At 36.7% G+C, this 60,948-nt stretch overlaps 2 protein-coding genes and 1 long non-coding RNA gene across 3 annotated transcripts; 2 read left to right on the top strand and 1 right to left on the bottom strand.

Annotated features, from left to right (window-relative positions):
- Positions 1–514: 514 nt before the first annotated feature.
- On the bottom strand, positions 515–7,897 carry LOC109055024 (the record flags this gene model as incomplete). Its single annotated transcript, XM_042730901.1, has 4 exons — positions 515–982; positions 6,822–7,097; positions 7,267–7,566; positions 7,816–7,897. Coding segments are annotated over 4 exons (705 nt in total), but the record flags the coding sequence as incomplete, so codon positions are not given.
- A 6,570-nt stretch (positions 7,898–14,467) lies between these two features.
- LOC109054987 lies at positions 14,468–18,925 on the top strand. The gene is made up of 2 exons (XR_002011943.2): positions 14,468–17,576; positions 17,745–18,925. It is a non-coding gene; the product is annotated as an uncharacterized LOC109054987 (long non-coding RNA).
- A 29,278-nt stretch (positions 18,926–48,203) lies between these two features.
- Positions 48,204–58,703, top strand: LOC109054959 (serine/threonine-protein kinase SIK2-like). Its single transcript, XM_042730872.1, is given in 15 exon segments — positions 48,204–48,451; positions 48,874–49,073; positions 49,226–49,342; positions 51,698–51,761; positions 52,195–52,356; positions 52,622–52,746; positions 53,045–53,168; positions 53,260–53,480; positions 53,873–54,022; positions 54,116–54,226; positions 54,557–54,782; positions 54,865–55,119; positions 55,222–55,447; positions 55,703–55,912; positions 55,914–58,703. Coding segments are annotated over 15 exon segments (2,532 nt in total). The 5' UTR covers positions 48,204–48,381; the 3' UTR covers positions 56,185–58,703.
- The last annotated feature ends 2,245 nt before the right edge of the window (positions 58,704–60,948 follow it).

The raw sequence follows: 60,948 nt of genomic DNA, 5'->3' as shown, positions 1-60,948 counted from the left end.
ACTGTATTTGTTAAATCTTAATATTTAACAACCTCAATATGTAACATGCTGTTAAATGATTTCAGAATATTTGTTCCTGTTGTGAATTAATGAATGCAGCTTTCTCATGACGTAAACCTATTGTTCAGGCCCTTTCAGTATAAACAAACCTAGGCTTGTCTTCGTTGAATCTCATGACCCTCCAGAAAGTCACATTGTCCTGGACTACAGTCATTGCTAGCTCACTTTACTAAGTACTATACCACAATCACTTCAGTTTTGTAGGATAATATGCAATTGTGCTCATGGTTCAGACTCAGCTGAATTGGTTTTCAGGCAGTGGGTTTGAAATGTTAGGACTGCTGAGTGACTTCCTGAATGAGTTCATCAATACGAGTTAATAAGTGCTGATGGTGAGCTACCGGGTGAGTAATGCTGCTACCTGACCTCACTCTGAACAGATATAATCTCTCTTTCACAAACACACACAATAATGGCTTTGGAATTTATTGCGTAAGTGCAAATAATGAAATCGCATCAGATTACCATAAATAAAGGGAAAACTGTGTTTTATCATGCATCTCAGTTAAACTGCTAGTTTTACAATTGCCCCCAAAAGCCGTTGGACACTTAAGCCACATTTAAAGCTGTACAAATGTCATTGCATTAAATAACAAAATATCAACTCAAGCTGCATTTATACAAAAGAAAGATAGCACAAGCAAAATGTTTCAACTATTTTTTTGTTGACTCAGAGGCCAAATTAAAAATTTTAATTTTATCTTAAATTCAGACAAAGTAAAGAAAAAAGGAAACTTTCTAATGCCCTCTTTTGCTGTAATTCTTCAGAGGCTCTGTTAAAATGTCAGCAGTTGTCAGGTAAACACCCCCCTTCAATTCACTTTCTTATCATGCCTGATTTTGCTGTCCACATCCTGTTTATCCTCCGTATTTCTTCACCTCTTTGTGGGTGTTTCTTCCTTCATTCTGAGACAAAAAGTTCCTATAGGGCCCCAGAATTATTTGGGGAAAGAGAAAATAATTTAAATGGGGGAAAGCTCATAAGACTTAAAAGGATAGTTCACTCAAAAATAACAATTCTGTCATTAATTTACTCACCCATATTTTTTTCAAACCCCTTTTAAAGAAACTTTGACTGAATAATTCTTTGTAGAACTAAAAATGGTTCTTCTGTGGCATCGCTTGAAGAACCTTATAAAGCACCTTTATTATTAAGAGTGTACTTTCCAAAATAGCACTAGGGTAATGCGGAGGAAAAGAATTGTTGAATAAAGTCATTATTTTTTGCGCAACAAAAAGTATTCTTGTAGCTTCAACAAATTATGGTTGAATCACTGATGTCACATGGACTGTTTTAAAGATGTCCTGTGCCTTGAACATGGCAGTACCCTTGCTTTCTACAGAGGGTCAGAGAGCTCTCGGATTTCATCAAAAATATCTTAATTTGTGTTCTGAAGTTTAATGAAGGCCTTACAGGTTTGGAATGATGTGAGGGTGAGTAATTAATGACAGAATTTGAATTTTTGAGTGAACTATCCTTTTAACTATTAATTAGTTTTCTGTTAAACAATGAGTGGGTGAATAGCTGTGCATGCTTATGTTACTCTTGAAAGTCTCATTATTACCATTGCAGGCATGCAACACATACAAAAGAAGCAGACATGTTGTTTCTTAAAGGGGTCATTTGATGCGATTTCAGTTTTTCCTTTCACTTTGGAGTGTTACAAGCTCTTGGTGCATAAAGAAGATCTGTAAAGTTGCAAAGACTAAAGTCTCAAATCCAAAGAGATATTCTTTATAAAAGTTAAGAGTCTGCCACGCCCCCTAAAACGGCTCGTTCTAACACGCCCCCACATCTCTATGTCACTATGTGGAAAGATTTGCATAATGCCGCACAAATGTTCATGGAAAGAATGAAGGCATAACTTTGATTTTGGCTGTTGCTGCCGCCACCATGTTGTGGAAATCAAAACTACTTTGGCCTTCCAAAAGAGGACACAACTAGAAATCAATGGTTAGGTTGTATTTACAACACTGTTCCGGAACAGTTCAAAATAAATATTCAGATGTGTGCAGCGTGTTTTATGGATGAGGACTGTTTCCCTAGAGAGTAGCCTACAATGCTGGTGTCTGTTTCTATAAAGTGGGGCAATAACAACTTTGCAAGGACAGTCTGGTGCTTCTGACTCGCAGCCTGTAAATATATTTACATATGTAAAGAATTTACCACTGATGATTCAAAAGCGAGTTTTGAGGAGTAGAATTGAGCTTGTTGTTTGTCGTTTCTCCGATCACAAATGCAGACATGTTTATGCAGGGCGATACGCAACGCATAAAAACACAGTATAAGTCATTATAATCAGTAATTATGTCCCCACTGGATGCAGCAAATGCCTTGTTTATAATGGTTTATACTGGTTTTGTTTCATCACATGGGGGGACACGGCATCACAGTATGGCAAGGGGCATAACATTTCTGTCACACGCTTGAGGCATTCGGCCAATCACAACGCACTGGATAGCTGGCCAATCAGAGCACACCTCGCTTTTCAGAAGGATGAGCTTTGTAAAAATCTTGTAAAAAGACACGTTTCAGAAAGGTGGGGCATTGAAGAGAAACAGTAATGTATATTATTGTACATTTATGTGTTTTTTGAACCTTAAACCGCATAAACACATTGCATTACAGCAAATACACAAAATAATGTTCTTTTTAGCAATGTCATATGACCCCTTTAAAGAACTACCAAAAAGTAAATGATACACAGAAGCTACAGTCATAGCTCCTCATTCAATTAGATTCGCTCAACTTTAGATGAACAGTATCTTAACATGCTGTTGTGTGTGTGTAGCCTTTTACTATACGTGTGTGAGAGTCTGCGTACTTAATGACACCAGAGAAAAAAATGAGAAGTTGTTACACAGAGCATTTTCTCCACATATGGTGAGTTAATCATGATTTTTTTTACTTTTTATGGTCTTAAAGGGTTACTCCACCGCAAAATAAAAATTTTGTCATTAATCACTTACCCCCCAAACAAAAATAATGACTTTATTCAACAATTCCTCTCCTCTGTGTCTCTCCAAATCAGCGTAGCACCATTTTGGAGAATCTGAGCAGTACGCAGGCAGCGTACGCACTTTTGTGTCAGCCGCGCTGCACTGATGCGCTGTTTTCTTTCAAACCAAAGCATAAATACACATAAAAAACATATCCTTGTGGCACAGCTGATACAGAAGAGCGTAAGCCACCTGCATACTGTTCAGATTTGCCAAAATGTCGCTATGCTGATTTGGAGAGACGCAGAGGAGAGGAATTGTTGAATAAAGTCGTTATTTTGTTTTCTTCGTGTACAAAAAGTATTCTCGACATTCATAACATTACGGTTGAATCACTGATGGCAGATGGAGTATTCTGATGATGCTTTTCATACTTTCTTGAACCTTGACAGTGGTGTTTACTTGGCAGTCTATGGGACAGTCTCAAGCCTCCCTGTTTTCATCCAAAATATCTTAAATTGTGTTCCGAAAGACGAACAAAGCTTTTACGGGTAGACAAAAGGGAACTGGAGCGCTGCTGGTATCCCTTGTATCCTCTGGTGCTCATGGAAGGGTAAACTGTTCATGAAAAAGAATTAGGAAAAAATCCAGGTCCAGGCACGCAGTGGGATGCAAAAGTTGAAAAGCCTTTATTATTTAAAAGGGCTAAAGCATAAAACACCTACGCGTATCGGCCCACTGGCCTTCATCAGGGTGTTGGTAGCAAACAAACAGAATCAAGCCATACTTACAGTTGCATTGATTTCAGGTGTGCCACTCTGGCACTTGCAACACAATTTCTTTGCCACTAGAGGCAATAGTTCAGATCATGTCTGATACCAGAGGTTAAACCAAACAGGACCAAATGAGACATGTCCAAGTGGAAGAACAGGAATGACACTACTGAGAATATCTAGTGTACTCCACACAATATACACCAAAGGTCAATAAACCAGTTACACATCATAATTCTCAATTAAGATGGTTCTAAAACAACATAAATAGTTAAAGAAGTCCCTACACCTGGATGACTAGTGGCCTTCGAGGAATAAATCCAATATGTCTCCCTCTGTTTAAGGCGTTTGATTATATCCCCACACCTGGCATCAAGGCGAATAGCCTCAATGCCCACTTCTCGTAAGGTCGAATCCCTCCCATGTTTTGCGTCTATATAATGTTTGGCCATTGGATAATTCATATTTCCAGTCCGGATGGCATACCTATGCTTAGCTACCCTGTCCCTCAATCTCCTTTTAGTAAGGCCTACATAAAAACAGACACATGTTCACTCTAATCGATAGACAACATGGGTAGTATTGCTATTAATAAAACTGTTAATAGTGTAAGTCTTATTACTGAAAACATCCATAAATGTAGCAGTTTTAGCCATATTCTCACAATAATTACAATTACCACAAGGAAAGTTTCTCTTAGGTTGACGAAGCCAAGTTTCACGTTTAGGAGCGGGGAGGTAACTTCTTGCTAACTTGTCTTTAATTGTAGGGGCCCTCTTAAAGCTGATCCCAGGGGGTTCCATGAATATTTCCTGTAAAGTCAGGTCACATTCAATAATGGTCCAGTTTTTCTTAATAATATATTTAATCTGGACAGCCTCCTTGCTATAATGAGTGACAAAGTAGGGTTACTGAGTTAACACTCTTTTGGGTCTAGACTTAAGCAGACTCTTCCTTTCAAGTGATTGTGCTCTATTATGAGCTTGAACAAGAGTTTGTGTTCGATATCCTCTTTGTCGAAAACGCTGCTGCATATCCATCGATTGATTTTGGAAATCCTGATCTGAGTTACATATACGCCTTAGTCTCTGGATCTGTCCAAAGGGTATGTTATCAATAAGCCATGGTGGATGAAAGGTATTTGCATGCAATAGGGTATTACGATCTGTTGCCTTTCTGAAGATAGACATGTGTAAGAATCCCTCATTATCTTTTGAGATCCATAGATCCAGAAAATTTATGGCGTGTAAGTCATAGTCCAGACCAAATTTAAGGTTCTCATTTAAACGGTTTACATAAACATGAAAGTCTACAAGTTCTTTTTCTGAACCTGAGAACATCAGAATAACATCATCAATATATCTACCCCACCACAAGATCTTATCCTTAAAAGGGTTATCTTGGGGAAATATATAGCGTTCCTCCCACAAACCTAAAAACAAATTGGCATAATTGGGAGCAAAACATGCGCCCATTGCAGCTTTTACGGGTTTGGAACGACATAAGTGATTAATGACAAAATTTTTATTTTGGGATGGAGTATCCCTTTAAAGGGGTGATATGATGCTTTTTTAAAGATCGTTATTTTGTGTATTTGGTGTAACAGAACATGTTGACATGCTTTAATGTTCAAAAAACACATTATTTTTCAAATACTGTACATTGATGTAGGTCCTCTATGCCCCGTCTCTCTCAAACGCGTAATTTTCTACAAAGTCCCTCCTTCTGACGAGCGCAGTCTTCTCTGATTGGCCAACTGACCCAGTGCATTGTGATTGGCCAACCACCGTGGAGATGTAACTCCCCTTTCCATAATCGCGAGCTTCATCTTTCAAAATAAATGTAAAGACCCTCATGTAAAGAGTTTTACCATCAGTTCAAGCCTGAAAGGGGAACAGAGTCGTGTGACAGACAGTGATGAAGCTCTTATGTGTTAACAGTTCCCAAGCCACGGACGGTTAAGACAGCTGACTCCACTGTGTGACCCCCCCTCTCTCTCACACACACACACACACGCACGACACGCAAAACTCCGCATTTGAACAGTCAACAGCAAATACTTAAACTAATGACATAACATACTTACAGTAGCTGATTCAGAAGCGCCAGATTGTCGTAGCAAAGTCAGAATTTCCTCCTCTCCTAGGTTCACGAAATGGTCATCTATAAAATGCGTTGCTGTTCTGCTGTAAGTAATCTTAAAGCTAAAAGCTTTCTAAAGCTTCCTAAATGCATCTACTTTCGGAAGGCCAAATAAACTACTTTTGCTTTCGCCTATAGATGCACACAGCATCTCCCTGACATGGCTGCTTCAACACTAACTGCGGTTCTGAAACCACGCCTTCTTTCTTTGCCTGAACATTTGGGCAGCATTACGCAAATATTTCCGAATAGTGAGGTAGAGATGTGGAGGCGTGTTTAAACGAGCCATTTAAGGGGGCGTGGCAGAGTCTTTGCAGCTTTACAGATCTTCTTCACGCACCTAGAGCTTGTAACACTCCAAAGAGAAAAGAAAAATTGAAATCACATCATATGACCCCTTTAAAGCTGCCCAGTGCCACTGCTCCATAAGAAGGACATTCCTTCTCCTGTCATGCACTCCCTCCATACAGTGGTTTCCTCCCACTGCTGGTGCCTTTTCCAGCATCATTGGTGGCTAAACTAATACTTAAACTGTATAAGCTTTAAGTTAGTAACCCTAGATAGTGCTACCATGCATTTAGGAAAGTTCAGACCCTTGAATACTTTTCACATTTTATGTTGCAGCCTTATATTAATTTTTGAAATTATATTTTTTTCCCCCACATCAATCTACACTCCACACACCATAACTGCAAATCAAAAACCAGATTTGCAAATTTAGTTTATAGTATATAAGTATTCAGACCCTGAACCTGAACCTAGTCAAACATCTCTGGAGAGAGCTGATGTCTTTTGACCAATGGTTCCCATCCAACTTGACTGAGCTTGAGAGGAACATACTGTAATTTACTACTGATCCACTATTGAAATCAATTCTCAATTTCTTTTCATATACAGTGTACTCACTTTGTTTAAGATGAAGTGTGCTCTTGTGCTGAACAGAGCCGGACTCGGAGGAGTATGTGGCCACACAGATGAGCTCACTGATGTTGACATTGTCCGGCAGATATACTTGATTCTCCATCGTAAAAAACCTGCCATCCTTCTTTACAGAACTGTTACTGGAGGAAAAGTTCAAGGCAGGTTCCCAGTGAAGAGTGGGTGCTGTCTTTTGTGTGTAATTGGCCTGACAGACAGCAATCCTTTGATTGTTTTCACTCTGCTTGGTGAAAAGTTGGGTAACTAAAAACAAAAAACTTTAATTACATTTTTTTTCTTTTTCCTTTTTTGTAGTTCATGACCACAGTGGGAGTTTGAGAGATATATCTAATCTATGATGTTTGTGGCAGGAAATCAAACAAAAGGTTAGTACAGTTTTTCAATAGTTTTACAATAAATATTTTGTACTCACCGCTTACAGACACATTTACAGCATAGCTTCCTGCTTTATATGATACATCACACGAATAAAATCCTTCATCTCTTGTTGAAATCTTGGGAATGACTAAAGAAACTCCATCTGAGGTGTTTAACAGCCTCTTTCCATCTTTACATGTGTCGTCCAGCTTGGGTGACAAACCCAGCCAACATTTTCTGCCTTCCAGGCTGATGTTCCAGACAATATAAATTAATTCATTCCAATTGATAACAGTGGCATTGCCACACTGTAAAATCACATCACTGCCTGGAATAAAGTTCTGCTCTTTGAAATCTGCAGGAAAACCATGTCAGGGTGTTATCTCTGCATGGCAGATGCAGCAGCTTACAACATGTATGTAAAATGGTGATTCTATAAAATTCTATAAACAGTAATTGTTTCTCAACGTCAAGCACTTGCTTTCACTGACCACTGGTTAAAAATATTTGATATAGTTTATAATCAAATAATCTGATCTTATTTTGTACCCTATTCATGAAAAATGGCTGTGTATTTACATAATTAAAGTGTATGTTGTCTGACCTGTCAGCTGTTTAATGGCAGAATCTTTATTCTGTTGAGATGCAGGGTCTTGATCTCCTAGGACAGTTAGTGGCACAGCGTGTTAGTGACAGGTTAATGTGAGGCTCAGCACAATGAAACACAATCATTCACTTGAGTGAGATTTCCAGTTAACTTCTGTTACTCAAATGTAAGTGTGAGATATTGAAGATTTAGCTAATTTAAACAAGGGTAACACTTTATGATAACTTTCATTAATATATCATTAACAAATATTATATAATGCTTAATAGATCTTTAGTTAATATATATTCAAAAAGCTAGAAACCTGAGATAATGTGCTTGTTAATGTTTACTAATAAACTTACTACTAATTAACTTACTATTAAACATTGCCTAATGATTATCAGATCATAATTTCATGTAAATTAAAATGCTTTCAAATGCCATCAAACTTTTAATTCATATGATCATGCATTTCTTGAAAATCTACAAATGGTTTTAACAGCTGTACTTTTGTGGTACGAGTAAGGTTAGGGATGGGTAGGTTTAAGGGTTGATTAAAGGGTCCGAAGTATAAAGAGGTCAGTTTGATTACTATAAGGAAACACAGTTAAATCTGTTTATATTACATTATTTTGAAAAATGAACAAGCATTTTCTTGAAAAAGTGTTTTGTTTTCTAATGTTGGTATGTGATTTCAAAGAAATATCCTGTTTAATGATATACAGTAGTATACCAATATAAGTGTTGAGGCAATAAAAACGTTTTAAACCCAAATTACAATGTGTGTCTTTAGCAAGCATTTAGTTAAATTTAGCTAACCACCATTTACACAAACATTGTTACAGAAGCTAAAAGTCCAGTGCGCATAAAAACCCAGGTGAAAAAAGTATACTTGAATACACTAAAAAATATTGAAATACCAGCAAGTACATTTGTAGTACATTTTTATTTTTTGTGCTAAATAAAATTGTAAAAGTTATACACTATAAATACACTAATTAAAAATATACTGAGATTTAAATTGATTTTTAGTGTATTGAAATAAAGTATACTACTGCAAAAAATATAGATGACTTATTAGTGTATTTCTTATAAGTGTGCTTTTAATGATTTAAAAATTAGTTCAATGCTAGTACACTTTTATATCAGTTTAAATTAAATTGATTTCATTTAAAATATATTGGTAATGTAATAGTTATAAGTACATTTTCCCAACTGTGCTACTTAAGTACACTTAATATACAGTAATCGGCACTAACACTGATTTTAAGTGTAGTCACATAAAGTGCCAGAAGTGTTTTATAATTGCATCGCTTAAAAGTGTGCTACAATCGCTTTGTTAGTACACTTTATCCTAAGTTTAAATTAACTTGATTTTATTTAAATTATATTAATAATGTAATAGTTATAAGTAAATTTGACCAACTGTGATACTTACTGTAAGTACACTTAATATAAATACAGTAGTCAGATAATGTACCAGAAGTGTTTTATAACTGCACCGCATAAAAGTGTGCTAATCGATTTACATGCAATTTTATAGAATTTTTTTATATATAGCCTACATTCTATTTGGATTTTCATGAAAAATACAGTAAAACCCTGTAGGTTACTGTGCTTAAGCTGCACTAATTGTCAATGTTTGAAGGTTCGCTGTCTCTCTCTCCCTCTCTATCTGTGTGCTGATCAATGGCAGCTGTGGCTCATCAGCACCGCTATGTAATGTGCTTGCTTCTTACTCTGTGTAAGAATCATGTCTTCTGTTCTCTTAGCATGAAGGAGCCTCAACGTAGTTATAGGCCTATATCATATAAAGGGAATGTCAACATCATTACAATACATTTAAAATAAATGATTTAATCTATAAAAATATATGGGCAATACATTTATAAATAAATGTTGTATATATTCATTATATATGTTATATTGTAATTAATTAATAAGTGTATTTTCTATGTATAATGAGCATATTTAAAAGTGTATGAAAGATGGTTTCAATTCTACCAAAATTGGTAACTACGTAAATTATTATTATTATTTTTTTTTTTACAGAGAAAGTATGTTAAAAGCACATTTTAGTTTATATTCATGGTGTCCCAAAATAGCACATTTGAGCACACTTATGTTCTTAAAATTATCTCAAGAAGTACTAAAGAATAATTTTTAGTATATTAGCACAACATCAGTGTGTTGAAAATAGAGCACTTTAAGTACATTACGGAAGTGCACTAAGTGTACTGAATAAAGTGCATTTTACTGCATGTTTTTTCACCTGGGAAGATAAATACCATACATTTGAAATGAATTATTCAATCTATTAAAATATGTGGGCCATACATTATAAATACATTTAGTATTCGATGTAGTTCGATTCAATGTAAAAGTGCATGGAATATGGTTTCAGTCTACTAAATGATTAGTAAACAAATAGTAAACAAATTAAAAAAAAATAGTTTTTACTTTAGATTGGGATTAATCAATGATTCGTTAAGATGTGAAAATTGTAGAAGAAAATAAAGACCTGCAGATATATGACCTTTACAGAAAGTGATAATGAGTTACTGAAAAAAATATGTTAATAGTTTGTAAAGTGTTTAAAATTACTAACTAATCTAATTTTTCCACAGCATTTGTAAATGTAAATAAGCATTAGGTAATATGTGAACTGAAGTTTAAAGACATAGCATTCAAAAGTGCATTAACAAATAAGCTTTTTAGTCACTATATAATTTTAAAATCAAATGTGCATTATCATATTGAAAGTTTAATGACAATTAAGGATTTGTAAGGATTTATTAAAGTTATAATAAAGTGTTACCAATTAAAGGTATTTACACTAACCTTTTGTTTGATTTCCTGCCACAAATATACTTAGGAGGACGACCACCATCAGTGTCTTATTGTTCACCATTGCTGCAAATCGCTGGTCAGACTTCTCTTCTCTCACGTTTAAATGTACTCTTTCCCTTGTCTGTTCTCCTCCATTCTTATTTTTTATCATTTTTATCACTTCATAATCTTCTCCCACTTGAAAATTCTGACTTCCTGTCTTGTTAACCACAGCTGTGAGCATTTTTGTTGGTTAAGCTTGCAGAATGATGAAACTAACATGCCCTAACGTTATTGACAAAAGTTTTGATCAGATCAATTTACAGTATTTGCATTTTGATTTTTTTTTAAAAGCCAGGTTTATGATATTATATGTGATTATGATATCAAATTTTATTAAAAGGTTAAAACTAAAATACCACATTACTCTTTGTCAATAAAACAAAGTTTGTTGGAGTATAGAAAAAATGCTATTTCATTATTTTCCTATACTGTACTTAAAAATGTCATATTTAATGGTGGAAGCATCATGCTGTAGTGGTTGTTTTCAATGCCAGTGACTGTTCTGGTTCAGAGAGCTCAGGACCTCAGACTGGGCTGAAGGTTTGCCTTCTAAAAGGACAATGGCCCTAAACATATAGCAAATGACAAGACAAGAGTGGCTTAGGGACAACTCTGTGAATGTCCTTGAGTGAGCCAGCCTGGATTTGAACCCAATTAAACATCTCAGAAGAGACCTGAAAATGGCTGACAGAGCTTGAGAGGATCTGCAGAGCGGAATGGAAGAAAATTACCATCATACCCCCAAAAACATGAGGTTGCCAAACTGCTAAAGGTATGTCAACTGGGTTGTGAATACTTATGCAGTTTCATATTTCAGTTCTTCCTTTAAAATAAATTGAAAGTTATCACAAATCTGGTTTTGTTTAATAATTATGGAATATGCAGTGTAGATTGATGTCCTGGTGACCCTCTATCACTGCACATTTTGGATGTCTTCCTCATTCAACTCATCAGCTCAGCATTTTAGCATTTTAAGGCTGCAACACAGCAAGATGTGAAAAGTATTCAATTTTATTATTTTCTAAATGCACTGTATTTCCTGCCCCCGTCTGCTTGGCTCTGATCCCAGTCTGCTTCCCAGAGCTCTGCCCTTATCTTAACCAGAGGAATGTGGGCTCATACGCTATCAGTTGGTAAACATCACACTGTTTTTAGCTCTCCCTCCTACCCCGTCTCTGTTTATCTAGGCCGGTCAGACTGACCATGGGGGGTTGTGGCCGTCATTGCAGTTGCGTCAGAAATGACCAGGTCCTACAGTGACACAAGAGAGCAATCAATACAAACGCCTTGACACTGGCTCACCTCCTAATGTCCATTTAAAAGAAAGAGCAGTGGTAGGCTTTCAAACTGGCGTCAGCAGGTGTGTGTCTAGCCTCAATGCGAGCTCTACAAACGCATTTTTTCATGATCCATGAGTCAGGTCTGTGAGTGCTGGGATGATGAAAGGCGATGACGCAGAGGTGTGACAGTAATGCAGACGCTGGTATATGTGTATGTCTCCATGTCTCTGGAGGTTAAAATAAAACTTGAAGTGTTCAGCTCCAGTCCGGTTTGAAAGGTATGTGTGGAACGCAGATTTGATGTTTTAGACAGTTAATTATGTTTTGTGTGTGTGTGTGTGTGTGTGTACTTCATTTGTTTGGGGGCAAATATACACCCTAAAGTGAGATAAATGTAACAACCGCCCATTTAGTGGCATCATTTAAAAAAAAAAAAAACATATTCATACACACATTCAACAAAAAGGTTAATTTAGTTAACATTAGGTGTTAATTAAAATATTCTGTATAATCGCTGTGGTTGCCATTCAAATTTACTGTAAATAAATAAATAAAATGGTATTGACATGCACAAGGTCAAACACAAAACACCATCAGGGTAACATACAAAACACACAAAAATGCAATAAACATTAAATAACAGGAAATGTAACACTTAACACTCTAATGTACATTACTGATAACAAAAATAAGAATAATCTTAATAAAACTTCATAAAACATTTATAGTATGTGTAGTACAGTATTGATATATGGTAAAGTAACTTACAGTTAACCAATTAATAGGTTTCCACTGTAAAAATCACAAACATTTACAGTGTGGCTTTATGTAAACACAATAATGTAAATGTGTTATTCTCATTTAGATGTGTGTGTGTGTATGTACTTGTTTTTGCTACATTGTGGGGACCGGCCTGTGGTCCCCACGAGGGAATTTTTTTTATATAAAAAGTATTAAATGATGTTTATCTGAAAGTGTTACCATGCAAACAGGTTTTCTGTAAAGGTTAGGGTTAGGGTATAAAAAATATGGTTTGGTCAGTATAAAAGTAATAGAAGTCTATGGAAAGACACCACAATTCACAGAAACCAACGTGTGTGTGTGTGCAGAAGCTCTTGGCCATTTAACAGTGATTCATGACTTATGATAAGACAGTAATTGTCAGGTTAGTGAGGTTCAAGGAAGGGCTAACAAGAACATCATTATTTTCATGCCACATTCATGGGAATGGCTCATCGGGTTGTGACGCATTGTGCACACACATACAGACACAAATAAAAAGGTCTTGTGCTGTCATGGTGTCTCTTACTGCTTCATTTCGCTCATGATAAGCCTCCCTGCTTGGTCCTGTGCATGTGCGTGTTTCATCTGTCTTGCGTAAATGTCACAGTGTGTGTGTGTCATCAGATGGGGCGGCCTACTGCGACCGCACTGTGTGCGTCCAGATGTTTGAGAGATGAGGGTGTTAGGTCAACATATCAGCTCGCTTGTGTGTTCGTTTGTCGTGTGAGGTCTCTGGGGTTGGTGTTGGGTCACAGACCCATTTTGCTGGTGTGTGTGTGTGTGTGTGTGAGAGAGATAAGAAGTGTGTATGACAGGAGCCAGCAGCCCTGGACAGGGTGACCCCATCAGGAGGAGGGTTAAATATTTATACCAGCCTTCACTGTGAAGATTCAGTCTGCCCAGGGGAGAATACCAGGAAAACTGTCACGTCTAATGCTTTTCACATCACGGCTGGATCTGTGTGTGTGAGAGAGAGGAAGAGAGCATGAGAATGAGACAGCGTTTTGGACAGAGATGATGTTCTGCCCACAGAAAATGTGATTTGCATGTGCGTGTGTGTTTGTTTATGAGTGTGTGGGGGTAAGAGAGAGACTGCTTTGTATGTTAAATGTTTAATTTTATTATCACTGAATGTTGTTTTTCCTATTAAACAGATATGAAGAAAAAATGGTGTAGGATTTCTTTTGAAACAGTTATCACTCAGAGATTAAATTTCACACAGAATTACAAAGAAATGGCAAGCAACATTTCATTAAACATGAAATTCTAAAGTAGAAACACCGAAATAGTATTTTCTTGTAAAACATACTAACCTTTAACATTATCTTTGTTTTATTTACAAATTATTTTCTAAATTCTGATGTGAATCAGCTCCATTGCCAAATAATAGATTGTTCTGTTTATAATGAATAATAAACTAATAAATGTGACCATTAATTAAAGGTTGGTGTTATTTAACATAATGTTTTAGTTGCGCTCTTATTGAAGCAATAGATACTTGTAGCTGGTTGGTTTGTAGGTAAATATCCATCTCATCCAGCGCTCTTTTGTTATCTGTTTTATAAAATATCATGTTACGATAAATCTATGTGCGAAATTGCTGCAAACGATTCAGTTTTTTTTTTTTTTTTTTTTTTTTTTTTTTTTACAAACATGCTCATTAGATTAGATCAAAGGAATCTGACATTCTGATTCTAAACCGCAAATAGAAAACACACAGCATGATTGCTGAAAAAATTATTAATACGTCGGTATGTGTAAATCTACAGACAAGGTTTTCTCAGTAATATTTTTACTGGGGAACAGCAGCATTTCACAGGGAAAAACAGCCTAGTGATGCCCCTGATTTTTACCAAAAACAAAGCCTTTTAATGCATAACCTTGAGTGGCATATTGCCTTTATAAAATGATGGCAATAATAGTATGCAACACTGCTCATCCACTTTTTTGCAGCAACCTTGTTTCCAGAAGTAGTTTCCGTCATTAAGTTTTCTCATCAAAAAGTCTTCCTTTAAGCATGATAAGTCATGAACCAGACCAAGCAGTTACAAAGTGAATCACAACATTACAAACTTTAATTTAAAGTGAAAAATGTATAAGGTGTAAGTGAACTAGTGGTTTTCTCAGATCCTAAAATCTGTACCTGACCTGATTCCCTTTTACTCAAATCTGATGTACATAAATTAATTTTTAAAAAGAAATACTTGACTTGAGACAGACATGACAAAATTAGACTCAAGTCTGATCTGACATGATTTCAATTTCTTCAAACTCAACTGAAGAAGAAGAGAGGCAATAATATTGTCATACTGCTGTGTGTAATTAAATACTGATATGAATAATGGAAAGTTGACACTGGTCGGAACTCAAGTGTTTGGATTCAAGTGGATCCGGGAAGACCATCTTTAATGGAGCAGAGAACGAAAATCCAAGGATGCTTCAATTAAAGCATGTCTTTTCAATTAGTAACCTCGTAGTACATTTTTAAAAACTAAGGTTACAAAAGCAAGTTTTTGCAGTGATGCCATAGAAGAACCACTTTCCACTAGTGGGAAAATTTTCCACTATAAGCAGCCTTTGTGAAATGGAAAGGTTACATGGATATTAAAGAATATTCATGGAACCATAGATTCCAATAAAGTACCTTTAGTTTTAAGAGTGTACAGTATGTACTTAACAGTTTGTAAGTTACTGTTAAAAATTCTCCTATGAAGAAAATAAATGGAATTTTTACTCGAATGCCAAAACCAAATGTCACATCAAATCAAATGACTTTTATTTTCATTTAACCACATACACAAATGCACTCACTCAGTCTCCTCACTGTCTCATGCCAATTTTGTAGGATACTTATATTGTAGGAACTTGACAAATTAATATAATGTTTGTTGTCACAAGTGTGCATTTATTTATAACATTTTATATCTGCTGCACTAGGTTTGTGCCTAAGCAGACACCTTACCTGTGGTAAAATTACTATAATGCACAGCCTTGAGCAGATTATTATTTCAGTTCAGTTTATAAGATGTTAATAATCTTTGACGGGTAATCTGTTGCCATAAAAGACACTTAGACTTGGTGCATTAGAATCAAACTTCCTGTGTGAAATCATTCAGACCACTTGTGCTTGACTATTGGTTTTGTGCGACAGCTCTGATAGCATCTGACAGCTCACTTTTACACCACTAGCTGACTGAATGCATGTTGGGTTTTTCAGCTATATGAGAAATTTACATGCACATACTGTATAGAATGATTCATAATTTGTCTGTTTGGAAACAGGTCATATCATACAGTGTAATGGTTTCTCATCTTGTGGGTGTTGGCACATGCAAGCCCTACATCTTTGGCTTTAAAATAGTATGTACATTTGTTCATGTGTTGTCGAGAGCTCGAGCTGCTGTCCGCATTTAGTCATATGAGTGAACCACAGATAGCAAAGGCACAGCGCATACGTGAGCCACCTCTTTAAAATACCCACAGCACACATCCGCCACCACTCACAGGAGCCTTGCATTCAGCACATGCGGTTCTGGTAATGAATTGTAGGAGGCTGTTTTTGTTGTTGAAGATGTTTATTTGGGTTGTAGATGAGTACTTTCTGCTAGCACAGTATGGCTACTTACAAGCCCTGTAGCCTATGTAGACATGGTCAAGTTCAAATCGAGCATCAGAAAGGTGACTTTGAACATGGCAAGGTTGTAGGTGCCAGACAGTATTTCTGATCAACTGGTATTTTCACTCACAACCATCTCTAGGGTTAACAGAGGATGGTCTGAAAAAGAGAAAATATCCAGTGAGTGGCAGTCCTGTGGGTATAAATGCCTTGTTGATACTAGAGGTATAGAGGGAATGACCAAACTGGTTTGAGTTGATAGAAAGACAACAGTAAATCATATAACTACTTGTTACAACCGATGTTTGCAGATGAGCATCTCTATACTTACCAACTTCAAGCAGATGGGCTACAGCAGCAGAAGACCACTGGGTACTATTCTTATCATCTAGACACTGGAAAATGAGGATATTATCGCATGGGCTCACCAAAATATACAGTAGATGATTGGAAAAAGGTTGCCTGGTCAAATGAGTCTCGATTTCTGCTGTGGCATTCGGATGGTAGGGTCAAATTTTGGTGTAAACAACATGAAAGGATGGATCCATCAACGGTTCAAGCTGCTGCTGCTGTCATGATGTGGGGGATGTATTCTTGGCACACTTTTGGCCCCTTAGTACCAATTGAGCATTGTTTTAACAAAAACTTTAACTGCATAGGCCCAAACTATGTGCAAAATTATTAATATAAGCTAATTCTAAAACTGATCATTTTGATCTTCCCCTAATAATGTATAGCACAAAAACATTGTAGTGTTACAATACAGTACTGTATGTAATTTCTTTGACCCTTTTTGGTAACTAAAGCATATAACACATGTTATGGCATCTGTTTAATTTGGCTGCTTTACCAGATTAATTTTGTGTTAAATGTTTGATTGGAAACAGTCTTTGATATCAACAACAAAAGATACGGGGAACCTTTTTCTTCACTGTTAAATTTGACAAGCCATTTTATTTTTGCTATTCTATTCTGTGCACATACGATTTGCATTAGGTATCATTTTCCCTGCTGTTTTTCTCCTCAGAACAGACCTGTGTTCCACCACTTGAGACCTACTTTGATAGATTACCTCAGACAAAGTTCCCTTTTCCTGTTTCTCTTTCTCATTTCTTTTCTACATGAGCTCTGTCTTTTGTTACTCAAGCAGCGCGCTGACGTATTTCCTCCTCCGTGATGCAACTTGAACGTGCATCTGTGCGTCTGTGAGTGTTTCTTTAAAATTATTTTGAGTAAAATAAAAAAGTGTGCTCATTTTTGTGTGTGTACTTTCACATGTGGATAAGATAGATGGGGAGGAAAAGGAAATTAAAGAGTGGGAGGAATAACATTTCTTTGCAGTCTGCGATATGGAAAGTCTCTTTGTCTTGCAGGTGCATTGTAGAGATAAGAGGAAGAAAAGGAGGAAGAGAGAGAGGGAAACCGCATGTGTGCAGCACATGAAAAATCCAACTGAAAGAGGTTGAAAAGGAGAAATTAATCAGACATTACACAACACTTCCTGAGAATAAGGAGAGAAAGACGTTTCCCTCTGTGCAGGAATGAAAGACCGGAAATTCCGCGGTGAACATAACGGACCGATATGTTAGCAATCGTGTCCCTAAATCCAAAAAACAACTTTATTCCACTGCCGTTTAACACATGTGGCAGAGCAATCCAGCTCCAGGTCATGCACCAAAACACAAGAGGACAGGTTACATCACAGCCCTGTCCTCATGCCTCACTGACTCAAATTGCTGTTTGGTGAATTTAAAGCAGCCACTTGATCACAACTGTTGCTTCTATTGGACTGAGGTGGGTCTTAACTAGCTTAATTAAGGAGGTTATGTCAAGAGCTCAGAATGAAAGGCCTTAAGAGCGTGGCTTGTCCTCTGTCCCATTGAAGATAGTGGATCTCTTCCAAAACCTAGTGATCTGCCTAGGTAGGTAGTATTTTAAGAAATAAGCCCGCTCCTGACATGAAGACTGCTCTAACAGGCAGTTCACTTTAAGGCTGGGTGGCATGTACCAGATGACTGTAGAAATGTGTTGTCTGGTACAAATTTTTGATGCTGTTTTTATATATTTTGAAATACTGTTATGATATAAAATTATTCATATGCTGATAAAGTACGTTTTTTTGAACTGCCTACCAAATTAAAAGACAGCGCTGCATGAATACTTCACAGATGAGACAATCCCAAAATGCATTGCAGCAGGTGCAGTAAATTCAAGATGGCAGACAAAACGACATCAAGGCTGCGTTCTGATTAACAGGGTTCTTGCAGTATTCATTGCTCCCTAAGCACAGGATGTCTGTTGAAGTTCACTTCACTTGAAAAAAGGCGTTCATTCAGAAAACCCATGACAACTAAGTTGCGAATATTAGAGAATTTGAGGAAAAATTACATAATATACTTCTGTAAATAAATGTAATATAAATGACCATATACAGTATTTTGATTTCATGTACATGTGTATATAACACATACATGTTTATTAATATACATTGGCATATTTGAAAGCGATAACTAAGTGGTACGTTTCTGTTGCAAATAAATGCAATTTGGTTACATTATATGTGTATTTTATTTCATTTAACCATATGATGCACTGTAACTGTCACATCTCACACAGTTTATCCTGTAAGCAACCTAGTACAAACCAAACATGGGACTAATTAAACTCAATTAAAAAGCCACAGCCTCAACTCATTTGCACGGCAATTGTTTTATTCAAACTTCTTGCAGTACTGGAGTGATGCGCAATGACTGGTGGATAAATTTCCATCTTCGCTTCATAAAAAGTTATGCATCAGTCTTCCCTTTCTCCCTATGCTATTAGAATTGAACATGTTCACTTTCTTCAGATTGGAATCTGACTTAGGAAGTTCACTTTGTAGGTCACTTATGATCGAATTGAATGCACCTTGAAAGTCAGTACTTATTACTAAAAAAAAGCATATTTTCAGATGGACATTTTTACTAAAGATTTGTGTGTAGGCCTACTGTAAATTTTCATGACTATTAAAACATTACATTGTGTTATTAACTTAGAAGTCCTTTGTGCTTTGCATAAGGAACACAATTTGTATGACAGACCAAGCTGTTATCTGTGTAGAGCAGTTTTCGGTTGAGGATTTCAGTTCGGAAAATGCAGAAGGAAGCTGTCTATGCAATGTAAGAAAAAAAAAAATCCATAGAAAGACATACAGTGTTTTCCTGGCAGAAAATTACCAGTAGCTTAGACAGCATGAAAACAGATCAAAAATATCTGCATCAGAAAGATATGGCTAAATAACTTATAAATTGCTGCAATGGAATAAAAGGTTGTCCGCTTGTTCTTTATATGTGCTTTATGATTAATCTGCAGACTAGTGCTCATCTGTGTGTTGTACGTTCAGTAGGTTCTTAGGGCTACTGGATCTGAGATGTCTGAGTCCTGTCAGATTTCATTTACGCAGACATGAAGACACGTCCCTTCAGAGATGAATCATGTCTGTTTGTTTGAAGGCTATATTAGCATGCAGTCTTCTTGACTCACCGCCTGCTCTGCACATGCTATGCCTACAAACACTTGTTCCTTAAATTTAAACCATGAGTTTCGGTAAGACTTCTAACAGTTCAATAAAGGAACAAAGACTTCCCTTTCCAGATTATTTGACCTGGATTTTGAGATAAAATGTGACTTCCACGAAACCTGTTAATTACACTGCTGCAGTCATTAACAGCAAAGCAACCCACACAGCCCACAGCCCACAGCTAATGATGCCCAGCTGCTTCCTCACATTCTTTCTTTTTTCTTAAGTGTGAACTATTATCTTTTGTGTTCTTTCCCATTGCTTTAACAGCAACTGTATTTCTGTGCACACCTGTACTAAATGCAGTTGCTTTTGTTTCTACTTAGTGATTGTGTACTTGTTTAGTTGAATAAAAATATATGTATAACACCTTACTATGGGCACTGTGCTTTCTTTAACTTGACATTTGAATCCTGTGGTTAGGTTAGCTTAGTGGGTGCATTTCCCTTTAACATGCTCAGGTCACATATATATATAAAAAAAAAACAGATTTTGCATGAAGACCATTAACATTTTTATTTATTATTATTATTATTATTATTATTATTATTATTTATTTTATTTTATTTTTTTTTTTTGGCATATGTGTTTGACAGTGTAGCACATTTATTGCCAAATTCTCATTACAATAATGTGTTTTCTAATTCTAAAAAACCTGCATGACTTTAATTATTCTGTGAAATATAAAATAACATAGAACATTTAAAATAATATAAAATAAAATTGTGAAATGTCTCATTTGTGTGTGTGTGTGTGTGCCTATCTATACAATTAAAGTCATTTTTTTTTTCAAGTCAAAATGATTTTTCTTACCACTTTTCTTCAAAATATCATCTTTCCTGCAGAATAAATTGGCTAATATAGATTTGGAATGACATGAGGGTTAGTAAATTACGACAATTTTTTATTTTTTTTTTTTGTGTGTGTGAACTATCCATTTTATTAGATATAACTATTAATTCTAATAGTTTAAAAAAGCCTTATTTATTTATGTATACATGCATGTATGCAAAATATGACCCATATATGTTTTTGACAAGTTGAGTGAAATTTCACACACTTGTACACGTGGACTTTTACGTCTCTTATTTATATTTCAGCTTACCACGTATGTGTGTTTGGCAGGTGACGTCAGCATAGCATTCTGCCTGTTTATCTGCACTCAGGTGTGTGTGTGTGTGGCCTCTACACTGACACTCTCACCATTGGAGCCAAAGGGCCAGAGCCCCTGTTAATCTTATCATCACAGCTAAGTCTCTTAACTCCAGTCCTGATAATCTTATTATACAGAGCATCGAGGGAGATTCCCCTTTTTGGGAAGTGACAGGTGCACAGTGAAGGAGGCATTATTGATCAATTACAGGCTTCTTTTCAATTAAAACAACTATGTAGCAAATAATTAACTACAGTGAAATGTGACAGATGCTTTTCTATTATAATAAGTGTAGTTGCTGCTGTGCATCAGTGTGCCTGGCTCTGATGTGGCCTCAGATCAGGCGGAGGAGGGGCGGCTAAGACGGAGCTCTCCCAGTGACATCAGGCTTTATCTCCTAACAGCTCTCTGACGCCAACCCACCCAGTTCTCACGTGTCGAGGAGAGGAGATGATTAAGGCCAGCTGCTTTATTGCGTGCACACTTACGCACACACACTCACACATAGTCAGACATGCTGATGCAAACAAACACACTTATGTTGGATGCAGCATCTCTGAGTCAGGGAAGACAGACAGCACCACACCAAGTTTCATTAAACAGAGGACAGCAGACTTATTCATTTTCTCTTAAGCAATTAATTTTATTTACATGAAAAGGGATAAACCCACAAGAAGTAAAAAAAAAAATCTCTTAAGCAAAAATGTATTAATGGCTCAATTGTTTTTCCTAGGCAGTGATGAGATTAAAATGAAAATGTCTTCTGCTTTTGTAATATTTCTCGTGAAAATTATTCTGCTTACATTACCGTTTAAACATATGGGTTGATAAGTTTTTTGTTTGTTTGTTTTTGAAAGAAGTCTCTTGTTTTCACCAAGACTGAATAAAAATACAGTAAAATACTGTTAGAATAATTTATTCCTCTGATGATAAAGTTGAAGCATCATTACTCCAGTGTCACATGACACTACTATGCTGATTTGCTCTTCTCAGGTTTGGCAAAATACCATTCAGCATAAATGCATACATGCAAACATACATACATACATAAGCAAGCAAGCAAGTAAATGTTTCTACTCCATTTGAAGGTAATATTTTCATTAAAAAATTTGAGGATGTCGTCTACAATGGCGCTGGTAAATAAAAACATCCACCTATTTGTAAAAAAACATCGGTCATATCAGCTAACAAATTCATAAAATTGTCACTTTAAGGAAAAACACCTGAGACAAAGTTGAATTGACTATTGATGGGTAGAAGCCATAACATTTTCCACTGTTTAATTTACCTATGATATTTTCCTTGAACGTGCCATGTGCTATTTGGAGCACTTAATCAACTGACTCATCTGAAAGGTGTCGTCTCAGCTCATTTACCACTGTTATCCTCTCTCTGTCCCAGCCTCACCTCACAGTCTCCCCCCATTCCTTTCCTCCTTCAGGTCATCCCCCTGTTCAAAAGAGTCATGTGGTTCCTGAGACACTGCTTTTCCCTTTAGAAATAACCTCACAAAACATGTGGACGAGTTGTTTAATACCTAAAGTAAAAACATAACTCTGCATTTTCCTCAGAAAATGTAATACACATGCATTTTATTAACTCTCCAGCACAAATAGTTCATCCAAATAGGAAGTAGTGGGGGTGTTGAAAGGTCATGGTTTCACACTACGTCACAAACAATTGTTGAAGCTGTGAAGAATGAAGAATGTATGCATCCCTAAATGGTTCCCACTTATAAAAGGAAACACTTTGACATTAGACAGAAAGCTGGCTGCTCCATTACTTTTGACCTTGTTTAGTCAAATGCCAGAGAGTGGCTTGGAAGATGAAATGTCCTTTAAATGCCCTTAAGGCAGATAGATTGATTTCCAAAGAGACTTAACTGTGATTCATGTCTACAATTGGACTCTGGCCTTGTGTTTGAAGGCCAGACTTCTCATAGCTGTCAGGTCTGTGTGTCAGCTTATCAATCACTGCTCATAATCTTCTCAAAGATGCATTGATTATGAGGTCAGAGGCTCCCTCTCTGTAACCCTTCCAGCTGGAAGTTATTTTAGCCTGTACCTCGGGGGCTTTAAATGGGTTTTCAGGGTTGAAGAATGTTAGTCAAAATGGTGTCAATTCACCATCTGTAAGCTTTTAGAGAGACTTCCTCTCAGAACATGATAATGTGTTACTTTTGTACACGGAATGGGAAGTTAATAATATTAACATTATCTGATACTTTTTCTCAGGTCACCTCATATGGACAATACAGTGTAAGAACAACAAATGTTGAAAATATTTGAACCCTACTCATGCCATATTTATATTTTTGTATTACATTTGACATGCTACATATCTTCATTGCTAACAATAACAGTGTCGTGGAAGCTAGTTTACATTATGAGTAGCTTGCTTGGTAAACTTGATTTTCTAAGTAGTTTAGACTGCCTTTTGGAGGTATTGAAACTACATGGGAGCAGACTGAATGCTGACAAATCAGAACATTATTTATCTGGCCCAATTTTAAATTAGGGTTACAGTATCAACCTGGAATGCATACATTTTCACTAAAAACACTATATACACTAAAACAACTCAAAAGTTTTGGGTTGGTAAATGAACGCTTTTATTCAGCAAAGTAGGACGCATTAAAATTGATCAAAAATGACAGTAAATACATTTATAACATTACAAAAGAATTCCATTTCAAATAAATGCTATTATTTTTATTTATTTGTTTGTTTTTTGATTCATCAAAGAATCCTGAAATGTATCATGTTTCCACGTCCAATCAGAAATGTTTCTTACGGAGCAAATCAGCATATTAGAATGATTTCTGAAGGATCATGTAATGATGCTAAAAATTCAGCTTCGCATCACAGGAATAAATTATATTTTACAAAATAGTCAAATAAAAAGCAAAATTGTATTTCTTTTAAACTGTAATAATATTTCACAATATTAAAGATCAAATAAATGCAGCTGTGGTGAGCACGAGAGACTTCTTTAAAAAACTATTTTTTTGAATAATTAAAATGTTTTGGAGTGTGGTGTTTGTTTAAAGTTAACGTAATATTGAAAGCATTGACTATTATATATGCACCGTGTACAATATGCAGTATTTAGTTGGCCCATAGTAAATGAAGCCTGGCCCTATGATATTCATCAAGTCTTTCCCTCTGGACACCGCTGACGTCAGTCATGCCGTATTTTCTCTGCTCAATGACTTTATTTACGAAATTTCTACATGTTGCATTTAGGAAAAAAGAAGGCTTTCTTGCATTTCCCAGCAGAGTGAAAGAGGCAGACGGTTGTTCGAGCTGGCAGTGCTGAGCTCATTCTGTTAAAACTTTCTGAAGCTTTTTTCCACTGGCCAGACTCCTCGTAAATGCTTGCTTTATTTTGCTTTATTTGGTGTCACTCTGTTTTATATGATCTTCAGTGTGGAGTGTACAGACTGACAGTAACCCAGCCTATCTTTATGAGTGTCACACAGTGTCAAAGTATGTTTGTACTTAATCCTGAAAGTACCTGCTTTGATCAGAACTGTAGCTTCTCTACTACAACAGCCTCTCCAAATGTTCTCAGTTTCTGGCTCTGGCCTAGTTATCTTTGGTGCTTTCCTATTTTTTCATTGCATAACAGGTACGCTAGGATAAACCCAGTCTCTGAAGACACACTTATGATCCAGGTATATCAGAATACTTACACTGCTTTATGTCACACTGGGTTAATAATACATCCTTATAAAAACTTTGATTCAATTCAAAGACATAATTTCCAATGAGGACCTGGAAAGCACAATGAAAATGTCAGTCAGAATTTGTGCTCGGTCGCAGAGCTGTTGTCAGTATGGTCACATTTAATAAACATTTATTATTCTCAAGCATACTACAAAGACAGCAACTGTGTCCTACACATAGTGCTCATCATATAAACGCATAGTAGTCACAACTCAGATTTAATTTTAATATATATTTATTTGATTGCACTGTTTTTATTGATCATTTTAGGTATTAATGTAAAGGAATCGTTCACCCAAAAATGTATAACTTGCTAATAATTTACTTACACTAAGGCCACCCGAGATGTAGTTGAGTTTGTTTCTTCATCGGAACAGATTTGGAGACATTTTGGAGAAACCAGAGGATCCTCTGCAGTGAATGGGTGCCGTCAGAATTCATGACTACATGCCATCATTAATGTCTTGTGAAGCGTAACGCTGCATACTTGTAATAATCCAACCCATCAAGACATTTTTAACTTCAAACCTTTAAACACGAGTCCTCTATCCATAATATTGCCTTCTCCAGTGAAAAAAAAAATATTTTGTCTGAATCAGGAGAGAAATATGCACAGATCAAGCACCATTTACAAGCAAAAAGTGTCCAAAACTGTTCTTATATGTTGGTGGGTTTTGATGTGAGACAAGGAAGAGGAAATGTTATTATGGATTATGGACTCATAATTTGGTCAGAAGTGATGGTTTAAAGTTAAAACATCTAAATAATGGATTTGTTTCTTACAAATATGCTGCTTTTCACTTCACAAGTCATTAATTGATGGACTGGAGTCATGTGGATTACTTGTGGATTATTATGATATTTTTCATCAGCTGTTTGGACTCTCATTCTGACGGCACCCATTCACTGCAGAGCATCCATTGGTGAGTAAGTACTGTAAAGCTAAATCTCTCCAAATCTTTTCTGATGGAGTAACAAACTCATCTACATCTTGAATGGAGTAAATGTTAAGCAAAATGTACAATTTTGGGTTAACTGTCCCTTTAAAAACTTCACAATAAGCATGCTTTAACAAAATACTTGTTTTTAATCTGAATCATATACTTATTTGCATATTGTTTGAACAGATCAACAATTGCTTCAAATGTATTTAACAGTAGCCTGTCCTTATTCCGTTTCAAGTTGTTGCTGTGCTTTCACCCATGGCAATGTTTTATTATGTTGATAGTGTATATGTGTGTGTGTGAGAGAGTGAGTGGCCTCAAGTGTGTCTGTGGTCTCTGGCTGACGTAAATTCAACACAACTGCTTTGTTTGTGTGGTCTGAACTTTAACTGGCAGAGCAAAACAACTAATGCATTAAGCTGTCTGTTTCAGAGCCCATGTGTAGCACCGGCTGCTTATCTCATGCCTATAACCTTGTGCACTTCGGTTGCAAAAGGCAAATTGTTGCAAATTTTGTGACATGATGTTCTTGGGAAAATACTTGGAGAGAGGTTGTTCCTTCTGTGTGGGCGTGATTGCGTATGTGTGGTTGGATCATCCAGTTTGTCTTTTATTCAGTGCGTCACATGGTGCACGGCCTGGTGCTTATGACTGTGTTTCTATGAAGGGAGGGAGAAGGATAGTGTTGTTCTTTGTTCTGCATCATTTGCAAAAGCACTGGATTCGATTAGGGGTGCGTTAAGTCGGTCAACACTCAGTGCATCATACTTTCTGTTTGCTAATTGCATTTTGCAGCTGCACTCTTCGAAATTCAGTGTGATACAGCAAAGTGAATACTGCATGGGCCTCATTCCTGCTAAGGTGAAAGTCACAGTTGGAGGGCACGAGGAAATCATTGAGCCTTGATATGATCGACCGGCTTTATTGATTGTCTCAGGAGAAAAACTTGCCACTTGAGCAATCCTGTGCTTTCTAATGGACCATTGTGGCTGTGTTTCTGTTTCAGAAATGGCATTTTGTGTGCATGTGTGTCTGAGTATGTATTCCTGTGTGCAGAGCCGTATTCATGCCAACAGCTGTTCAGTTATCTATAATTATGCATAAAATCTGGTAATGTTCGCACACAGCTCGGTTATAAAAATAAATTTATAAAAAGCTGTGAAAACTGCATTCTGTAACCAAACTGACTGGCTTACATTGAGAATGAGTTAGTGAACCTAGGCTGTGTGAATGGAAATGATCTGAATTAACTGATTAATTAGGATTTGATGGATGAACTTGTGTGTTCCCATTCGAGTTCATCCATCAAATCTTAATGGTTTATTAAACAACTAGATGCCAACCGTAATAAGACTTTCTTATGGTAATTTGTCATATGTACTTTAGTCACTTTCACTACGGACGCAGGTGGTTTTCACATCTACATAGAGAATAGAAAATGGAATTGAAATAAGTTGTATTTATTTAATATTGAAAATATATTTTCTTAAAGGTAACCAAACACACACAGTTTCACCCAATCTCATGTTAATCTTGAGTATCTATAAAGTAGTATTGCATCCTTCATTCTGTTTTCTGAAAATCTTTTTTTTTTTGGATTGATTTTAGGAAATATTCTAATATTTTGAGAGACTGGATTTTTGACTTTAATGAGCTGTAAGCTCTAATAATCAAAATTAAAACAAAAAAACTTTTGAAATGTTTTACTTTACATGTAATGAATCTAGAATATGTGAAAGTTTCAACTTTTTCACAATATTCAATTTTTTTTGAGATGCACTTGTATATTTATTTATTTATTAAAATCTATGTAAACTTTATATATATATATATATATGTATATATGTATAGCAAATATATTTTGTATTTTAATGTATATTTAAAAATATATCTGAAAATATTTTTGGTTAGTTGGTTGTTGTTGTTTTCTTGCTGTATAGGCTGTAAATTGTTACATGAACAGAATGATTCGGGAGTCACACTTGTTAATAAATGCGGTTGTCAATGGCACACACTGACTCTGTGGACATAGTGTGTGTTGATCTGTCCACTTTGAGTAGTGTGTAATGAGCCTGCGAGTGAGAGCCAGCACATGCGTCTTGTGACTGACGCACTCCGCTGACATCACTCCACATCTCACCATCTGACCCACACAGACGACTGAGAGAAGAGACAGGGCCAGAAAAACAAGCGCTTTCTGAGACACAGAATGAAACTGGTAATGAAATGAGAAGAAGAGGACAGATAATAAGAGAACACAGTGTGTATGCACCAAGAAAAATAGTCACAGAGTAAGACAGCCTTTGGAGCCTTAATAAAGATATAATCAAAAATAGCAAAAACAAACACAAAGATTGTGGTTTTAGGAAGAATCAGATTTAACAAACTGAATGTTGAATCATCCGACATAAATCATTAAAACAAATGGTTGATAATTGGTTCAGCTGGAGCAATGGCACAGAGGGTAGCCTGATGCTCACATAAGGAAATGTTGTGTTTACAGGGACTCCGGGTTTGAGTCTGACCCGGGTCATGTACAAAACCTGCTCCACTTCTCTCTCAAATACTTTCCTGTCTGCTCTTCCGTGTCCTGTATAATTACTAAACCAAAACGCCAAGATAGTTTCTCTAAAGCACTGTGGCAGAAGCTCACATTCAAATGTCCAAATTTGCTTAGACTAATTGAGTTGAAGCTTTTGCAAATCATTTGCTTTAAACCGGCATTTCTGAAATCATCTACCCACATAAAATTAATTATTACCAAAATGTCAAAGCTGATGGAGCATTCTACAACAATGCATCATAAAAATACTTGTCCTGTTTAGTTTTTGCTTAGTTTATGTAGCTTATATGGTTTTTTTTACTTATTAAAATATACTAAATACATATTACACCAGGATTTGAATCTATATGCACATCTTATGTTTAAATATATTATTTATTTATTTATTAGAATTAATATAAAATATTATGTATTCATTAATTCATAAATGAATGAATGAATAAATTAATGAACAAATAAATAAATATGTTATTAATTCATTAATTTATTTATTCATAAAAATTAATAAATAACTAACATGTTATATTAATATAAAATATTAAATTGAGTCATTCATAAGTAAATAAATACATTAATTAGTTGGGATGTAATATTACACATGGGTTTCAAAGACTATAGTTAAATATTATTCAATATAAAATGCTATTTATTCATTCACTCATTCATTCATTCGTAGTTAATTTAAAAAATAAAGAAAAAATAAATACGTAAATTACGTTGTAAATAAATAAATTCATACAATATTTGTTTGTTAGATTGTTTGCAGTCCTGACTCATTTAAAGGACCATTACTCTTTTAAGCTTCATCCAATACATGAAAGTTAACTTTTTTAAATACACATGTTGACAGTCAAATATCACCCCCACACACTCACCCTTTGAGCAGTGGGTGTGCTGGTTCACCTCATGTAGGCAGAGAAAGCCTAGTTATAAGAAAAAGGGAGTGTTACAGAGCTGTTACATGAGTGCAAAAAAGGTCATGTTATGTATTTGTTTTTGGGGGGTTTTCTCACAGACAGTGACATCCAGAGAGAATGAGATGACTGACACATGACAAGAGAAAAAAGGCTGAGGGAACACACTAGAGATTTATCTAACCTGACACCCTTCTCCCCTCCAGCTCTTTATTTCACTCTGGTTGTTTGGACTGGAAGGTCACCCTGCCCAGGTAACCCAATCCCGCTCGTCCTGCGTCACGCCGCTCTCTGTCTGGCCCAGTGACGTCTGGCGCACACCTCTGGTTGCCTGGCGTCGCCGGCTCATTTTCACCATGTGAATGGAGATTGTTTATGGCAACAGATGTTGGCAGATGACCAGCAGCCAACAGCTTTGGGTCATAAGCCGGAGGGTAAATGCTCAATTATTGAGAGAGACTGAGAGAATGATGTCTGTAAGAGAGAGGGTGACAGATATGAGGACAGACAGAGGCAGTGAATGATAGGAAGGATGAGACAACAGCATTGTGCTGATGTTCACCCTCACTTCACCAGCCCATCTGTCAGTACTGCCTTGTCAAATCAGCCATTAACAACACACACGCAGTCGGATATACAGCTGAGCGCATACACACTTCAGCTGCCCAAATAATGCAAATAAGGGATAATGTACAGTCAGCTGGTCATACTTACAAGCAGGGGCGTCATGCACTTATTATTTTTGAGGGAGCCTCGACCTTGTCATGCTTGTCATGTTTCACAAAGCAGCCACAATAGTGTTGTATAACTTATGTAGGTTTTTTTTTTTTTTTTTTTTTTTTTTTCCTTTTTTATTCGTAATATTCCCAAACGTGTTAACTATATCATGAAATATCTTGATTCTCAAATAAGTGTGAGTAAATGCATGGAAGTAGTCTAATGTTTGTGTAATCTATAAAATCTGTCTTTTTACTCTTGTATACCAGATATGGGTGTCATGTCATAAAATATTTTTAATGCGACTTACTTCGCATTTAATGTGAATTAAATTAAACATTGTAAGTTACTAATTATAACACTTTCATTGTACAGAAAGAGAGCAAAGAACAATTACATTATCAAAGAATGTTATGATTGACTTAAGTCTAGCCAGAGTTCAAGAACTCTCAAAAAATCCCATTATAATCTCTGAAGCTGTTTACACTGTGAAATGAATCTCTTACTTACATCATATGCACATATGCAGATTGTTGCTTCTGATGAGAGAAATCGCCAGAGAGCATGGCGTTTCAGTGATGACTCATCTGAACGTCTCTGATTGGCCACTGCATTCATAAGCTCAACAGAATCGTGTGTGATTGGTTATAATGCACAGCGCTGTAAAAACCTGCGTGTCTCTGGCTCAGCGTCGACTAAAGCGTAGTCAGCCGGATGCAGATGTGATTGTATCAAAAAATATGTTTCTGCTTTTTTTTTTTGTCTTTTGGAAACTGCATTCAAAATCCACTTGGCTCAGAAATCTTGCACGTGGTTTGACAGTCAGTATTGTTTTGAGTTGACATTATTTTGATTTTCCACAGTAGACATTCTACGAACTATAAGTAACTTTGCAACATGTCAACTAACTCTCATTGGAATATTTTAATAGTCTGCTTAAAATCTGCTAACACTTTATAACCCGCATTCTTCTGACTATGAGATCTTTGCATGTTAACTTATTCTACTAATCCTAACCATAACCTAAACAGTAAAAAACAGTCTAATAATACTCTGTGCTTTTCTGTTCAAAAGTATTGTGTTCCCACAAGTAACTGCATTTGCTCACAAAAGCATTGAAATATAGTTTTCCTCCAACCTCATATTGTTTCAATCACAAAGGTTTTCTCGGGTGAGTGCAGCGAGTTTTGAAAACAAACACAAAGTTTTACGATGGAATGCAATTCTTTGCAAGAGAATGCAAAATTATATTCTTTGCAAGAATTTTTTTTTTTTTTTTTTTTTTTTTTTGAGCAAACAAATTTTCTTGGGGGAGCACAAGGCTTGAGACAACACAAAAGAATGAGAAAAAAATGTGTTTTGTAAAAGAAATTGCAAACATTTCATAAGAAAAAGCAAAAGTTTCTTTGGGGAATGCAAACTTTTTGCGAGTGAATGAAAAGTTTCTTGGCAAACAAAGGTTTTGCAAGAGAACGCAAAAGTTTTGCGAGAGAATGCAAAGTTTTTCGGGGGAACACAAGTTTCGAGACAGAATCTCAGACATCTCAATGTCCATTCAGGCTGGGGTTCTGTAAATATTTGTGAAATCGATATGAATATGATCAAAAGAATGAGAAAAAAATGTGTTTTGTAAAAGAATACTGATACCTCTGCTAAACTGTTTTAACATTGTATTTGAATACTGTTTTTTAACCTTTATTTTAAATTAACTTTAACATTAAAATTTATTTTTGTTTGAAAAATTATAAAATAATGATTTTAAAACACTTAAAAGTGATATTTTTAAGTTAAGTTCAATCTTCTCTGTATTAATATTTCAGGATCAATCTAGTCACCCCTGTGTAGCCATTGACCAATCACAGTCCAATAAAGTTATGAATGTTGTCCAGGGAGCTGTGATGAGTTCAACTATCATAAGACCTTCCTGTTGGTCCAAAAATGTCATGGACCATTTTTTGGTGCCAAAAATGTCCTCTTAGACCTTGTGAATTGTAGCGACAATCCAGAATAAGACAGATTAAATACCTCAATAGTTATCTCAACATTAATATTTTAGTGACAGTGTTTGTCTCCACTGACTCTAGATTATTTCCAAGCTCAGCGTGATGAGAGGGAACGAGGGAGAGAGAGCCTCTCATAGGATTTATCTCTTTGGCAGAGGATTTGGCTATTTCTTGGAAGAGGAACAAGGGATTGTGGGAAGAGGGAGTGCAGGAAAGTGAGTAATACAACTTAAGATGAGAAGACATATTTTCTTAATATATCACTTGTATCATATGCAGACTTCTTCCCCACATTGGGAGTAAAGTACTGTCTTAACTACAGCTGTCTTCTGAACTCATCCTGTGGATGCATCTGCTGCATGGCTGGACTTAATGCTGCTTTACTTCTAGTAAATGTATGCACTCTTTCCTTCACGTATAGCGTAATTCGCACAAGAACTGAAGCACTTCACCATATCCTGTTTGGGGTTTAGCAGTACTTCTCAGTTCAGTAGTCCCAAGTGTAGCTGTACTACTTTGCGTTCGGTGTGTTTGTAGCCTATGTGTGGTAAACCCCTTAATAAGTTATTGCTCCTAAATCTGGAACATGTAAGAAAGTCCAGTGCCACAGTGTCATTATGTTAACTGTGTCAGATGACGTTTACACCGTGTTTCCCGAGTTCCCTCCACTGGTTCTCTACTCTCTGTGACGCAAGCAATACCGTGCTTTCCATTTCCTCCTTCCTGTGATGCTCCTCCTACTTCCTGTGAATGCGACCCTTAGGAGTGATCAAGACTTCCTGATTTCGCTCAACAGACTTTTTTCCAATGAAGTGACATTTCCAAGCATACCCTCTTTCCAGAGTACTCTAAAGCATACGGGAATACATTAGACACAGTCTCTGTGCCATTACATTCAGTGAGGGCTAGATTTAGTCTTTTAATTTGTTTGCTAAATCTGCTTCTACCTGTTAATTAGGTCGAGCAAAGAGTAATGGTGCCATGGGATGTTAGCGAGTAATATTAAACATGGGTTTCGAGGTTTATAATACCTGAAGTGATTTATCTGTAAACATTAGCATTCCCTGAAGAGCATGTGGTTTGGATTCTGCAATCTTTGCTCAAAGACAGCAGACAGAGAAAAAGCTGTGTTCATGCTGGAATTGCAGTAATTATCATAATCCAACTAAAAAGCTGGAACGCATCGTTTCTCATAACTTGTGAAGTATGAGTTTTTTTGAGAGCTCCAACTGCTCAAACATCATGTGTGGACACGGTCAACATGGTCCTGTCTTTAACAGTATAATCTAAATAAATAGTTATCTAGTAATATTTCCGTATAATGATTCATATAATTGAGTTTTTTTTTAATGTCTTAATAGTGTAAGAATAATCTGAAAAAAACCAAGAGACATGCAATAGTTTAAAGGGTTAGTTCACCCAAAAATGAAAATTCTGTCATTAATTACTCACCCTCATGTTGTTTCAAAGCTGTAAGACCTTCGTTTATCTTCGGAACTCAAATTAAGATATTTTTGATGAAATCCTGACCCTGCATAGACATAGCAAGGGAATGTTTAAGACCCAGAAAGCTTATAGGGATATCGTTAAAATAGTCCATGTGACATCAACGGTTCAACCGTAATTTTATGAAGCTACGAGAAAACATTTTGTGTGCAAAGAAAACAAAAATAATGGTCTTCCGGGTCAGTCCGCCGCCTTGTGGAAAATACCACGAGTACCATTATGCATAATGACTTTTACTTGTTTTATTGTGGCTTAGTGTATTTATGATGTAAATTACACAGATTCATATTAATTTTAGTGTTGCTATAGAAATGCATAAATCTGGGTTTGAGGAAGTGAACAGCTATAAGATTATCCATGATGTTGTGAAGTAACTACGGTCATTACAGCATGGTGTGAACGCCCCAAAGTATATTGTAAGTCATTACATATGGCCATCCTATAAGTTCTCAGAATAACTGGCTACTTTTAAATGACCTTCAGAAGAGAGAGATGTTTTGTGGCAACTGAATGGTAGTTACTGCATCTTCCAGCAGCTGTGAACTGCTGAAGATAATCAGCCACAGATCATCTTGAGATTTTCCAACAGCATTAACAACTTAAAACGGTTCTACAATGCCATCAGGTTGTTAATCACTTTTGAAGATTTTCTTTTTGTCTATACTGCCCCAGTGAATTTGGTTTGAAAGTCTATTGCAGGAAACCATGTCTTTCACTTTCAATGCAACTCTTATTTTATTTTCCTACTTTTCTGACCAACATCAAATATATTGTTTTCTGTATACATGTGTATGTGTGTGTGTGGGTGTGTACACTTGTTTATGCTACATTGTAGGGACCAAATGACTCCACAAGGATAGTAAAACCTGAAATTTGGAAAAACTGAAAACCGGCCTGCAGTCCGCACGAGAGGAAAAATATTAAAAATAGTAAATGATGTTTATCTGAAAGTGTAACAATTCAAACAGGTTTTCTGTAAGGGTTAGGGAATAGAAAATATTGTTTGGTCAGTATAAAAGTAATAGAAGTCTATGGAAAGTCCCCATAATTCAAAGAAACACGTGTGTGTGTGTGTGTGTGTGTGTGTGTGTGTGTGTGTGTGTGTGTGTGTGTGTGTGTGTGTGTGTGTGTGTGTGTGTGTGTGTGTGTGTGTGTGTGTGTGTGTGTGTGTATTTATCTACCCTCACATGGCAAAGACTGCACAACAGGTGTCCCTCACCCAGCGTACCCTCCTACGCCTCACAAACAAACACAGACATCCTCTAATCCATGCTGAGCTGTTTTTTTAACTGACACATTCAACTCCAAACACACACACACATTCACGTATACTCAAATACTGTTTTCCGGTGCAGGTACAAAAACAAATCACTCCACCACTGTGATCCAGAAAGATGAATGGGCTCCGAAAATGCCCCTATTCGCCCAGTATATTACACTTTTCTCTGCATGTTGCTTCTGTGAATGACTGCTGGTACGATCAACTGAAAGTGTGCACAAAATGATTCCAATTTAGCAACTGGTTTGTATATAAATAGTGAATAACACAACTAACAAAAATATGGTCTAAGAATGTTTTGCTAAAGTTCCCATTAAAGGGACAGTACACCCAAAAATACAAATTCTGTAATAATTTTTTTCTCCAAAGCTGTAGTTTCTTTTCTCTGTTGAACACAGAAGAAGATATTCTGAAGAATGTTGATAACCAAACAGTTGGTGGTAGCCACTGACACTGTATTTTTGTATTTTTTTCATACTATGGAATTCTGTTGTGCTCATAATAATAAATAAATAATAATAAAATAATAAAGAAGCATTGCATTTCATTAGTTTGCAAGCATTATGGGAATGCTATATCTTTGAAGCAAGTAGTAACATTTAAAAATATATTTTAAAAAAGTTCCATGAACATTGTAAAAAAAAATGTTTTTGTGCTAACATTATAAGAATGCTTTTAAGGATCAGGGGCCTCTTTTATAATATGTGCATACACACAGATTTGATCTTAGAGTGTGTGTACGCTTAAATCCACTCCAAAGCTCTTATTTGTAAAAACTGTCTTTGACGTGGAGAAGTCCTTAGCGTCAAGTCAGAGTCTGAGCAGAAATACACACTTTTTCTTGTCAGAGTACTGCAGGTTTTTGGAAATGTAAGCTGTTCTTGCAGCTCGCTGTTCTAAATTAAATAATTTGGATGATGACTGGTAATCTTTTATGTATTAATGACATTAATTAGGTGTCGTTAACAAGGCATAGAGCTTAAACCACTTAGTTGCACAAAAGTTCAAGATCATTTGCAATTCATACAGTAGATTTTACATCTGAACGAGAGGCGTACGTGTGTTTTCTGTGCGCACGTTCATTCTATGAATCACATTTACGCATATTTGAGAGATGATCGTAAGATCAAATTTAGGATGGTTTCTTCACAACATTTCATAAATGAGGCCCTGGATAACTTAAATTTTCTTTTAAAGTTACAAGAACAATGTTTTTATTCATTAATTTTTTTTTTTTTTTTTGAGAGAGCCTTGCCTGAACGTTAACCAAAGTTCTGAGAACATTCCCTGTTAGCTGAGAAGATGCAGGTGTTATGCATATTTTGGTACAACTACAGATTTCGCCCCTATGTACATATGTAGAAGCACTATGATGATCACAAACCTGGCAGAGGCAAACATGTCAAGAGACTCAAGAACCCTAGGACAGTGGACGAGGATGACTAAATCACATGGAAAGAACAGTACATGCTGTCAGAAGGATATGGAAGGAGAATGGTGCGTCAGAGCATCAGGGTGAGGGAGAGCCTTCTGGAGGAGTTGTGTAAGCCTATTAGACTAAGTGAGGTAAATCCAGCACTGCACGTGCGTTTGGCAAGAGCGGCCCGCAGAAACAACCCCAGAACACTCTCCAGCAGCAGAGACTAAGATATTAAACATACCTGAAGACAAAACAAACAGCACACAGGACAGGAGGCAGAGGGAGGGAGCAAGAGGAAAAGCCCCAGATAGAAAAGGAAACATAAGAAGATGAAGGCCAGAGGGCAGAGATGTCATACGAGATCTTCCTCTAACAATAAACTTAATACCCAGACATAATCGGTTGAAGGCTGTACTCTTTCCAAGCACTTTCTTTCACATTTTTATTGCAAGACAAATAAGAAACAGTGCAGAGGAAATTTAAGTAAAACAGCAATAATATAAACAGACGTAATGTTAATAAATAATTAAGCAGGGCTTCAAGAGAATTCTGCAGGGATGGTGTATTTTTTTAGGCTAAAGAGTTTTTGGTTAAATGTGTGAAATAAAGTCTGTATAAATAAAGACAGAAGGGTTGTCAAAGCTTCCCGTCTAACAGGGAAGATTCTCAAAACATTCTCACAAGGTTATAAACACACATTCTTCCAATAATGTTTATTAAAAGTCAACTACGTTTAGTTTTAATGCAACTTCTTCTTCTACAGAGAACATTCAGAAGTAAGATTCCCATAATGTTTGCAAAATGATAAAAATGTAATATTCACTTACAATTCACATAACCAAGAAAGTAAAAAAAATAAATAAATAAATTGACGCTTTCAACTTTGTGAACACATTCAAAAAAATTTATGTTTTCATAATGTAACTTTAGCAAAACTATTCTTTGTGCATATTTTTGTCTGTAGTGATGGTGACGTTTAAGTTGAAGTCATGTGACTATGGTGTAGTTTGTTTATAGCCTGCCTTTTAACTTTTAATGGTGCTTTCTTTCAGCAAGAATCCAAAAGGCAATGGAAAAAAATGCTATTGGGTTTTTGTCAAGGGAACCAAGATGATTAATTTCTACAGAAATACATCATCACTACAGCGATCCAGAGCGCTGTTGGCCAATCACATCAGAGGACCAGAATGGAGTGCTGTATAAAATTCAATCAGAGTAGTGCTTCATAAAATATAAAGTATAAAAGAATAATAATAACAGATGCAGTGTATGTGTGTGCAAGAAAGCAAAACAGCAGGCTTTTTTTGCTTTTGAGGTAACAGAAGCTATCAGAAAACTGGACACCTGTGGCTCTGTCAGCAGCAGCTGTCTTCTTGTTTAACCTTGCTTGAAGGCTGGATTTGATCTCTCTCTGTGTGTGTGTGTGTGTGTGTGTGTGTGTGTGTGTGTGTGTGTGTGTGTGTGTGTGTGTGTTTGTGTTTTTGCTGTGTGTGTGTGTGTGTTTGTGTGTGTTTTTGTGTTTTAGATTTTTCATATTTTCTCTGTCACACACAGTATATGTGACACCTGCTATTAATATATACTGAAGTCATATACCATCTACCTCATTTCTCTGCACTCATAGGTCTTTGTGTTGACTCACTGGGCCTCTGAGAAACACCCGTCTACTCTGGCATATTTATTTAGCTCTTATTTAAAATCACCTCCTACACATTTAATCAAAACCAAGTGGCCTGCATATTAAATTCATTCATTTCATAGAAATAGCATCCTGTGAATGATCTCCTGCTCTGTCTCACATATACACCCCCACTATCCCTCTGTCTGCCTCTCAGTCAGTCATTCTGCACTGTTTACAATATTTACTGTGTGTCTGTCTGGATTTGTCTGTCTAATAGACAGGCCCACACAAAATCAGCTCTCTATTTATTTATTTATTTATTTATTATAATTTGTTCTTCAATTTCAATTATGTTAATTATCATTAATATATATATATATATATATATATATATTATATATATATATATATATATATATATATATATATATATACTGTATATTGACATGCATGAAAGAAAAAATTAATAAATAAATAAATGAGTAAATGAATGAATGATGAAAATTTTTATTCTTTTTCTATTATTTTGTTTATACAGTTTTTTGCAAACAAATATCTCTGAAATAAAAAAAAAGTATTATTGTTATTATTAGTGTAAGAAGAAGGCTATTAAAATAAGAAGAAAAACAAAAGATTGTAATTGATTAAATTATATAGTTATGTTATAACAGCATCATTTAATGTCTAGTCAATGCTTAACTTCTTGTTTCAGTGGGAACTGTCAATATGGGAAATAAAATGATGATCAAGTGATTTCACTGGGTCTTTTTATATAACATTTGCATGTTCATCTGAATTTTACAGCTTTGAACGTGCTTTATAAAATTTTTTGAAAAAAAGTTCTACACATTTTTATTCACATTTTATGAAACACAAATAGTTGTATAACAAAACCAAATGTTTGACCTCTTTATCTCTCTCTGTCAGCCTCTCTGTGTTCCCTTCATTCTCTGACACACACTCTCTCTCTCTCTCGTCCTCTCTATAGTTCATGTTTCTAAATCCTTTTTAGCTTTTACCCTAATTTTCTCTTTTTTTATCCATTACTCTCTGTATCACCCTGTCTCTCTGCCTCTCTTTTTTCCTTAGGGACAAAGGACTGTCTACCAGCAATGACGCACATAGGGCTTTTGTGCAGAGAGGCATTTGAGCAAACACCTTCGTGTGTCTAAAACTGGAGGGGGGGAGAGAGAGAGAGAGAGATGCATGAACTGTACATGAACACGAGCCATGCGTGTGAAGGCATGCCAGCTAATAAATATTAATTAAGGCTGGCTGTGAGGTACATCTCATCTCACCTCAGCAGGTGTGAACGAGCTCCTTTCTCTAATCTTCCAATAAAGTTACGCATGATATGACTCAAATATCACAGTACGGTGATTCAGAGGCTCTTGAATAAAGTTTGAGAACCTGCTAAGGAACGTTTCGTTGGTCTTCTCATCAGAAGAGATGACATATCTCTGAATCACATGTGTCCTCCTCTGGATCTTGTGAGAGGATGCTTAGAAGTGATGTAAAAACTGCCCTGTGATAATATCACATGCGTTAGCGAGCTTTAGACCACGTGGGCGCGCCTCATTACGACACTGCCATATTTACAGGAAACCTTGTAAGTTACTAAACAGTTGACAGAGCAGTTATAAGAGTCTTTAATGTTCATTGTCTTAACTCTTCTAAGAAAAGACATGACTGATGTTTTGACATGTCCAGGATTTTTGTAGACTTGCCAGCAGTAGGGCTTCATCACAGTGTTGGGAAACTACTTTGAATCTTTAGCTTATCAAGCTGCAAGATACGCATAAGCTAAATACAGTCAAGATACTCTTCTTAAAAATTTGTTAGATACACTATACGGTTCAAAAGTCTGGGATTGGTAAGATTTAAAAATATTTTAATATATTTTAATAAAGTTTTTTATTCCTGTGAGAGCAAAGTTGAATTTTCAGCAGCCATTACTCCAGTCTTCATTGCCACATTGTCACTTTTTTTCAGGATCCTTTGGTAATTATAAAGTTATTTAAAATATAAATGTCTTTACTGTGACTTTTGATCAATTTAAAGCATCTTTGATGAATAAAAGTAGTTTCTTGAAAAAAAAATTAAATCTGACTGACCACAAACTTTTAAAAGGTAATGTACTTTACAAGCTATTATTTTTTATCTGCAACAAAAACATTCAGGATCTCAGTTAATGTAATGTAACAATCATAAAACAACAATTGAACAGATCAAATTACACCAATTACCATCAATAAAACTAGAAAACTCCATAATTTATCTAACATTACGGATGAGGAAAAAAAAGTGGTGGACTAAATTTCATGTTATTTTGTAAAATTATTTCAATAAACATTTATATTAAACATGCATAAACATACATATTGCCAGCCCAAAAAATTAGCACAAATAAAAAAAGAAAGACAGAAAGAAAGAAAGAAAGAAAGAAAGAAAGAAAGAAAGAAAGAAAGAAAGAAAGAAAGAAAGAAAGAAAATTTGCAAACACAGTATAATACTTTATAGGCAAATGCATCAGAGAACTGATTAATTCAGATGAATCATTCAAACTAACTGATTCACTAAAATGAATCACACTTCTCAATGTTTCATGTGTGAGAGAGAACATTTTAGGCTGACCTGTTCATTTACTATCCCAGTTTTCTCATCTGTAAAGCCACGATGTGACAAATGTGTCATGATATACCGCTACTTGTTAGAAAAGCTGCACTAGCTTGAAAACAGCTGAACTAAAGTCACGCTTCTGAAAAATTAGCAGCATCACTACTTTTAATTGGTTACTCCCCAACACTGAGCACATTTGGCCAAGCCTGTGTGTGATTCACTGACCCACTGCAAACGTGCATTTTGATGTCAATTATCTAGAGAATACCATCTACTTTCTGTTCTACCAGAAATATTTACAACAACACAAAACAACACAAAACTAACATGCTTGTTGATATTAGGGAACTTATAAAAAGGAAGCGCATAGCAGCATAGCTTGAGATATATACGTCACGGTATTGATTCATTGAGAGGGTGATCCATAAATATTTGGAGCTGCCTCTCATTTAGCGGATGGCTCACTGATTAGCACAGCAGAGATGATTGAGTTACAGGAAAGGACCGTTTGTTTGCCTGACATACCCTGCAGATGCCAGCACTGCTTTGCTTTATGAACTTTGAACTCTGACCCATCAGCCAAATAGGCATTAAGCAACATAATGTTCTGTCCTCCAAACATGCACTTCCTCTGTCTGTGTTTGTTTGTGTGCGTTATGTGTTTTCATTAACGGTGTGCGTTCAGATCCGAGGGCAGAAGCTCCAAACAGTCAGTACTGTTGTTTGTAAAAAAGACTTCTTTGAAAATGAATCTTTGACGTACAAACTCACGAGGTGGGGATGGAGCTGCCAAAATCAACAGATAGTGGGAAAAACAAATTCAATAATCAGTCAAAGAAGAAAAGCTTCTCTATTCTCTCTTTCTTGCCCTCTTTTCTCTCTTCATCATTCTCACAATATTGGATCACAACAGCACTATAACAAGCAACTAACAACACATAAACACATTTTTGACTATCGCCATGAAGTCTGATCCAGTTTCCAGCATTTTGGGCTAGCTTGGACTGAAAGATCTGTCTTACTGACATGAAAAGCAATCAGTTATAGTTCGTGTTGCTTCATAGCACCAGCAAATCACATTTAAACTGCCATTTTCAGCCAGCTCTGGCCATTTTTGTGGGGAAAATGCATGAGATGGTCAGTGAACGGACTGTGGGTGGTACTGAGGATGAGAATAACAAGAGACCAACAAGATTTAAACATGTTTAGTCTTAGCCAAGCAGGCTAGCAGATTGTGAGCACAGGAAAGGCTCAACTTGAAATGAAACATTTGGACATGTTCAGTTTATAATTATGTACGGTGGTTGCATGATCATGAAGATGATGGTAACAGAGAAAGACAATGATATATAGTATTCTGACATCTAATGTAATGTAAGAGGTGTGTAGGAGTTGTATTTCAGTATGACAATGATTGGCAATGGTGGTTGCTGTGGTTGTATTTCCTAAAAAACACACAAAAGTTGTGGCAAATTCCATCTCAAACTCTCAAATCCTTTCTAACCCATTATTATAAACCAGTGCAAAATATGAAAGGCTTTTTGATGTCACGTGCTAACAAAGGTTTGATATTTTGCCCCTCCTAGTGTAGTTTCTAGAGATTTGGTATGATAAGACTTTAAACACGTCCCTACCTTTAATAATAGCCCTGTAGATTAGCAGCTGAATATGGGAGTAATTTATCATGCTGTGGTGATATATGACGTACAAGAGCAAGGAATTTGCAAACAATGGGGTGGTACTGCAAAATTCTCCTTTCAAAAGCAAATGCAATGGCATTAGTTTCGCAAACAATGCTATTTGAAAAACTTACTGAGTATGCCATGCATGTTTATTATGAAGGTATGAAAAGAAAACATGAGAGCCGTTCATTCTTTAATGACATTCTTTAATGTAAATAGGGTGTAGCTGGATAATGACATGGCAACATGACTTGGACAGCATGCTAATTCTACGGCTTCGAGTAAATGATTGTTTTGTTTGCCAACATGTTTTGATTGGGAGAGATGTTTGCAAAGCAGTACAGAGGGTAAAGAGTGGTTAAACATCACAGGAGCACAGCTAAAACACTTTTTGGAAAGTTAAAGTAAGTTTTAAGGTTATTGAAAGCACTATATAGTGTTTGTGACAGGCTGTTTAATTCAGGCTTCTCTCTCTCTCTTTCTCTCTCTTTCTCTCTCTCTCTCTCTCTCTCTCTCTCTCTCTCTCTCTCTCTCTCTCTCTCTCTCTCTCTCTCTCTCTCCCATAAACACATGCATCCACACATCCTCTTGAGCTTAAACCTTGACTGTGAGGTCACAATGAAACGGCCAGTAGTACTATGAATCATTGCTCATGCCAATAGCCTTTCCCAGCTGTTGAAGAGACATCTGTGTATGTATGGGTTTTTTTTTCAGTGCACTTTCTTCAAATGAATGAAAAATTAAAGATGTAGTATATTTATCTTCCTCATCTTCACGTGGCATGCAGACAGACCACTTGCAAAAATATGCAAAAATAAGATTTTTTTTAGTATATGTATTTGCATTTTATGCATTTTTAGTTATCGATCTGTCATCAAAAACAAAAAACAACAACAACAACCAAAAAAGCATTCTCATTTTCATGCATATTTAATAGCATAGCAGAAATAACGAAAAATATAAAAATGACAGAAGTCAAGTTGAATTATACATAATACATGGTGTTAAATCCATAAGCATCACTCTGATAAACATATTTTATCATTTTGGATTTTTTATATATTTTATATTTTTGACTATATTGTAATACTTAATTTCTCATTCTAATTTTAGCGGTTGTGTTTAACAACTCACTTATTAAACTTAAATCACGTGACAGTCCAAGTTGATGGTCCGTTATTTTATTTATTTTATTTTTTTTTCTTAAAACTATCCATAATTATATGATTGTGCCAAAATGTTTCCAGAAAATGTGCATTATTTTAATATTGGTAGCACAAGGAGTTTATGTAAATAGTGTCATTTAGTACAGGGTTTTATATGTGTAATGAGTTGTAATTACTTGTGTTTTAGATTAATAAAATATGTCTGAGATCTCATTAGTGTGCTGTCTTTTTAATGAATTGGAAGCAGTAATGTCTTATTTATGAATTATGGAGCTGGCTTGAATGAGCCCTTGCAGGAAAAATGCAATCATTTGTGTTTTAGCTAATAAGATATATCTGAGAGCTCATTCTTATTCTGCATAGCTCAATAATGCATCTAAATGTGCATTTTGTATTCCTTTCATTTGGTGCAGAATACTTTACACGTCAGATCACGGAATTAAAAAAGGTTTGGAAATGGCATTTAATGCGAAAGAGCACAGTGTCTCTGAAAAAGTCTGATTTGAGAAATGATATTATAACAGTGCCATGACCTAAATGTCTGTTCGGATTAAATCACTCAAGGTTAAGAGTCTAGAGCAGAGCCCAGGTGGCATCATGTTACAGGTTGCATAACAAATAGGATCATATCAAAGTCAGATTACATTCAAAGCAGAGAGATATGCAAACAGGTTGGGTTAAAGTCATCTGCAATGCAAACGGTGTGCTGCGAGTTTCATTGCTAGCGTGTGACCTTTAGGGCTGTGCAGTAATGATGCTTTAGGTACAGTCAGGTGAAAGTGTATGACATTTGAGTCAGCTGGTTTCTTTGCATCGTGTTTGCATTCCTCCAGCTGAGCAAAGATTAACCAGCAGCGTGGGATGACCTGCTTTTTTTTTTTTTACCTCCGTCTGTGGAGGAGGTATCGTGTTTAGTTGCCTCCCCCATCAGCTGATTCTACCTCATTTTCCTTCCCTTTTCTATTCTTCTATGCTTTGTCATTTCTGCACTGCATAAAATTATCTTCTTATTTGGTATTTTTGTCTTCTTTTCCAGTACAACTAATGAAATTTTCTATAATGATAAGCAAAATTACATAAAATATTAAGTCTTGTTTTCTGAAAATGTTTTCAAATTAAGTGAGTTTACGTATAAAGGACTTATTCACCCCCCCAAAAAAATGAAAATTTGCTTAACATTTGCATCCAAGATATAGATGAGTTTGTTTCTTCATTGGAACAGATTTGGGGAAATTTAGCATTACATCACTTGCTCAACAGTGAATCCTCTGCAGTGAATGGGTGCCATTAGAATGAGAGTCCAAACAGCTGGTAAACACATGAAAATAATCCACACAACACGGTCCATTAATTAACATCTTTCTGAAGTGAAAATCTGTATGTTTTTAAGAAATCCTTTAATAAGGCAATTTAACCTAAATCATTGCTTCTGGCCAAAATTTGAATCCATAATCCATAATAATGCTTTCTTCAGTGAAAAAGTCTGTCTAATGTTGTTCTCTAACATCAAAATCAAAATCACTAATTTTTTCACAACTGTTTTGGATTGTTTTCACTTGTAAATAGTGCTTGATCCGTGCATATTTCTCTCCTGATTCAGACTAGACTTTATGGATAGAGAACTTGTATTTTAGCCAGAAGCAAGCATTTGAAGTTAAAAACAACTTAATGATTGATTTGTTTATTACAAACATGCAGCTTGTGTATTGCTTAAATTTCTTGTGAACTATTGTGATGTTATCAGCTGTTTGGACTCACATTCTGACGGCACCCATTCATTGCAGAGGATCCATTGGTGAGCAAGTAATGTAATGCATTTTTGGGGTTGAACTATCCCTTTACAGTCAGGAAAAAAAAAAGACTTGTTTTCCCTTTGAATTCATTTTATTTTTCTTACCCCGTAGATTTTGTTTCTTTGTTTCATGCTTAAACTCTCTTAATTTTGATAAATATTTCAGAAAACAAGTCTCAGTGTCATTTTGCTTTAAGAACGTTTGCACAGAAAACACATTAAAATGGAAAAATACAAAATTTTTTTTTTTCACAATGGCAGTTATCCAGTCTCTTGTTTGTTTATTCTCAAAGTCTATTCCAGTTCCACCATGACTCAGAAAACTTTTTGACACCACTATAAGCACGGAGCGGAAAAGTTTGTGTGCTGTTGAATGTGTTGAATGTCTCACCACCAAAACCAAGAAACTCCTCCAGAGACTTTCATTGTCTTTTGCGTGGGCAGCACATCCTCTGTTTCTGAAAGGTCGCATTTGAGGGAGACCCCCATTAATGTCACGGTGTAAAAATACTATACTGGGGTTTCTGTTCAGAGATATCAAAATCAAACGGAGTCCCCAATCTTCACCTTGTGTGAAGAAAGAAATTTAGGTGCTTTCCGCAACCTACCAGCCTCTAAATCGTGTATTTGCAGATAGTGACTAAGCCAGATATTGCACAAAAATATAAGAGAAATAAAAATAGATTTCTTTCAAAACACAGGCGATAACAAAATGTGATTCAAAAGAGACATCTTTTGCATAAGAGACAGTAGGAAAGAAATGCAGTTTCTTTTTTGCTCAGTTGCAAGCAGCATTGTCTGATCTATGAATTATGAGCTGGATTGAATGAGCTCTTAATCTGAAACATATTTTTTGTGTGGAAGATAATCTTCGTCATCTGCTTGACAGATGAATTGAGGTCACCGAAAGTAAAACATTACACCTGTTGATAATAAGGATAATGCCACGTTTCATTCCATGGCAAACAAGTATGTGTTTTACGATCCTGTTGTTCAAACTGTCATCTATCTTATGATGTATTGCTACCAGCATATTAGCCTTGTGCGTCTGTTTGAGTGTTGACGCACCAATTACCAGCTGATCTTTATCTGTATCAGCCGTTTCGAATGGCTTTATTCCTCTGCGGGGTTGCCTCAGGCATAAATAAATAAATGTGTGTGTGTGTGTGTGTGTGTGTGTGTGTGTGTGTGTGTGTGTGTGTGTGTGTGTGTGTGTGTCTGTGTGTGAATGTGACGGTGTGTCCACAGGGAGGGGTTTGCAAACAAAAGCTTGTGCATGCACATATTTGCGTGCAAATGTAAGATCTCTGAGAAATGCTAATGCTGATGCGGTATATGCTCTCTGTGGACATTAAGCATTGTCATATAGATCAGTGTTGTGCATACACAATGAATGATGCACCCCTCCCTCTCTTGTTGAGCTGCAGAGCAGATTACTCACAACCTTGATTTTCAGAAGGAGACTCGAATCTTGCAAAGAGCCCTCCAAGCAGTATTTTCTAAGAACAGAGTTATGCATTACAATCACTGCAGGTGTAAATCTGCATATTTACATTTGCATATTTTCTTGCAAAATGATTGCAAATATACTGAGATTTTTGAGCAATTTAATTTCAAAAGATATCAAGTATGACTGTATACTTTATTTTATGCAACTGTTAGGATTGCGTGTAGCAGAAAAAGTCAAACCTGTTCATTAAAAGAGGTTGTCCACATACCTGTGGTTGTGTAAAATACCTTATAAAGTATTAGTAATGACAAAATGCAATATAGGAAATAAAGAATGCATAGCCAACCCAGACTGCACAAAGATGCATTATAATACTATACATATTTAAGTTATACTTTACAATAAGTTTTCATTTGTTAACTACAAACTTGAAAAATATATATATACATAAATATACATCTAATGCATTATTATAGTCTAAGGTTGCATCTGTTTTTAATGTTTAATGGATCTGAGCTAACTTCCGGTAACACTTTACAATAAGGTTTCATCTGCAAACATTAGTTAATGCCATTAACTACATTGAAAATAGTAAATTCAATGAATAGTTTTTTCCCCCAGTGTAATTAATGAATAATACGTTTTTACACCATTTATGAACCTTGTTAATTTAGTTATGTTAGTTCAAAGTGCATTAATGTTAACAGATACAACTTTTGATCTAAAAAATGTTTTAATAAATGCTGATATTAACAAGAACTAAGATTAATAAATGCCGTATAAGTTTTATTCTTTGTTATCTCATACTAATAAAGTAAACCTTATTGTAAAGCATTTCTGCAAATACTAGTTTTGGTAATGCACTTTTTTTTTTTGAGTGGTTTAGGTTTTACATTAGGGTGACGGTCGCTCTATCACACTAATAAATCACTATGGATAAAAGTATTTTCTAAATGACAGCTTGCTATTTACTTCATTATTAAATGCCCATCAGAACATGAAATTTAAACTATGTATTTACATTTGTAAACAACAGATGGAAAGTGAATTACATTTGACCCCTATCTACATCTAATGACAAATTAATCAAAACTCCCTATTAAAATTGCAAAATAAAAGTGCACTACACTCCTAAAAATAAAGGTTCTTTATTGGAATCAGTGGTTCTATGAAGAGCCTTGAACTTCCATGGAACCTTCCATGCAAAACCAAACTTTTGGAACCTTTATTTTTAAGAGCGTAAAGGAATTCCAGAAGTGCCATATGGATGTAGATGTGTGTACAAAAAGTTCCCCGCGTTTCTTTTAGGGGTTAATGTATTCTGTGAATTCAGATGAACCCCGTCGCTCCAAAACAAACATACATTCTCGTTTGCGTATGCGCGGCACGATCATAATTCATTCTTTGTATTCCTCAAATAACACAAGCATGTCAAGCAAGCGGACAGCTCGCGGAGTGCGCATGCCTTCCAGCAGGTGGAGCAGAGCCTCCGAGCCTCCATCACACCAACAGCTTGAGAGCGGCGACACTTCTCCGCCACTGGCGTCATCGTCCTCATCTCCAAGCAACCCCTCCATCAGCACTGGCGTCACCGCCCGACGAGCCGCACGGTTGCTCGGCAACTTCTGCATTGTGCGCTCGCGCCCCGCTCCGGGCTCTGACGCGGGTGTGACGTTAATGAGGCGGGTATCAATTTGTTATGGCAAGCGGAGGAGAGGCGGAGTCCCTCATCACACCATGAGCCTGTAGCGCTCGCCTCGCGCCAGAAGAGCTGCTCAAGAGCGGAGCCTCACCTTGTACATAGTAGCGCGCTCCGTCAAAGTGTGTAGCGCTGTACATAGAAGACAGAGTAAAAACAAAAACAAGTTTTTCCCACTCAAGATTTGCATAAGGAATGACTTGTAAATGCAGATTTAAAAAAGCATCTACTGTGGAAGGAGGTGGAATTTATTCGTGTGTTAAAGGTAAGAGTACCTTCGCTTTTGATATTTCCCATGACAAAACAGATACACACTTTGTCATAATATACCCTACCTAGAATTGTTTTTGTTTATTTATTTTTAATTTGACATTTCAAGGACATTTGTGGACATTGCGCGCTGGTTTTACCTGTTAGTCCTTTGTGCGTTTAGTCTGAAGTTTCTGGCTACAATTTGAATGAATGTTACATTAACTTGCTTTTAAGTGAGTTAAAATGTGTTATATGTCAGTATATGTTATTCAATGATTTAGCCTGTAAAGTAATCATGTAGCTACTGTTTTGTGAAGGTTGTGATGGGATCGATGTGTAAGAATTATTGTTAATAATGAATAATAATAATAATCATTGTTAATTTGTCGCTCAAGTTCGTGCGCATTTATAACGAACGATTTCTGGTTTATGCAGATCAATTAAAGTTATCGCTGCGCCTCGGCACACACAGAACCGGCATCATGGTTATAATGACGAACAGCAGCGCGAGCTCTCAGTCAAGTTGTGCCCAGGCCAGACCCCTGCAGGTCGGCTTCTATGAGATCATCAGAACCCTCGGCAAGGGAAACTTCGCTGTGGTCAAACTGGCCAGACACAAAGTCACGAAAACACAGGTAAGTCTCCTGCAGAATATTTAGAACTTTTTGCATATTTTTTTTTACTTTGTGTGTTTTGATATTTCCCTACAAATTGGTAAATAATAATAATAATGTGCAATATATTCAGCTGCATCTCTGAATGTGCATTTTGTTGTATTTTCTTGCAGGTTGCAATTAAAATAATCGATAAAACAAGACTAAACTCGGCCAACTTGGAGAAAATCTACAGGGAGGTTCAGATTATGAAGCTGCTCAATCACCCACACATCATAAAGCTCTATCAGGTAAGTTATAGGATTTGTAAAATTAATTATGATGCTATAATTACAAAGTCTTCCCTGTTGAAATCCCTGGATTAATGTCAGTAGAACTGAGGGAGTGTTGTGTATTTTAGCATGATCGGTGACATGGAGAGAGTGTGGTTTAATGGTGAGTGAATGTCTAAGTGTTGGTCAGGCAGATGGTGAGGTGCTCTTCTCTGGAAGTACATCTGGATAGTGTGCAATGTAAAAATAGACTGAAGTTACTTTCTTCCTTGCATTCGGCTTCTGCATAGCAACTGTCCACCGCATTACACTGTTATATCTGTTTCGTCAGGTTGCCGGTTTTATTAAATTAAAAATATATAATAGCTTACACCAAACAGAGTAATTTTAGAAGTACAAAAAGATTCTGACGGTAACAGCTGCACGGTTTCTCTAACAATGGAACTTTATATTTGCAATTTGGATGTTTTGAAGTGATTTGTTGGCTTTTTAATTGCATTGTTTGTTAAATCTACTTTTAAAATGAGACTAATCTGTGTCCAAGATGTGTGTATTTGTCTGGGAATGAGAGACACAGAAAAACAGAGAGTGTGTTGGACATAAGGACACAGGGTCTAAATCTCCGACTTAATTAGCGCTGGTGAAAGTCAAATGCAATGTGTCTGCAGAGTCACGTGAAGCTAGCCAGAGGAAAAATCTCTAAGAAGTACAATCTGATTTGATCCCTGGGCTTGTTTTGTCACCATAGTTTGGCTCGCACATTCATGCAAACAGTGGCAGGCTAATACGGGGTGCTATATGTCAGCACTTCTTTCTCTCATAGCCTGTACAATTTAAGTTTGTTTTGTTCAGAGATTAGCATTTTGCAGATTACACTGAGAACTGAGGTTGCAAGAAGCTAAAATCCTTGGGAATAACACAAGTTTTGGGGACGTGAGCAGCAGCGTTGTATAGTTTGAAATGAACTTGATGTGCCATTCCTTCAGCATACTCTTTCATATTAATTAATTAAAACATATCCTAATGTCATCCAACATATAAGATAATGACTGCAGCGTCAGTAAGAATCCTTCACGAAACTGTCCTGGATTTTCAGCTTTCAGTTTGATCCTGCTTTAGTGTCAAATAACCTTAAACGTGCCTCTCCTTTCACAACTGAAGCCCTGTTTATTTAAACCAAAAAGCCCTTGAGTTGAAAAATGTAGAACTAGTGACCTATGACCTCTCATGATAAACTGTTTCAGTTCCCATGCGCCTTGTAAAAACAGTCCTTTTATTGCCTTTAGCTTCTCATTCACTTCAGACACACTGTATTCAGAACTATCAATAGTTTCCTTCACTCATCTCCCTCTGCGTTCGTGACGGAGGGAGACGTCTCTGTGGGCTGAACAGGATGGGGTTTCTAAGGAAGCTATGACATCATTGGCACCTCTGGGTTGACACTAAAGGCTGAAGTCTTTGGAACCTGGGTTTATCTAAAGATAAAGACCCTTTTCCTGCTGTTGAACAGCCTGACTTCTTCAAAAAGAAGAAAGCATAGAAACTGCTATCCAGCTCTGTCTGGTAGCGCAACATGCAGCGTTTAGTATTTCTCCCTCAGGGCTCTGCCGAGAGCTTACGGGACATTCCCATAAAGGGTGAGGACATCATACACCCTCTCTTTCATAATTTCTTATGCTAATTGTTGAACTACAGTTTCTTTTGTGTCACTGGATGCCTTTGTGCTCAAACTAGGTCTTGTGTGTGAACATATTTTATGGTTCAAAAGAAACAGGTTGGTGAAGATAAAGTTTCAGCTGTCATTAGCTGTTTCAGTGGTACTGATGGATCAGACAGCAGGGATCTGAAAAAGACATGCATATGTGTGTGTGTGTGTGTGTGTGTGTGTGTGTGTGTGTGTGTGTGTGTGTGTGTGTGTGTGCTCGGGGCATTCAAGAAATGCTTGGGTACACTCTTCTGCAATGGTACATATTGTTACAAACTAACCTGTCATATTGTCATATGAACAAAAACTGTGATAAAAGTTGACAGAAAGAGGAAATTTGGTTTGAAAGAGAAGTAGAGATCAGACAGTTGGCTTGTTGATGCATAAAATGTACATTGACGTGTCTGAGACTTAAATTACAATTTAAATGAATGTATAATAAAACATATATTTTGTTGATTTTATATATATATATATATATATATATATATATATAAAACACTGCATTATTAAACCATTTTAAATGGTTCTATATTTTATAAATGAACTTCCAATGAATCTCTCAGTATTACTTAATCAAAGCTACATGCACAAAATGTTTAAAGAAATAGCAAAATGTGATAATTAGATTTTTTTTTAATTCTATGATGGTTTTTTTGTCTTTACAGGTCATGGAGACCAAAGACATGCTGTACATCGTGACAGAGTATGCAAAAAATGGAGAAATGTTTGGTAAGTGGAAACACTTTTGTAAATGAATGACTAATTAATCTGTGAAAAGGCTGACGGGCATCTAATGCTTTTGACGTCTGTGGCTCTCCCAAAACCTGTTGTCCAGTTGTTGTGGATAATGAGGTCTGACGGGGAGAGAATTATTTAGATCAACACAGCCGTCAGAGCAGTGAGTGAGCACAGAGCGAGACAGGTGTTGGATTTTCAAGCTTTATGTAACTATGTAAAAGGGATAAGCTGCTCTACCTCTGCTTGTCCTCACCACCTAGGGATTTAAACAGTAGAACATATCTGTCTCTTCACCTGTCATATACTCAGCCTTTAAAAAAAACAATGGCTGTCTCCCCAGATAAACCGTAGGCTTGGCTCTGTCTTTATATGGTGTTTTTAAGGCAATGTCTCCTCCCTTCCTAAGCCGTCCTCTTTTTTACAGACTATCTGACGTCCAACGGAAGGATGAGTGAAAATGAGGCTCGTAAGAAGTTTTGGCAGATTCTGACGGCAGTGGACTACTGCCACCGGCACCACATAGTCCACAGAGACCTCAAAACTGAAAACCTGCTGCTAGATGCCAACATGAACATCAAGCTGGCAGGTGTGCAAAGAAAATAAGCTTTTAAGGGTTCACATATTGATAAACACTTCCCATAGCCAGACTATGAGTGTCCTAAAAAGAAAGTAATTACAGAATTCACAGTAAGGATCACTAATAAAATTAAACCAGTAATCAAACCAGTCTGATTCTCACAAGTCATTCATTATAGGGATTTATATAAGGATTGTATACCATTTACATGCAGTTTTATGAGTAATCAGACTTTTCATCAACAAAGAATTAAATTCTCTTTCATTTCTTTCAGATTTTGGATTTGGAAACTTCTATAATGCTGGAGAGCCTCTTTCCACATGGTGTGGAAGCCCACCATATGCTGCCCCTGAGGTCTTTGAGGGGAAGGAGTATGAGGGGCCACAGTTAGACATATGGGTATGTTTATCATTATGATTCTCACTTGATGTCTTACACAGCTGCTGAAAATATAATTATAAAATGATCATTATGAAATTATAAAAGCACTGCTTAGAAAGCAAAACTCTGTTTAGCATTTATAAATTAACCAATTTCAATGATGTCATCGTCTAATTTGCATTCTAAATTGCAGCTGGTCCTTTAGCTAACACCTATTTGCATATTGAATATAATATAGAACACTATTATTTGCTGCCTTGCAAGCACTGGGATAAATGCAAATCTAATACATGCTACAAATTTGTCTCTTTCACAGAGTCTAGGTGTTGTTCTGTATGTGTTGGTGTGCGGGTCCCTGCCCTTTGATGGGGACAGTCTTCCAGCTCTGAGACAGAGAGTGACGGAGGGCCGCTTCAGAATACCATTCTTCATGTCACAAGGTACAGCTCTTCACTCCCTCTTTTCACATACAATGCTGTATCCTCATAAGAAAACCATTTTTGACCGAGATCTCCTTGTCTCCTTGTCCAGACTGTGAAAATCTGATTCGTAAGATGCTGGTTGTCGACCCAGCCAAGCGGATCAGTGTGGCTCAGATTAAGCAGCACCGCTGGATGCTTGCGGATCCCAGCGCACCCCACCAGACCCTTTCCCTGTCCCTCACTGACTACAACTCCAACCTGGGAGACTACAGTGAACCTGTCTTGGGCATCATGCAGACCCTCGGCATTGACAGACAGAGGACTGTGGAGGTGAGAAAAGGGGCGCATACAGTGGAGACGCGTGTCTCTGTATATGTTACAAACAGTACGGGATTAGTTGTTTCCAGCAGGGAAGGGCGTGTTTACCAGAGCAAGGGTTAATGTTGTTCGAAGGACATAAATTGTCAATTTGTCACCCCAGAATAAAAACAACACCATATCCAGCTTCCCATGGTTTTAAATATGTCCTTCCGTTGGCACAGAAAGGATAAACACTGTAGCATCTGTTTTGAAAGCTGCCATGCTGTGTTGCTTTTAGCTTTTGGTAATATCTCTTAAGTAGTTAATTCTTGACGTGGGCTGCCTGCGTTTCATTACACCTGTTTAAGTGACGTTCAGTATGGTCATTGTGTCTAAAACTGTTTTTTGATTCCTTTCCACAGTCTCTCCAGAACAGTAGCTACAACCACTTCTCAGCAATCTATTACCTGCTGCTAGAAAGAGTGAAGGAGCACCGAAGCCAACAGCTGAGCCGCCAATGCGGGGCCTGGAATCAGAGGTCGAGGACGGCGTCCGATTCCTCCACCCCAGAGGTGAGTGTCGAGGCGAGGCCGAGACAGTCTCCTGTTTGAGAATAAATCTCCCTGTGCTAACTCAGCTCTTCCTCTGTCCATCTCACTTTCAAGGTGATCATGGAGTCGTCTGACAGCTTCAGAACCTCAGCCTTCCCTGTCGCCACCAAGGTGAACACTCCTGTCCATTCAGAGCTGGAATGTGAACAAGGAGGCCTGTTTCAGGTCAGTACTTCCCTTGAGCTTGACGCAATCCCTCTCTAGACTAAGGGTGGGGAACTTGATGTCCACTGTCCTTCAGAGATTAGCTTCAACCCTGATTAAAAACACCTGAACAAGCTTTGTGTTTGGGTAGATTTGGAGCTAAAATCTGAAGGACAGTGGACCTTGAGGACAAGAGTTGCCCACCCCTGCTCTAGACCCCTCTCTTCCTAGTTGCTCAGTAAATAGACTCCCTGTCCTGTTTCATATTGCAGATATGCAGTGCATCCCCAATCCCCCTCCTCCATTAGAGACAGGCAGTGGCTAATGTGAATGCCTCCCTCCCTTCCTCAGCGCGTGGTGTGCCCAGTGGAGGCCAGCCTGAACGGGCTCCTGTGGAACCGATCCATCTCCCCCAACAGCCTGCTGGAGACCACAATAAGTGAGGAGGTGCGACCTCATGACCTTGACGAGGAAGAGGTGATGCTGCAGGTCCAGCCACCCCATTTGCCCAGCACCACCTCCCGAAGGCACACGCTTGCAGAGGTCTCCGCTCGATTCCACCAGTGCAATCCACCTTGTAAGTAATATGTTAATATTAGGATAAAATGAAGGACTTAATGCAAGGATCTGGTTGTTAATTACATGTCATCCTCTCTCAGGTATTGTGGTTAGCCCCTCGGATGGTGCTTCTTCTGACAGCTGTCTGAAGTCCTCCTCAAACCCCAACCAGGCTCTCTCCACAGCTGTAGGGGATCTTTCATCACTGCTTGCCTCTAATATTGGGCCAGAGGCATCAGCCCCTGCTGGGATGGCCCTCGCTCTTTCCTCCAACCTCCTCTTGCAGAACCAAGGCAGTATGCTTGCAGCCAGCTTCCAAGAGGGGCGTAGGGCTTCAGACACCTCCCTTACACAGGGTGAGTTTCATTAAATAAAAAAATTATGTTAAAGCACATGTGCCAGCTTTATAGAATCATATGGCTAAGTAGTTTCTAACCAGTCTGTGATTATTTCTGTAGGGCTGAAGGCATTCAGACAGCAGCTGAGGAAGAACACTCGTGCGAAAGGCCTGCTGGGGTTGAATAAGATCAAAGGTCTGGCGCGACAAGTGTGCCCTCCGACCTCATGCTCCAGAGGCAGCCGGGGGTCTCTCGGCCCAACTATGTGCACTCCCTCAGGCCTCCAGAGCTCCGGCGGCCCCCGCGAGCGTCGCAGCATGCTGGAGGAAGTTCTGCACCAGCAAAGGTGAGAAATAATCCATAGATATCCCAGACTGCTGAAGATTGGAAACATCAGTGTTTCCCAACACTGTTCCTGGTGCCACCCCAGTACTCCACAATTTTGAATTGTTCCTTATCAAACACACCTGATTTAGCTCATTAGTAGAGACTCCTAGAAAAAGGAGACATTCAAAATGTGTACAGTTGAGGTGCCTCCAGGAACAGGGTTTGTACATTTCTTGAATGTAAACCTAAACTCTGTTGTTCTTTCATCATACAGGATGCTGCAGATCCAGCACCAACCTCAGCCCCAAGTCCAGTCTCAGCAGACCGTGCTCTTCCTCTCGCAGTCCCACCCCTCATCTCCTCCCTCCAACAATCTCTTCGCCCCCGCCACCCTCTTTTCCAACCCCCCGACTCAACCTATTCTCCCTCCGTGCCAGCAGACCCCCATCACCTTCCAGCACAACCTGTGGCAGCAGCAGCAGTCTCTTCTCCTCTTCCTCGTCCTTGTCTCCCGTGGCATCTGCTGCCCATCTTCTGGAGGCTCGTCTGCACATAAGCCAGCGGCCACATCTCCACCCTCAGTCCCCACAGCACCTGCAGATCCAGCCCACCATCCCATCCCAGGGGCCTTTCTCCCTCTTGCCCCAGCAGGGCAGTTGGAGCCTGAGCACCAGCATCGAGCCTGGACCTGATGTCCAGGAGCTGGTCTATGCCGGTCAAAAGCAGCAACTCAGCAGCTGTGTTATGGTCAAGTAAAGAAGGCTTTGAAGACTTTGAAGAAGGTCAAAGGTTTTATTCTAAGTGATGCTGACTGCTTCCACCACTCTTACTCCAGAGTGCGCCAATGGTGTTCAGTGTCAGAACTTGAAAGCATCTCATTATGATGATGCTCTCAGTAGTTTTCTAATGCAAAGGAGAGACTCTCTCTGGACATACAATTCCACGATTGTGTCTACATGTGTTGGAATGACCAGAGAAAACAAGAAGAAGCAATAACCAACCTCTTCATTGAGTCCATGACCCTTGCCAGGTGCTCCTGTCCACACAGCAATAAAGGATGGCTGGCTGAACAAGGAACTGAATAGTGTGTTTTCATCCATTTGCGAGTGGGTCCACTCATACGTAAAACTGGCCTCCACAATCGCAAATGATTATGTCAGAGACTCTTGTTTATCCTCGATACAAGTATGAAAATAAGAAGGTGATGTCTTCCTTATAGATTTTTCCGATGATTTCCTTTCAGATCTTTTAATTTTGTGTTTTACATCTCCAGAGAAGACCAAAGTTGATTGCTTTTTTCCCTCGCGTTTTGATTTCCTTCCTAGATGTTCTTGAAACAAAATGCAGTATCTGACTTAACCATACTTCCAAAACTAAGAAAAAATACTGTCATTTCACCTGTGATGTGAAAATGTGCGCAAACTAGCCACACTATGCCTCCAATGATGTGTGTGCAATGAAGAGGCGCCTTAGCATGAGGGGAACGTCAAGACAAATGAGAGTAAGCTAGATATAAGCACAAGAGGTACTGCATAGTGTTTATTAGACCAGGTCTTTGGGTTTTCGCTGTCTGTGACAATGATTTTAATGCTGCTTCATGTTTAGTTACATGTATACAAAGACACTAGACAATTATGATGATACAAATGTACACATACCAATGACTTAATGAAATTAGGAGACATTGTCCAGCCAAGCCGTTCAGTTTTGATCCTTCAAGACTCCTCTTCCATCAGTTCACTACCTCCTCAATAACTGATCTTTCACCTCAAAAGGCTGTATCTCAACAGACACTGTATGAGAATAAGTTAGACCCATTACAATGTCTTGAACCCATGACCCTCATTAATGGTGTAAATTAGCTTTATTTTAATCATTTCTTTTTAACAGTGAACAAATATGAGTATAGTGCAATATTTCACATTGAAATGTAGAACCAGGAGAGGAAGCTGTTGTAGGAAAGCGAAAGGTACTTCATGTCTGATAATGCTATTTTATTCTTTCTTTTATAGAGCATGTTTTTTTTCTGTTTGTAATGATTGTATGTACGAGATGATTTTAATGATGTATTCTGCATGAGCATGGGAAATAAGAGTCTGGCCATTTTGTACAGCTTGTTGACACAGGTTGCCTTTGCATCCAGGCTGGCTTTGTAGAACGGCAGAGCTAGAAAAATTACAGGAAAAGCCAAAGAGAGAGCACAGCGAAGATCAAGAGAAACATAAATTTTTTTCTACAGATGTCACGGTGGTGAAAAGCTCTCCTTTCATTAAAGTGTAGCACGTTTAAATCTCCCAAAAGCAGTCGTACTGCTCAGATGTAAAAAGTAGCTGCTTCCTCTAGTTAACAGATATTTGACAAGCAATCGTTTTAGGTTCTCCCTTTCTCAGAAACGCCATGCATTTACATACTCGTGTAATTTTTTTTGATTAAAATGCACACACAGATGCAGACACACATAGCTGAAGATGTCTTGTAGCAATAGAGTTGAGTTTTATATATATATGTTTTTTTTTTTTAGCTTACAATCGAGGTGCTAGAAGTAGATTTCTGAAGTGTTTCTGGGTTTGTGTGCAATTTATATGAAATAATAGTGTGTGACCATTGTTGAAGCTCCATTTGCTTGAAGCACTGTTTTTATAGCTGTAAATGATCCTGTTGCATGTCTGTCTTTTGTGAATTCGACATATTTGTGCAATGGTTTTTAGTGGATTAGAAAAAAATCTGTACTGTGTTTCCAGATTGGGTCATGAAACGACAGTGTTTGAAACCAGTGCAGGTAAAGCTGTTGAAGGTGATGTAAGAAACAGTGTTAACACCCCTTTCCTTTTTCACCCACCACCAAACTTGTGCCTTTGTCTGAACAAATCCAGTGGTGGTGATTTTTTTCAAGTTTTGATTTTAGGATGTCAGAAAGCTGCAGAGTTGTGTATCTTATGCTTTTTGTTTGTTTTGTTAAAACACCCCATTTTATACTTTCATTTCATTTGCTGTTTGACAATTATGCACTTTATGATGACAGTTGCTTTTGAAAATAGTATTTGTTTCCAGTGCAGGTATAGACGAGTCTGTAGTTACTTTTGAAACACTATGTTTCAATGCTGAACTGTTCTGATCTTTTTATTATAATTTTTTTTTATTATTATGGTTATATTTCCCTGATGTGCTTGCTTGCTGTATGTGTGATTGTACATGGCTGTGTGAAAGTATATGAGAGATGAAGTTTTATTTATGTGGCTATTTATTTGAATAAAAAAATCAACTCTTGAAATTAATTTCTGTGTTTAGATGTGTTTTTCCTCATATTCTTTTTTTTTTTTGGGGGGGGGGGAGGGTGTCCATTTGTTTTAATGGAATGTCACTTTTCTATTAAAGGCAGCAATTTAAAACATCATATAGTTACTTAAAAGTAACAATCAGTGTTATTGAATAACTGATATGAAGCATGTTTCCTCAAAACAAAATGCCTGTTTTTTCATTGAAGACATTCATCATGTTAAAAAATTATCAGGATTATCTAAATGCATGATTATTTAACTACAAAGTTACATGTACAAAATGCTATATACATATACCTAAATCATGCAATGCAATGTCATGCAAAAAAAAAAAAAGATATATAATATAATATAATATAATATAATATAATATAATATAATATAATATAATAATAACATATCATAAATAATAATAACATATCATAAATAATAATAATAATCATCATCACCTTTAAAAAAGTATTATTATTATTACTGACCCAGCCCCCCCCCCACCTCTTTTTTTTTTTTTTAAGCATAGATCTAAGAAATTATTAAACTATTTTCTTGTGGTGTAAGAATAATCAATACATCATTCAATATAGGCCTACTTTGAGTATTTATTTAGTTTTAATGGATTTATTATTATTAGCATTTTTTTGCAACAACAACATTTATTTTAAAAAGTTACAGGAAACTATAAATCTTGTAGCATAACAAATATACAATACTTAATTCAAGATGTATTCTCTGAAAAGTATTTATGTTATTTTAATGGAAACAACAAAATGTATTCTCTGAAAAGTATTTATGTTATTTTAATGGAAACAACAAAATACTGATTTGAAGAAGTTTTTTTGTTTGTTTGTTTGTTTGTTTGTTTGTTTTTGCAGTGATACAACAACATGTTTAAATAACATGACATTTATTTCCAGACTGTAAACAACTCAGAAACCCGAGCAACCAGTAGAAACATAACAATTAATATGAAACACATCTGTTTGTAATATATAATCTAATGTGACAGTTTCTGTGGAGAGGATCACAGGTACGGTGGAGGATAGAGCGCATGTAAACACATTCCAGCATGCATGCGCTCATCGCTCCAGCTGTAAGCTAGCGGGCGGCTCTGTGCCCAGAAAGCTCACATTGATCTGTGCTGGGAATTCCATGCTTATACATGCAGCTCCAAAGCCAGCGGTCCATGCCAATCATTCTGACTGGATGTCCTGCTCCAACGCCTGCTCACAGCGTGTCAAAACCTCTGTCACAAAGACTCTGATTGATGAAGCTCCCTTAAATATCTTTGTGCGTGTATCCAGATCTCTCTGAAATCATAGCTAGACTGCTGATCTCATGATGAGGGCCTGCAGAAAAACATCAGTTACCAGGAACAGGCGTCAGTTTTCTACTTTTCATGCTTCCTCATTTCATAAATGTCAAAGGTAAATATCAAATGTCATAATATTGTCTTGAAATGCTTTGAAAATTAAAATGTACACCTGCACTGAACAAAATTTAAAGATTATCATGTTTCCTCCAAAAGACAATGCTTTTCAATTATCATATGTTAGATTATCAGGATTATCTAAACATTTTAATTGTACTATATATATATATATATATATAGATATATATATATATATATATATATATATATATATATATATATATATATATATATGTATGTATAATGGAATGTAGGATATTTTATAATTCCAATATGTATGTAACATTTTATTGTACATATGATACTATATCCTCTATTCTGATTTTTTTCTTCTTTCATTTATATTTTATTTTGAGTTCAAATAACAATAAAATAGTGTATAATATTTAATATAATGATCTTAAACAATATGTAGACTAAAACTGAGTTGTTTTGTTTTGTGTTGTTTTTTTTTGTTTTTTGTGTATGATGCTGCCTGTCAAAAGTCAATATTAATTTTGGTCATAGTTTATTTTAAATTCTAATTCTCACTATTAACAAACCATTAACTATGACTTTTGCTGCTTATTAATAGTTAGTAAGGTAGTTGTTAAGTTTAGGTATTGGGTAGATTAGGGATGTAGAAAATGGTCATGCAGAATATGTGCTTTATAAGCACTTGTAAACAGCCAATATGGTAATAATAGGCATAAAATAAGCAAATTTAATGGTGAGAATTGGTCCCTATACTAAAGTGTCAACATAATTTTTGTATTATTTATATTTTTCCACATTTTAAAATAATAGTACAGTCATCTATGAAATAACACAAAT

Source organism: Cyprinus carpio, chromosome B9 (assembly GCF_018340385.1).
Source record: "Cyprinus carpio isolate SPL01 chromosome B9, ASM1834038v1, whole genome shotgun sequence".
NCBI classification, from domain to species: domain Eukaryota; kingdom Metazoa; phylum Chordata; class Actinopteri; order Cypriniformes; family Cyprinidae; genus Cyprinus; species Cyprinus carpio.
This window is presented reverse-complemented; position numbering and strand designations above follow the sequence as displayed.